General features: G+C 42.3%; 2 protein-coding genes across 2 annotated transcripts in view; both read left to right on the forward strand.

Annotated features, from left to right (window-relative positions):
• The first annotated feature begins 1,491 nt into the window (after window positions 1-1,491).
• On the forward strand, window positions 1,492-30,716 carry LOC109867610 (fatty acid 2-hydroxylase). The gene is made up of 7 exons (XM_020456856.2): window positions 1,492-2,159; window positions 24,037-24,126; window positions 26,798-26,940; window positions 27,162-27,262; window positions 27,420-27,592; window positions 27,874-28,126; window positions 28,337-30,716. Exons 1-7 carry the CDS (start codon window positions 1,878-1,880, stop codon window positions 28,402-28,404), a joined length of 1,110 nt encoding a protein of 369 aa, XP_020312445.1. The 5' UTR covers window positions 1,492-1,877; the 3' UTR covers window positions 28,405-30,716.
• A 36,136-nt stretch (window positions 30,717-66,852) lies between these two features.
• Window positions 66,853-69,317, forward strand: part of LOC109867684 (anoctamin-10-like) — a 22,580-nt gene continuing 20,115 nt past the window's right edge. Inside the window, exons 1-3 of the mRNA XM_031801913.1 lie at window positions 66,853-67,051; window positions 67,377-67,550; window positions 68,788-68,928. Coding sequence (XP_031657773.1) covers window positions 66,853-67,051; window positions 67,377-67,550; window positions 68,788-68,928 — 514 coding nt within the window. The remainder of the gene's footprint in view (window positions 67,052-67,376; window positions 67,551-68,787; window positions 68,929-69,317) is intronic.

Consider the following 69,317-nt stretch of genomic DNA (forward strand, 5'->3'; position numbering starts at 1 on the left):
GGACAAAAAGTTCATTTTTTGCCACATTACTTAAGTGCCTTGTTGCTAACAGGATGCATGTTTTGGAATATGTTTTATATGGTAGAGATTTACTTATTTTCACTCTGCCATTTAGGTTGGTATTTTGGATTAACTACAATGTTGTTGATCCAGCCTCAGTTTTCATATCACAACCATTAAACTCTTAACTATTTTAAAATAACCATTGTCCTCATGGTGAAATCCCTGAACAGGTTCCTTCCTCTCTGGCAACTGAGTTAGGAAGGACGCTTGTATGGGTGTATTGACACACAACCCAAAGCCTAATTAATAACTTCACCATGGTCAAATCGATATTTAGTGTCTGCTTTACATTTTTATCTACCAATAGATGCATGTCTTTGTGGTTGAATCTGTGCTTGAAATTCACTGGTTGATTGAGGGCCTTTACAGATGATTGTATGTTTGGAGAACAGAGATGGGGTAGTTATTCAAAAAACATGTTTTCCACCGATATTGAACAGAATGAATCCATGCAACTTAATGCAATTTGTTAAGCATATTTTTTATTCTTTATTACCATAACAAAGGGGTTCAATAATTATTGACTCAAGATGTTCCGTCAAGGCTCAGGAGAAGAGGGTAACGACATCTTCCTTGATAGTTTGAGAACTGGTCTCTCCAACTTTCTCTCCTCGGTAGTAGCAAGACGCACGTACAATACAAGTTAACGTCACACTGTCCCTTGCCACTCAACGATGCTCAACCAACCCCAAGACCCTTTTAAGAAAGACATAATAAATTACAATAAGCATGAGTGCCGGTGCGTGCGTGTCGTGAAAGAGAGGGGGATGTCAAAAACGATACACGAAAGAGAATGATCAAAATCTCCCCTCGGGTAGGCGGACTTCGAGTCGCACCGCATTATTTCCGCCTCATGCAGAAATTTATGTTGCTCATTTGACCAGAGAAAGTGAACTATTTATCGAAATTAAAATAGACATGACGAACTGCTAATAATACAAATGCAGGTATTCCGATACACGTGGCTACTAATTCAGTGCAGCTGCAGCGCGAGAATGAGGAGTATGTTTTATAAAAACAGTGTTGACAGTGCTGAATAAAGACTTAATCATACAACTCTTTGCTGTAATCTTTGATGGTTTCTCTATGGTCATAGTTTTAAAAGTGACTAAATCTCAAGTAGGCAGGTATCAAACTTTGCTGTGGAGTACTCGGCTCGGTGACTAGAGCTATCAGATTGTCCAGAGCAGTAGGCGCACTTGATTTACGCACAGCTCTCCTGGTCGGCCGGGTAGGCGGAGTTTTTCAAGTGCACGTAAAGGCAAAAGCGCAAAGTTGAATTTAAAAAAAATCTAGTAATAAAGGACCGCAAGCATTTATCGTCGGCTTTTCTACAGAAATGTTTGGTGATCGACTGGGAATACCTAGATGGTCGATCCGGTTGGTGACCCCTAATATAGGTTATTGGTATTGAGAGGCGCCCACACGTCAAACAGAACTACGCCCATGAGGAAATAACACGCATGTTTAACAGGTTCTCTATTAGACTAGTTTAAAAGTGAGTTTTTATTTGATCTCAACCACATCTAAACATGAATTAACAATGCAATAATGATCTCATAGCTGTAAACATCGGGGGTAAAAATAAACTAGAGCGCTGTGAAGTTGCAGAGCGAGCAAAACGCAGATAGATGAAAGACTGAGCTTTGAGCAGTCTTGAGTGATGAATAATTAATGATATGCTAATGAGCTGGTGGAGTAAGCCCAGTCAGGGCTGAGAAATGAAGTAGAAGTTAGTACGCGGTCAGTCGGCCAGGGGGTCTTTACGCGCTCCTTTAGTTTATGCTTTTTTTTGTGGACACTTCAACATCGCAATGTCTCCATTGGTGCCCCCTCGGGTTTTCTCTGAGATGGAGGTAGCCCGTCATTGCACAAAATACTCATGTTGGGTATTATTGGGGACGAAGGTTTATGATGTGACGGGATTCCTTCGAATGCATCCGGGTGGAGAGGCTCTGATATTACACAGGTCAGGGAATGATGTCAGCCTGGAGATGGAAGGACCACCGCACCGCCATTCGGAGAACGCACGGCGGTGGATGGAACAGTACTACATTGGAGAGCTGGACACAGACAGTAATGCCGATGAAACTCAGGTACAGTCTATAATACTCTGCTCTGATAGCCTACTCTAAAATGTAACCCAAGCATAGTTTCTTATCGAATCAAATCGAATTGTATTTGTCACATACAACAAATGTGTGTTTACAAGCCCTTAACCAACAATGCAGTTCAAACAATAGAGTTAATATAATATTTACTAAATAAACTAAAGTGAAAAAAAATCGAAACAATCAAAAATAAACAATAAATGTACATAACAATAACGAGTTAACTATATACAGGGGTACCTGGACCGAGTCAATGTGCCGTGTATAGGTTAGTCGAGGTAATTTGTATAGTGACTGCATAGATGATAAACAGCGAGTAGCAGCAGTGTAAAAACAAAGGGGGTGAATGGAAATAGTCCGGGTGCCCATTTGATTAGTTGTTCAGCAGTCTTATAGCTGGAAAGTAGACTGCAGTAAATTAAGACAATGTACATGGCGGTGTGATTTTCACATCTGATTTGAGACACATTGCCTATTTGCATCAAACAACAATCTCACCTTGCCCCTATTTGTAAACCACATGCACATGCATGCATGTGGTTTACAAATAGGAGATGATGATGGCACAACAATATGCCTATTAACACAGTCAGTGGATTTGGGAGAAACTTTCCATTACTCTAATGGTTGTAGGCTACATGCAAGTCAGTTGCAGTCGGTGCTGTTTAAGTTGAAGGCAGGCAATTTTCTTTTTTCCTGAGCATGGCCTTTTCTATTACAGCATATTGGATGACTGTCATTCATATTACATTCATCCAGTTCATTGTAACATTGATAGGTTTAGGCTACTACATTATACTCTAATTTTCCCTATACCCATCATGAGGTTGCTACAACCTAGCCTATGAATTCAAGTTTACAATGTAGGTGTACACAGGTCAAGAGAAATATTTGAGGTGACAGACAGTGACACATTCAATACCACCTTGCATACTTGATTATAGTTCAACAGTTGCAAACAAGAGTTTCTATTGGACAAATTCAGATATGTTTATTCCCATTTCATTCCGTTTGCTTCTGTTTAAGAAACGTTTTTCAACAGAATCGGCTAAATGAATACACCCCTGATCGGACATAAACCCAGTTCACTTTTATAGCAGCCACGTTGTATTCCTTCTTGCATCTACCCACTCTCCTCCTTTTCCCTTCGCTTGTGGACTTCAATGCACAACACATCAGCTGTATGCAACCAGGCTAAAAAACCTTTCCAAGCCAAACCATGTCATAACCGCTACACAGCCTACCTCATTGTCCCCATATTAGCTAAAGTAACGTCAGAGTCAACATATCTAATAGAACTAGAGTTAATAAACCCGCTACAATTATGCAGTAACGTTAGTGTACAGTACAGTAAGCAGTTTAGCACTTACACCGGTGGGCCCGATGGCAATAAATTTGTAAAACCAAAAGCTTACCTTGACTTGGAAGAGTTCCAGTGTTGTGTTGGATAGTCATAGCCAGCTAGCTAATATAGCATCCCTTTGATTGAGCTGGGTGTTTGAGTAGGTTAAACTAGCTAGCTAGCTGCATTTGCTGGCAAAGAAAGTAAAAGTGAAAAACAAGACAAAATATAGTTCTCTCCCTCTCTTGCTTCTCTATCGTTTTTGAATAAATAAATTTGTTAAAAACTGTAAAGCTATTTTCTTTCTCTGAGTCATCTATCACCACATTTTATGCACTGCAGGGCTAGCTAGCTGTAGCTAATGATTTCAGTACTAGATTCATTCTCTGATCCTTTGATGTTGATGGGATGGACATGTCAGTTTATGCTGCAAGAGCTCTGATAGGTTGGAGTACATCCTCTGGATGTTGTCATAATTACTGTGTAAGTGAATGGAAGGGGATGAGAACCATGAGCCCCCTAGGTGTTGTATTGAAATCAAATACATTTTTATTGGTCACATACACATGGTTAGCAGATGTTATTGTGAGTGTAGAGAAATGCTTGTACTTCTAGTTCCGACAGTGCAGCAGTATCTAACAAGTAATATCTAACAATTACACAACAGATACCTAATACACACAAATCTAAAGGAATGGAATCTAAAGGAATGGAATAAGAATATATAAGTATGTGGATGATTAGTGACGGAGCTGCATAGGCTAACATGCAATAGATAGTATAGAATAGAGTATATACATATGAGGTGAGTAATGCAAGATATGTAAACATTATTAAAGTGGCATTATTAAAGTGACTAGTGGTCAATTTATTAAAGTGGCCAATGATTTCAAGTCTGTGTGTAGGCAGCAGCCTCTCTGCTAGTGATGGCTGTTTAACAGTCTGATGGCCTTGAGATAGAAGCTGTTTTTCAGTCTCTCGGTCCTAGCTTTGATGCATCTGTACTGACCTTGCTTTCTGGATGGTAGCGGAGTGAACAGGCAGTCGCTCGGGTGGTTGTTGTCCTTGATGATCACAATCTGGAGATCCCTGTGGTTGTAGGCGGTGCAGTTGCCGTACCAGGTGGTGATACAGCCCGATAGGATGCTCTCAATTGTGCATCTGTAAAAGTTTTAGGGTTTTAGGTGACAAGCCAAATTTCTTCAGCCTCTTGAGGTTGAAGATGCACTGTTGCGCATTCTTCACCACGCTGTCTGTGTGGGTAGACCATTTCTGTTTGTCTGTGATGTGTACGCCAAGGAACTTAAAACTGTCCACCTTCTCCAATGCTGTCCCATAGATTTGGATGGGGGGGTGCTCCCTCTACTGTTTCCTGAAGTCCACGATCATCTCCTTTGTTTTGTTGACGTTGAGTGAGAGGTTATTTTCCTGACACCACACTGAGATCCCTCACCTCCTCCCTGTAGGCTTTCTCGTCGTTGTTGGTAATCAAGCCTACTACTGTTGTGTCGTCTTCAAACTTGATGATTGAGCTGGAGGCGTGCATGGCCACGCAGTCATTGGTGAACAGGAAGTACAAGAGGGGGCTGAGCACGCACCCTTGTGGGGCCCCAGTGTTGAGGATCAACAAAGTGGAGATGTTGTTTCCTAACTTCACCACTTGGGGATGCCCCGTCAGGATGTCCAGGACCCAATTGCACAGGGCGGGGTTGAGACCCAGGGCATCAAGCTTAATAATGAGCTTGGAGGGTACTATGTTGTTGAATTCTGAGCTGTAGTCAATGAACAGCATTCTTACATAGATATTCCTCTTATCCAGATGGGATAGGGCAGTGTGATGGCGAATGCATCGTCTGTGAACCTATTGGGGCAGTAAGCAAATTGAAGTGGATTTAAGGTGACAGGTAAGGTGGAGGTGATATGATCCTTGATATGATCCTAGTCTCTCAAAGCACTTCATAATGACAGAATTCAGTGCCTTTGTTCCTGTACCCAAGAATGTAATGGTGGCCATCTTGAAGCATGTGGGGACAACAGACTAGGATAGGGAGAGATTGAATATGTCCGTAAACACACCAGCCAGCTGGTCTGCGCATGCTCTGAGGATGCTGCTAGGGATGCCGTCTGGGCCGGCAGCCTTGCAAGGGTTAACACGTTTAAATGTTTTACTCACGTAGGCTACAAAGAAGGAGAGCCCACAGACCTTGGTAGTCGGCTGTGCAGGTGGCACTGTATTCTCCTCAAAGCGGGAAAATAAGTTGTTTACTTTGCCCGGGAGCAAGACGTGGCTGGTTTTTTTTGTAGTCCGTGATTGCCTGTAGACCCTGCCACATGCGTCTCATGCCTGAGCCGTTGAATTGCAGGTCAAGTGCGCAGATGTTGCCCTACCGGAGTTACACAGTAATAGTGTTACTGCTATTGGCTTCACGACTGACAATTGGACCAGTGATATCAGCTCCATGAGCATGCTGAGTCTGACAGCACAGTGGGTCGTCGAGGATTTCGTACTGAGGAAAATCGTATTTCATGCTCATGAATGTGCTGGTTGTCATACCGCTGCTGCCATTTCAATGGCATTTGAGAACATGTTTGAAACTTGAAACATTAACACACTAGCTAGCTCTATTTGAACAACTGACTCGAGAAATAAGCTCATCAACTGCGCCTGCAGCAGACGTGATACCCTCTGTCATGGCATTGAAACGCCTGCTCAACAAAACTGCAGACAGTCTGTGAACAAGTGATTCGGTGGCATTCTCTCATTAATGTCCACTACTTTGATGCAGACAAAAAACAGGTTTCACGTGAAATGTTACAGACACAGCTGGACAAGATGGAAACGGACACAGTGACAGTGCGCACCGAGGAAGAGAGGCCACGGACAAACAGACAGCTGAAACTTCACTGTTTGTCATGTATGATGAAATCCCGGTTGAGAATGAAACGACTGAACAAATGAACAATGAAACAGCACAGCAAGTAAGTGAAAGAAATAAGTTTTGATGATGTTTTACTGGTAATGGAAATGCAAACAAAATAACTTTTTGGTCAGTGTGGTGTGTGTGTAAACTTTATTTAACTAGGCAAGTCAGTTAAGAACAAATTCTTTTTTTGATGACGGCCTACACCGGCCAAACCCGGACGATGCTAGGCCAATTGTGTGCCGCCCTATAGGACTCCCAATCATAGCCGGATGTAATACAGCCTGGATTCAAATCAGGGACTGTAGTGACGCATCTTGCACTGAGATGCAGTGCCTTAGACCTCTGCGTCCGTGTGTGTGTTAACTATTTAACTGTACCAGAATGCTTAAAAGGCCGCTAAAATTTAAAATATCGGTTATCGGTACCGTTTTTTGGCAAGGAAAATATTGGATACCGGTATCGGCCAAAAATGTCATATCGGTGCATCACTACTTATAACACTAAGTTTCATTGGTCGACTGTGACTTTTGGAAACTGTTGCTACCTCTACAACCGCATCATAAAGTTTGAGTGTTGTAGAGAGGAGGCAAGGGATGCATGTGGTTGTCACTGCCTTGATCCTTTTCACTACAGTTAAACACGGTCACTGTGTTGATCCTGTTAACCACAGTTAAACACTTTACTGCTCCCTCATGCAAGTCTTTATGCCTAAGTATGGCATTCTCCTCTCTGTCAAAGTCTTATTTTATCACATGTCAATTCAAAACATTGGGTTCAGTTTCAATTGACAGGCTTGTGTTTACAGTGCTGTCAGCGTTTTGCATTGATTATAGTGCTGGTATTATAAACAAGAGTTTTGGCGATGCGCCTCTTGCTTATTCAGTGGTCCCTTTATGTAAACATTAGGGGCCAACCCAGAGGACAATTCTCTTCACATCCTCCCACCCGCCCATTAGCCCATCTTCTGTCTCTCTTCGAGGTAGCAGAGGATGGAGGTACTGGTAGAGTAACGTAATGCTGCCGTGTCATAGGAGAGACGTTAATGGATGATTGGGTGATCCAATCATGGGTGATACACTGCTTCTACTCACTGTTTATTATCTGTGCATAGTCACTTTACCAATTACCTCGACTAACCTGTACCTCACGCACATTGACTCGGTACCAGTACCCCCTGTATATAGCCTTTTATTTTTTACTTTAGTTTATTTAGTAAATATTTTCTTAACTCTATTTCTTGAACTAAATGCTGAAATCAGTTTCTGCTAATAGTGTTTCAATAGGTGACATCACTCGTTCTGAGACCTTGAAGTAGTTGTTCCCCTTGCTCTGCAAGGGCCGCAGCTTTATGGGTGTCAGTTGTTGATGTGTGCAGAGGGTCCCTGGTTCGAGCCCGGGTATGGACGAGGGGACGGAATAAAGTTATACTGTTACATTGATGCTGTTGACCCGGATCACTGGTTGCTGCGGAAAAGGAGGAGGTCAAAAGGGGGGTGAGTGTAACCGATGTGAAATGGCTAGCTAGTTAGCGGTGGTGCGCGCTAATAGCGTTTCAATCGGTGACATCACTCGCTCTGAGACCTTGAAGTAGTTGTTCCCCTTGGCTTTTGTGGAGCGATGGGTAACGATGCTTCGTGGGTGACTGTTGTCTGTGTGCAGAGGGTCCTTGGTTCGAGCCCGGTATGGGCGAGGGGACGGACTAAAGTTAAACTGTTACACTTGGAGCAACAGTGAAGTGGGCAGGGCGGTACGGATTTCTTCTGACATCTGCAAGCAGAGTCTGAACATCAGACAGGCTGGCATTGTCTCCCTCAATCCGTGCAATGGCTACTGCTATAAGTTTCAGGAGTTTCAGGCTGCTTACCACTCTCTCCCAAATGCATCATCCAGGAGGATCCTCTTGACGGGGCTGTCCATATCGGCAGACTGTGATATGGTCATTTCTTGGAAAGACTCCTTCCCCTCCAGGAGACTGTCAAACATGATGACAACACCAGCCCAATGGGTGTTGCTGGGCAGCTTCAATGTGGTGCTCTTATTCTTCTCACTTTGCTTGGTAAGGTAGATTGCTGCTATAATTTGATGACCCTTCACATACCTAACCATTTCCTTGGCTCTCTTGTTGAGTGTATCCATTGTTTTCAGTGCCATGATGTCCTTGAGGAGCAGATTCAATACATGAGCAGCATAGCCAATGGATGTGATGTGAGGGTAGACCGAGTAGCCTTCATGTTCGCAGTATTGTCTGTCAACCTTCTATGGTCCAAGGTCATCGATGACTGCCTTCAGCTCATCTGCAATGTAGAGACCGGTGTGTCTATTGTCCCTTGTGTCTGTGCTCTTGTAGAATACTGGTTGAGGGGTGGAGAGGATGTAGTTAATTATTCCTTCCCCATGAACATTTGACCACCTACCAGAGATGATTGCAATACATTCTGCTTTCTCTATGATTTGCTTGACCTTCACTTGAACTCGATTGAACTCTGTATCTAGCAAATGAGTAGATAAAGCAGGTCTGGTTGGAGGGGTGTATGCTGGGCAAAGAACACTCAGAAATCACATTGCCTGTGAGCATCAGAGGTGAACCAGTTGCATACACAGCTCGAGCAAGACATTCATCAGAATTTATCCAGGAAGACCATAAGCTGTTGCTATCGATAAGGTGTCTGATTTTTCATTTTCACCTCGAATAGAAGTAGAGGGACTTTTGTCAGAGTTGTTTGTTGTGAGCGCTGAGGGAACTTTATGGACTTGGCCAGATGATTCTGCATCTTTGTTGCATTCTTCACATATGATTTGGCACAGTATTTGCAAATGCACACAGCTTTTCCTTCTAAATTAGCTGCAGTGAAATGTCTTCACACATCAGATAGTGCCCGTGGCATTTTCCTGTAAAGATTAAGGAAAAAACAAGTTTCAAAAACCCCAAATACAATTCCATGTTGTAACGTCTGCTTCAAACTCACACTCTCAAACACATAGATCCCCTGAACGCAATCACCTGAATTCTGATCACCTGTTCACACACCTGTATGTCATTATCACACAGTATTTAGTTCAGTTCTTTGCACCTCATCATTGTGAGGTATTGTTTGTTTTGTGACACACTTCTATTCAGAGCTCTGTTTTTCCCTGTAATTTAATCCGCCCGTGTATGATAGTTTTCTACTTTTTGGACCCCCGGTGTATGACCTTGGACCCAGCTACCTGCCTCCTCCGGTGGTCCTTTATAAATCAACACCTGCTGCGCCCTGCGCTTGAAACCATCTTTCTGTCTCCCATAGTGTTCATTACACATGTACAGATAAATAGTTAAGCAGTTAGATTAAACAACTCCTTTGTAGGATAAATGTTTTAAAATGAAACATGTATGGAAACAGGTGAATTAACACTCCTCAGTTAGCAGGCTCAAGCAAGCTAAAACCCACATGGTAGCAAAAACTAACTAGCAGAAATGGTTAACAAGTTAGAAATGATTTAAACACATTTTTGCTGTAGGCTACTATTTACTAGTTAACAAAACATAATGTATGTCATATAAAATATATTTACCCCACCCAGTATTGTAATTAAAACTTACCAGAAAGCTTGTAGTCCTTGGCCCAGACAGTGTAGTAGTGTGGGCTCAATAGCATCTCATTAATCAAAAATCAAATCAAATCAAATTTATTTATATAGCCCTTCGTACATCAGCTGATATCTCAAAGTGCTGTACAGAAACCCAGCCTAAAACCCCAAACAGCAAGCAATGCAGGTGTAGAAGCACGGTGGCTAGGAAAAACTCCCTAGAAAGGCCAAAACCTAGGAAGAAACCTAGAGAGGAACCAGGCTATGTGGGGTGGCCAGTCCTCTTCTGTCTGTGCCGGGTGGAGATTATAACAGAACATGGCCAAGATGTTCAAATGTTCATAAATGACCAGCATGGTCGAATAATAATAAGGCAGAACAGTTGAAACTGGAGCAGCAGCACAGTCAGGTGGAAGTTGAAACTGGAGCAGCAGCATGGCCAGGTGGACTGGGGACAGCAAGGAGTCATCATGTCAGGTAGTCCTGGGGCATGGTCCTAGGGCTCAGGTCAGGTCATTAGTGTGCAAGATCTTGAGAATCAGCTGTACATGTGATGGAAGAGTGCACTGTGCATGTAGAGGGTTAAAATTCCATTGAATTTGGGATAGTTTAACCAAAATATGCCACAAGACCTAAAATTGCCTTCTGTGTATCCCACAAAAAAAATCACTGTTATAAGCTAACTTTTTTGATGAATTTAAGAAAAATTACCCAAATTCCCGGGCTTAACTTCCCATGGAAAATTTCCAGAAAAATGCTGGAAATTTACCGGAAAGTTTCCGACCCTTTGCAACCCTAGTTCAGACAGCAGTTATTTTATGACAAGGCTACACTAGTTGTCATAGTAATGATGGGTTTGTGTTCAGTGGTGTAGGCTGATTGGTGGTGGTGCTAGTGTTTGCTATCACTCAGAAGTTATGTAGCAAGCTAAGGTAACAACAATGCCTGCCATGGACGTTTCCCAGTTGCTTTGCATTTTCAAAATCATTAGGGTAAAAACATTTTTAAAGCCTCAAAGTATAAGATGATCTAGCTTTCAAAACGAGTCCTTTTTGGCTAGCCAGAGCAGTCAACTAGCTAGCTAGGTAGCTGTTTAGCTTTCTAGCATAATCACAAATTTGTTTGTAAACAATTAACAAGCTAGTTAGCTACCACATGTTCTTGTCAAACTGTCAACAGAGCAGCTAGCAAGCAACAAAATATTCCAAATAGCAGTCTAAAAAACACTTGAGGGGAAAATAAATCAGATTTGACCATTCAGATATGTCACATGGCCAGCTATCAGATTTATATCGGATTTCAAACCATCTATAAAGATGGTTTGAAATGTAGCTTGAAATATCCGATTCTATGTGCTTTTTGGCTGTTCAGACTGCAGGAAAAAGAACAGATTCGAATCGGATATGCAAATAAACAGTCACTTTTTGAGTCACTTCAAACTGCCAATGTGAACACGGCTTCAGACTTACCCAAAAACATGTAATGTAACATGTAATGACTCGGGGTTGAATACTTATCTAATCAAGATATATTATTTTTTATTTATTTTTTATATATATTTTTAAATAGTAGCATTTTTCAAACACCTTGACATTATAGAGCAGGGCTGCCAAACCCTCTTCCTGGAGATCTACTGTCCTGCATGTTTTCAGTCCAACCCTCTTCCTGGAGATCTACTGTCCTGTATGTTTTCAGTCCCAACCCTCTTCCTGGAGATCTACTGTCCTGTATGTTTTTAGTCCAACCCTCTTCCTGGAGATCTACTGTCCTGTATGTTTTTAGTCCAACCCTCTTCCTGGAGATCTACTGTCCTGTATGTTTTTAGTCCAACCCTCTTCCTGGAGATCTACTGTCCTGTATGTTTTCAGTCCAACCCTCTTCCTGGAGATCTACTGTCCTGTATGTTTTCAGTCCAACCCTAATTTAGCATATCTGATTCAGCTAGTTAAGGTCTTGTTGAGCAGCAAATTAATAGAATCAGGTGTGTTAAACCCACAGGATGGTAGATCTCCTAGAAGAGGGTTGGGCAGCCCTGTTATAGACTATTGTGTGTGGATTGTTGACCAACAAACATCCGTTAAATCAATTTTAATCCCACTTTGTAACATAACAAAATGTGTAAAAAGTCAAGTAGTGTGAATACTTTCTGAAGGCATTGTATTTTTATGTGTGTGTGTGTATGCATAGGCTTTTGTGAATGGTGAATGTTGGCCATCTGGCCTGATGTGGCCCTCCACAACTCTTTAGGACATAGTGCCCTCAGAGAAAAAAGCCCTATCAGTGGGCTGATGATAAGGTTTTGGGAGGAATTTGTGAGGGCAGTCGGTGGTGCCTCAGCCTCGAAGGAATGCTTCCTCTTTATGGATCGGAATCACATTTTTTCTCTCAAAGGCCTTATTGTATTTCATCACTCATCCCCAGGGACATGACCAAGCATTATGCAGCAGGCTACTGAGGGGGTGGAAACTAGAGCGCCTCAAACGTTCAGTTTGTAGCCGCCATCTCATCTCCTTTTGTAATTTGACGGCAGAATTAATTCATAAAGTATATTTTATCTGCTGCAGTTGGCCTAAGTTTATCATTGTGAATGCTAGTGTTGTTTAGCTTCTGCTTCCATGGAGACAGTTGTCACAAGCCTTCAATTGGCACACATATTCATATGTAGGTCCCTCAGGTAATGCTCTACAACTGCTGGTTCGAGCCAAAGGGTGGTGAGGGAATAGGGGGATGTAAGCGGGGACGAGAGGGCCGGAGGGAGAACAGGTTGTGAGGTCCGATTGATTAAGATGCAGCACAAACACAGCCGGCATGTTTCACCTGTCCTGTCTGAGGATGGCTGGCCTGCTCTGCCACAGTAATTGCAATAAGATGTGACGTGGGACCCTGGGAGAGGCAGCAGGGGCAGAGTTGAAGAGGTGAGACTGTCGTCACCAGGATATAGAGAGATCCAGCGGGATCTCATTGGCTAGTGTGGCAGGGTAGTCCCACACATGAGGAGCCCTGAAGACGGGCAGAGACACAGCTGCCTGTGGCAGTGCTGAGGGGTGAGGGATGCCATGCTACACTGTTGCTTTATATGTCTCTGCAGCCTCCTGATTCTCCTTACCCCTCCCCGTCAGCAGAGCCAGGGATAGTCAGTTTCTCGCTCACAGACATTTTGTATGATTGCAGACCAACTCATTAGTGATGGGGGAAAACATCAATCCAGTTATATTATTTTTTAACAATATATTGCAATATTATTTTTGACAATATGGTTATATTTTTGCACTGGTCGGCTGTATTTGTGCCACTTTTTAAATAGTGAGCCAACATGTTTTTAGCACGTATTTTCATGACTGATCAAAACTCACTTTTCCACGACTCTCTCTCGTCCCTCTGCAGCAGACATGAGCAGCAATATGTTTGGAACATCGAATCACAATAAAATCGCACAATCAAATCTCAATACATATAGAATTGTGAGAATCACAATACGTATCATATCGACACCTAAGTATCATGATAATATCATATTGCGTGGACCCTGTCAATTCCCAGCCCTACAAATGATACTGTAGCTGTTTAGCTAATAGGTTTTTGCTAACATGCTTAGTTAATAGGACACTGCACAGGTCAGATTGTATAGCAAGGAGGACAAAAGGAGCTCTCATGATCATTTCTCCCATAGTTCTGTTTATTTCTAACACAGGCCTCTCTCAGCCTCCAGGGCCTTGAGGACCACTATACTAGAGCCTGTCTGTTGGTATTTATATAGGAAGGACCTAACTCTCAACGCCAAGTCAAGTTCATTGTTCAAGCACCACCCAATACCAATTCTCTGTCAGGTGTATTTATAAACTGCCTATGGCTAAATGGTAGTAGCTCTATAACAAAAACGTGTTTTTATAAAACCAACCGTTTTAGGGTCGGTGAGCAAGTTTGGAGGGAATGACTGAAGGCACACCCTGGCCCAGCATTTGGCTCATGTTAGGCTTATCTTGACAAGCTATGGTGATCAGTAGTTTAGCAATTGCTGAGTAGCTGTAATCTTGGGTGGGAGGTTATTACCTCTCCCTTTAACAAAGTAGAAAATCCATCTGGGTCAGCATGAACAGGAGCCTATCATTCCATGACTTACTTACTTCTTCTCCCAAACACATCCACACACCCTTTAAAACAATAATATCAGTGATTAAGTGGAAGATAAATCTCTCTCATGCTTGAGCTAAGAGCACATAGAACATATAAAATGATCTTTCTATTCCTATGCTAATACCAGCGTTGTTCTGGATATTTATGATATGCATGTTAGCACACATGAACATGTGGATAGACCTTTGCACCTGGCTTTCCCAATCTGTGAGCTATGAACTTCTACCTGCCACTAGTTATGAATCTGTGTATTGAAGAATCTCCCCAGTTTCCATGTCAAGAGATTTTCTGTGGTTGTCTGCTGCTCAGACTGAATCTAGGTCAAAACTCACTGGTCATCATGCCCATATCGTGTTTGATGGTTCTCCTGGTTTATTGTGGTAATATAATGGCAGTCTCTTGTCATACTCTGTGTATGTAGTAACAGGACACTCGGTCCAAAACGTCTCCAACTACAGTTTGTCTCTGATTTTAGTACCATACTCATCCACGATTGCGTGTGTGTGAATGAGAGTAATCTTCATTTCTTGCCAGTCAGGTTTGACTGGCTTTGTTACTAAGAGAAGCTGAGTGATCCTGCTAGCCTGTGTGTGTGTGTGTGTGTGTGTGTGTGTGTGTGTGTGTGTGTGTGTGTGTGTGTGTAAGGAGAGGAAGAGGAGAGGGAGTCACCCACAACAGTTTCTCTCCACAATGTCTTCCACAATGAAAAGTCAAATGTTTTGTGAAAACATGTTACTCCCCTGTAAGAGAGAGACTGCTCTTACATATTCTAACAGAGCCATTTCAATTGATGTGTGACTGAGACTGATCTGACAATGACACTCGGTAAATGGTTCTTATGTACATGTGTGTGGCAAAGGGGAAGTACACTTATCTCTCTAAACTCTGTAGCCCGTCCGACTGTGTACCCCGGCACAGATATGATAGTGATGGTTAACCATTAACCAGGATGAGTCACAAGACCTCTTCACTGTGACCAGCAATGGAACTATTGATGACATCTGGGATACACCTTTTTTAACTGGCGTTCACAAAATCCACCACCCTCCTGCTGTGACATATTGACCGGTGGTACTGTTACTTGAATAATACTGATTGTGTATCTGTCGTGTCTCCTCTTGTTATCCAACTACTCTGGCTACACCATTTCGGCCTCCAGTGTGGGCTCAAGGACTCCAAGTGTGTGACTGTGAACTTTGAACCTGTATCCACATTGGAAATGACCATACAGCCCAACCCATCAACTGTTGGCAAACACTTGAATAATCTGCTTCATACTGTTAAAAAAGAAACTCCCTGCTTTCTCTTACTACTCCTTTATACAACAAGCTATCCATCCATAATCTCTAACAAAAGCCTTGACGTAACATGTATTGAGATTGTGTCCTGTTCCCTCTTCTCAGCCATTGACTCACCCCACTCATTATCAGAGCTGCTCTCTGGATAGGAGCAACACTAGCCTGTTATGTGTAGGCCTACTTCCAGTCCGGTAATGTGAGCGCCAGTGGTTGCCGGTTTTGTCTTGACAAAGAATAAAATAACAAGGCAGGATTGTGCTGTGGCTCTGGCCAGCTGGGCGGGCAGTTATTCATATTGCCTGTCTGTGACCTCACAATTCCCCATCCTAAACCAAGCATTCCCCTCCCAAACCACGAGCCCGCGCCTTCCTCTGCCACACCCATCCGCCCAGTGCCCCACCAACACACTATGGCCCCTGTTCTGATGGTACCAGCCTGGACTAGGGTCTCCTCTGTCCATCCCCTTTGTTTTTTGTCACTCATTCTTTCCTTAATTCTCCTTCCCGGCCTATTAGATGGAGGACACACACAGTGCCTTATTACCGTTCGCTCCCCCACCTCTCCTCTCAGTGCAGGGCTGAGAGGACCGGGAATGAAGAAGCTCTATTGTCTGACTAAATGACTAAAATGTAACTGCTCAGTTCTCCCAGCCTGCATGCCTCCACACCAGCTGCAACCAGAGACAATTACCCCCATTCCCTTGAAACACTCAGACCCGTACTGTAGAAGTAGCAATAGGGGTAGTACTGTAGTAGTATAGAAACATGCAGTACAGGATATCTCTTATAATTCATCTTCTAGGTTTAGTCACCAGAAAAGGTCACATCTTATTTTTGAATGAGAATATAGTTTGATGTCTGGCAATGCGAAACTAGGCCTAATTTTTCCATTACTGTCAATGCCCACACTTGGTTCCCTACTATGAATACAGGAAGGTGTGGTATATTAAAGCTATAAGGCATGAGGGGGTGTGGTATATGGCAAATATACCACAGCTATTGGCCATATACCACAAACCCCTGAGGTGCCTGATTTGCTATTATAAACTGGTTACAAATGTAATTAGAACAGTAAAAATAAATGTTTTGCCACACACATGATATACGGTCTCATATACCACGGCTTTCAGCCGATCAGCATTCTGGGCTCGAACCACCCAGTTTATAAAAGGAATTATAAATCAGGTGGTTCCAGCCCTGAATGCTGATTAGCTGAAAGCCGTGTAATATCCGACCCTATACCATGGGTATGACAAAACATTTATTTTTACTGTTATAACTATGTTTGTAACCAGTTTATTTAAGTGATAATGCCCGAGAAGCCAGTGTTTGGAGGATATATTGGCACGGGTGTTGTTAGGCCAGAGATGAAGTTGAGTGCCAGCAAACCGTGCCAATACATCCTCCAAACCCCAGCTTCAAGGGCATTATCACTTTTATACAACGGTTTAACAACATATTCAAATAATGATTGACATATTTTAAAAAACGTTATTTTTCTGAATTTATTCATACTATTTCATCCTTCCACAAGAAGGATTCTACCCAAGCCGGCTGGCCATTCATTCTATCGGTTCGGTTGCTAGAGACGCGACCCAGTCGTTCAGTCTTTTTGTTCTGTATCTATATGGACGCGACCCAGTCGTTGGTTGTAAATGTTCCATTGCCGTCCTTGCTGGCAACATTCTTATCCTTTGCTTGCAGCCAGATTAACAGAAGGGTACCTGCATTTGTTTAAGCTGTTTTCTAGTGAAATTTATTTGGATACATCCATAACAATGAGCTAATGAGGTGCTATTTCGCCTGGCATAGAAGAATGTGCTCACCCTGTCAGGACACTGTTGTTCAGAGGAACTAGCCAACAACACAGTCTCTACAACACAATCACTTCAAACTGAAGCTGGGAAGACTGCAAACTAGATGCACTTCGTTTCATTTGACCTTTTTTGAATTTACATTTATTTGTATATATCCATAAAAAGGATGTCAGCTGATTCATGATTTTGACTGGTTGAGAAACGCTGCCTGCCTGCCTGCCTGTCTCGTCCTGACACGTTCATTACTATGGGACAGCTGGAGATCGAATTTGAATATTGAAACAATGTTGCAAATGTCGGAGACAGACAGCAAGGTTTATCCAAATCTCCGCTGTTGAAAACTAAATGTTATTCTAAAAGAAATGTGAGATAATGTCTAGATGCTTTTTATAGTATAGATCAAGTTTATAAATTGCCTGGCTGGGCTGATGAGACAGTGGATTGAGCAGTCAGATGGAATAGAGTAAATAGGCATTTTAACGTCACAGATTTAGCCGGTGGTAACTTGTGGCATAGACACCGGCTGGAATGCTGTTTTAACCAATCAGCATTCAGGATTAGATCCACCCGTTGTATAAAATAGCAATAAGACACCTCTGGGGTTTGTGGTATATGGCCAATATACCACAGCTAAGTTCTGTATCAAGGCCTTCTGTGTTGCATCATGCATAAGAACAGCCCTTAGCCGTGGTTTATTGGCCATATACCACACTCTCTCAGGCCTTATTGCTTAATTGTACACCCACAAACATCAGAGATGAGTGGTCCATGACCTTTGAGTACGTATTTTGTTAACCTAAATTGTATGCTGTGACCAGGGGTGTAAAAAGTGTATAGTACAGTATTTGCAAACTCTAACAGTAATTCAATACACCATGTCACCTCTGTCAATATTCCTTGCGTTCCACACATTGTCATAGTTCACATAGTAGGAGTATACACAGGCACAACCCTATTCTGTGTAGTACACCTTGTCAGATTTATGCCGGCTTGTCTCGCCCCAAGCGATGAAACTGATGTGTGCGCATGTGACTGTCTGTTTTCACATTTTGAGACTGAGTAGATGTCTCAGAGAGAGAGAGTGAGGGGACACTGTACTCTACGCTATGAGCTGATGGGAGGCCCTCTGTCCGCTCCTCTACTCTGATGTGTTACCATGGTGAGGCCTACCTGAGTGAGTGTGTTCAGTGGATGGGAGGTAAACTGGTCTGGTGTGGAGGACCTTACTTAATGGCCCTGCTTCTCTCTTAGTAGTATCCATCCCACTTACCCACTCTGGCTGAGCAAATTAAAGCCTTCCGCTCTCTCCTCTCCTCAGGTCCTCTCCCATTTCACATGGAATAGTCAAAGCCCTACACACACACACACACAGTACACACTGAGACACTGCTCTGCTGGAGCAGCTTACAGTCTAGAACTTCAACGGATAACTTTGTATTTTTTTATTAAATTATATTATGGCTTGCTATAAGTATCAGTAAGCTAGTTGATTTACACACTTGTTGGCTCTGACGCCTGTGTTCGGTTCACAATAACTTACCCTAAAGTTCAGGTCCATGTTAAGAGTGGCCATATTTCCACACATGCTGGTTTCAAATCAAAGCCATTGCCCAGGGTGATAAAAAACTAGGCCCTGAACAATCATTGCCAGACTCCAATTTGCTGCTGATTCCAACCAAGCCTTCCAATAAGTCGGTGAACTCAACTCCGGTTATAACGTAGAATCAGGTCAGGTGCTTCTACACTTCTTCACTTTCTCAGTGGTCTTATGACAATACTCTCTTAAGACTTCTCTGGGAAATAATATGTTCTGTTCCTCTTCAGAAATGCTACCACGCCAGCTGTAATATTCAATGGCATTTTTAGTGTTGTAATACTTTTTTCTGTTCAATTGCTTTGGTGCAGTTTTCACAAGTACAGTATGTGGTACATTTTCACAACCCTTAGTACAAAACTCAAAGCAGATCATCAAAAAGGTAGTTGTTTCAAAACTTTTTCAATTGACTCGGTACAACAGACAAATTCATAGTAAATTCTTCTCCAAACTTAATCAGTGTTTGATGTTCGCTACGCATCATGATACATGATTACAATACAGGTGGAAGGTGTATGATTGGGCGACAGATAGACTACCAGAGCGCTGGGTCAGTAACCGAAAGGTCGCTGTTTTGACTATCCAAGCTGACAAGGTGAAAAATCGGTCAATGTGCCCTTGAGCAAGGCACTTAACCCTAATTTGCTCCAGTGCGTACCACTATGGCTGACCCTGTCAAACAGCACATTTCACGGTTCCTATCCAGTGTATGTGACAATAAAACATTATTTGTATTTTTTTGTTTAAAAGAAATTGCCATCGCCATGAGCGTGCCACCCTCCTTCAGGCAATGGATGAATCAAATCAAATTTTATTTGTCAGATGTGCCGAATACAACAAATACACCTTGCAGTTAAATGCTTACTTAAAAGCCCTTAACCAACAATGCAGTTTTAAGAAAAAATAAGTGTTAAATAAAAGTAACAAATTATTCAAGAGCAGCAGTAAAATAACAATAGCAAGGCTATATACAGTTGGGACCGGTTCAGAGTCAATGTGCGGTGGCACCGGTTAGTCGAGTAATATAAACATGTAGGTAGAGTTAAAGTGACTATGCATAGATAAGAAACAGAGAGTAGCAGCAGCGTAAAAGAGGGGAAGGGGTGGGCGGGGGGCAATGCAAATAGTCTGGGTAGCCATTTGATTAGCTGTTCAGGAGTCTTATTAAAAACATTTTTTTTAACCTTTTATTAAACTAGGCAAGTCAGTTAAGAAGAAATTCTTATTTACAATGACAGCCTAGGAACAGTGGGTTAACTTGCCTTGTTCAGGGGCAGAATGACAGATGTCAACCTTGGTGGATTTGATCTAGCAACCTTTTGGTTACTGGCCCAACGCTCTAAACACTAGGCTACCTAGCTGCTAAGTCTTTTGGACCTAGACTTGGCGCTCAGTAATCACTTGCTATGCAGGAGCATGCAATTACATCAATACAAACCAATGTCAGGCTTGGAATTGCCATGCCAAAAGGTTTTTCCAAGGTGCATGAACAATGACAACCTATGACCAAATGCTCAAGACAGGATTTGTGCATCAATGAATGTGAAAGATGTCTTCAATGATCACACATGGGATAGAAATGATGGAAATTTGATTTTCTATTTTATTGAAGTGTATTATGTGGAAAGATTGCAATGTGATGTAGCGTAGTACATTCAAAGGGCAATTGTGAATTGTTTGCTATAAAATTAAATGGGTGTTAAAACAGCTAATCAGTTCAGTTGCACTAATACATTGAAATATCAGTGTGTCATAAACCAAAGATTAAAACATGCTGAAGCTCACGTATGAACGGTGTGTCTGCCTCTGGTGCCATAAAAGTCCTGCCTAGGTGATCATTAACTTTGTCTTTTTTTGTGCATCTGTTTATAACTGTAATTGAGTTTCCATCAGGTGAGTTGACATGTTTTTTGTTGTTGCTTGTGTGTTGTATTTGCATTCAACATAGTTGAAGTAAGCTCATGGAACACATTTATAGTGCCTTGAGAAAGTATTTTATTGAAATGTATTGAAAATGAAATTTCGATATATCTCATTTACATAAGTATTCACACCACTGAGTCAATACATGTTAGAATCACACCTGTAATCACTGCCAAAGTTAAGTCTTTCTGGATAATTCTCTAAGAGCTTTGCACACCTGGATTGTACAATATTTGTACAATTCTTCAAGGTCTGTGAAGTTGGTTATTGATCATTGCTAGACAGCCATAGATTTTCAAGACATTTTAAGCCAAAACTGTAACTAGGCCACTCCGGAACATTCACTGTCCTCTTGGTAAGCAATTCCAGTGTATATTTGGCCTTGTGTTTTTGATGATTGTCCTGCGGAAAGGTGATTTTGCCTCCCAGTATCTGTTGGAAAGCAGACTGAACCAGGTTGTCCTCTAGGGAGTTGTCTGTGCTTAGCTCTATTATTTTATTTTTTTAGCTCTATTATTTTATATTTATCCTAAATAACTCCCTAGTTTTTCCCAATGACAAGCATACCTATAACATGATGCAGCCACCACCATGCTTGAAATTATGAAGGGTGGTACTCAGTGACGTTGTGTTGGATTTGCCCCAAACATAATGCTTTTTATTCAGGACATAAAGTTAATTTATTTGCCACACAGAGAGGGAGAGAAAGAATAACATTTTGGAACTTTTTGTGAGTGTAATGTTTACTGTTCATTTTTTAAAATGGTTTGTTTCACTTTTGTTTATTATCTATTTCACTTGCTTTGGCAATGTAAACATATGTTTCACATGCCAATAAAGCCCTTAAATCAAATTGAGAGAGCGAGAGAGATGGTGGAAAAGGTTGGAGAAGGCAGAGAGTGAGATGTAGTTAGGATTTAGAGAGAACAAATGAGGTGTTGCGTAGCCGTGGAGATGCGTGAGTAAGAGGGCGGGAGTAGAGGAGGGTTGTGGTTAATCATTTGTGTAGCTGGAGAGTTGAGATGGAGAGAGCTGCCGCTTTACACCTGATTAATATTGCACCTGTCTGACTCTGAGAGGAGTTGCCAGGCAATGACTCGACCAGGGAGAGCTGAGAGGGGATGCCCGGGAGAGAAAAAGAGATGGCCTCGCCTTGTCCCTGGGAAAGGAGGGGAATGGGAAGACTATCACAGGACATACATGGTGGGAGGGATGACACTGAAAGACAGACTCTAACCCTAGATCACAGGGAGGCAAACCTTCACCAGGTAGTTTAGGTCAAATTTGTTGCTCAAGAAACCACAGATCAACTCTGTGACAGGAGGGTTTAGACTAGGGTCAATAAAACCATCTCTTACCCCCACTCGTAACTTGAGCTATGAAATTCACCTTCAGAAATGAGCATGGGATTCATATTGGAATATTCGCCTGCCCTTTTAGAAGAATGAATGATAGAATCTAAAGTTATTGTTGAAAAGTTAAGGATGGAGGTGTGTTCCGTTGTTAAAGAGTTACTTTGTCGCTTTGTGTAAATAGTCAACACCCATAGTCAACACCCAATGCAGGGCATTGGGTTACAAACTGAGGCATGCCTCTCTGCCTATTTGTTTTAATTGTACAAACTCCTCACGTTACATTTCACCAAGCTTGACAGCATGGCTATCCAAGGATCTAGTTATCCTTCCCGTCCCTATAATTTTCACCCACTTAGTTTTATGACAACCTATAATATGGCTGAATCATGATGATCAGCTGATAGAGCTACCCTTTGAGATGACCTGGTCCTGAGCATAAACCCAGACAGCCATGTAATGTGCCCTGAGACATACATAAAAGGATGCCTTACCAAACAATATGAACTGAAAGAAATGTGCTTTAAGATATAATCAGGGCTGTGTCCATGTTACGTCCTTCCCATTCTTCAGGGCAAATTGCAAAGGCAGACGTACATGCTCTATGCCTCTGACTCATACAGTCAATAAATGGGAGAATGTACCGTGCCTGTTTATCAGTGAATGCAGATAACATCTGATCATCATGAGTGTAATGGTGGACACTGGACATCATACTCAGTCCATACAGGTGGCAACGCTGATACTATAATGTCATTGAATAATCTGGAGTATAGCCATGGGGATGTGCAGAAACAAATACCTGTTATGATTCGCCACACACACACACACACACACACACACACACACACACACACACACACACACACACACACACACACACACACACACACACACACACACACACACACACACACACACACACACACACACACACACACACACACACACACACACACACACACACCTAAACCAAATTGTATGTCCCCATGGTAACATTATATTGTGCATCATTTGCTTTAGTTTCAAGGTTTAATTTCACATGTACAAGTAAAGTAAAATGTCTTTCTTGAAAGCTCTAAACCCAACAATGCAGTAATCAATGTAATACTAAAAATAACACAAGGTAGAACAAAAACACTAAAGCAATAACAACAACACGAGAAAGTAAGTAAGCACACTACTGTGTATGTGTATCTATATATATATATATATATATATATATATAGGGTCAGTATGTTCCAGTACCATATTTACAATGTGCAGGGATACTCGAGTGATAGAGTTATGTATTGGGGTAAGGTATTAGGATATATGATAAACAGAGTAGCAGCAGAGTATGTGATCAAGTCAAATCCAATCAAATTATATTGGTCACATACACATGTTTAGCAGATGTAATTGCGGGTGTAGCGAAATGCTTTGGTTCTAGCTCCAACAGTGCAGTAATATCTAACAAGTAATATCTAACAATTTCACAACAATACACACACATTTGAAGTAAAGGAATGGAATTAAGAATATATAAATATTTGGACGAGGCATAGACTAGAATAGAATACAGTATATACATATGAGATGAGTAATGCAAAATATATAAACATTATTAAAGCGACTATTATTCCGATTATTGAAGTGGCCAGGGATTTGAAGAATATGTATATAGGGAAGCAGCCTATAAGGTGCTAGTGATAGCTATTTAACCGTCTGTTGGCCTTATATGTGAGTGAGTGTACGTGGTGTGTATAGAGTCTGTATAAATGTATGTGCGTATTATGTGTGTGTGAGCAAATGATGAAGTGAGTGTTTGTGCGTGTGTTGGGAGTGTCAGTGTGCGTGAGTGCCTTAATGGACATCCTGCCATGTTCGCATTTTGAATTGCAGCTCACAACCTTTGTCTCCCGTTCCACAGACAGTGAGGGAGAGGAGGAAGACCCAGGAGCACACTGTGGACGAGGAGCCTTCACCCCTCAGCAAATGCAGTCAAGTCGACCTAGACACGGTGAGAGAAAAATAAGGGGAGAGAGAGAATCAGAAAGAAAACTGGAAGAAGAAAAGAGTAAGAAAGATCTAGAGCAGTGTTTCCTTTTTGGGTTACTGTACCACCAATTGAATTTAGCTCTGGCCGGACAACCCCTGAAGTACCCCCTCGTGCATTTTACCAGTAGGCCTATGGTCTCATGAGTCCTCTCAAGTACCCCTGGTTAAGAACCACTGATTTAGAGGATGCCCGCAGGGTCCTCTGGACTTCCCTCTTTGATCAGGCTGAACATCAAAACCCAACCACTGCAGGCTTTCAGCCAGGCAGGAAGTGACTGGTGATCATATCAGGGGTTGGTTATGGGGTTCAACTACAAGTCAGAGTTGAGCTCAGATCCCAGAGCCGTACTGGGTCGTAATTGGCCCAACACTGGAAATTATGTCTCCACCCTCGAAGCATCGTTACCCATCGCTCCACAATAGCCGCGGCCCTTGCAGAGTAAGGGGAACAACTACTTCAAGGTCTCAGAGCGAGTGACGTCACCGATTGAAACGCTATTAGCGCGCACCCAGATAACTAGCTAGCCATTTCACATCGGTTACACAGGCAGGGTAGCAGGCAGCCAGGGTTGTGCAACATCAATGTGTCTGGTCCAAGGCCCTTGAGTTCAACGCTCTTGCTGCTCTGACTGTGGCCTGTAAGCTACAGTACACTGCTGCATTGACACATAGGGTGCGTTCGTAAATTCACTCTGGCTATCTACTCTGATTTCAGAGCACTCATCTGAATAACTGATGAATTTCCGAATGCTCAACACCCGTGGAATATGTCCGGTGTCAGTTAAACATCGGGCTAAAAAGATTAATTAAATTGTTGCCAGCAGCAAAGTAATAGTCACAAAATGCTCTGGATAACATGAAAACAGCCTAACCAGCTCTGCTAGGGTGAGAAAAATGGTCAGAGTGAGGTGTTCTCTCATGTATGTCTGGAAGTAGCTAGCAGAATGGATAACTTTAGCCAGTTAGCTTGGGTGCTTGACTGCCGTTGTGAGGTCAGAACGCTTGGATCAACCCTACTCCTCGGCCAGAGAGCCCAGTGTGGGCTCTGAACCCCACGAGAGCGAAACGCTCTAAATTTACGAATGCCCAGAGCACACTCTGAGCATTCTCTGGCACTCCACAGTGAATTTACAAACGCACACATAGAGGGAGAGAGTTGGGAAAGATGGAGACGTGACCACGCACAGTCATTCACCCGGCTTTGCTAAAAATTGTGTGCCCACCCGTTTTCACAGCAAATTATTGAAGACCATGGGGGAGCTGCTTCGGGGCATTCATAATCATAGCTTATGACCGTTTGTAGTAGATATGAAGATATGTGGAAGGTTTATCTGTGTTCAGTATAGATATACAGGGTACGGTATGCAGGGAGAGATTCCTTTGTTCTCACTAACAGAACAGGTATTTCTCAGGCCGTAGGAATGTTTTTGATTAGCTAGTGAATAGCAGCGAGTCACCTTTACTTTGCAACAGGGGCGGCCAAGGCCAGCTGTGTGTGTTTGTCATTGTGATGCGTTGAGCGATGGCATGATGCTTGCCATTGCTTGTTACGTACCTAGTGCAGCGTCTCTTCTCTTGGCTCATTCAGCCCTACATACTTACACAGTGGAGGAATCTGTGGCCTGAATACCATGACACTTTTGTCACTCATTGTTATATTATTGACCTGTTTGTTTGCTTTTCAACACATACCTGACTGAAACCCCATTCCTCACTTTTAACCTCCTACCCAAAGACAATCGATGTCCTCAATGAATGGTTTGTTTACATTTTTCTTTCTCTAAATTGATCCAAACTTGTCTACTATACTGCCCTACCAAGCAAAAAGGAAGTAACTGCTAATTTGTAACTGGTAATTTTTGCTACATTAAATACATGCTTAATCATGTGGACAAGTATCCTGCCTGGTATTGTGTTTTGGAGAAAGTGGGGTTCATGTTAGCAGTAACTGCATAAAGTAAATACAATAATTTTTTCTCAGTTCCACGCTATGAACAGTTACTGCCTTTTTGCTTGGTAGGGCAGTATAGTAAATATATATTTCAAGCAGTCTATATAAACCTGACCCACCCTATAATTTATTACAGTGCAGAGGAGACCATGACTCTAAGAACAAGCCCATCTCAGTCTGCCTGGTCTCTATCCAAGGTCACGTTAACGGTTAAAGGAGACGTTTAGTAAAGGGTATGGACAGATATATGATCTGCAGATCCTTCACAGAGATTGGATCATGCGTTTATCAGGGAGTTGCATAACACCTCTACTTCCTGGGTCTGGTGTGGTGGAGACTTTCCCGTGGACATCTGTCTCAGTCTCTCTACCGCCACCTGCTGGACAGAACACCATCAGTCAGAAGGGCCAAGACAAAGTGATCTCACTGTCACATAAAGTTATGACTGAAATAAGTTATCGAGTCCAATTTCCATTGGATTTCGATTCTCCATGAAAAAGATGTAGTTTAACAATTCAAGCTTTTAGGCAGAAGTGGTGCTAATGGGGTTCTAAAACATTAGAATCACCTTGTATTGTATGATGCTGTATGTATGTATTGTACTGTTGTGTTGTGTGCTGTAAGCCTTAAGCTACTGTACTGTGTTGTAAGTTGAGCCGTGGCTCCCCTGCTATTCCTGCAGGACCTGGTGGACTGGCGGAAGCCCCTGGCCTGGCAGGTGGGCCACCTTGGAGAGAAATATGACACCTGGGTGCACCAGCCTGTGGACCGGCCCATTCGCCTGTTCGGGAACGAGTTTCTAGAGGCCAGCACTAAAACGTCCTGGTAAGAGAGAAGAACGTACACTTCGGGACGGTTTTCCAGACACAGATTAAGCCTAGTCCTGAACTAAAAGGCTATTTCAATGGAGACTCTATTAAACATACTTTTTGTCCCAGACTTGGCTTAATCTCTGTCCGAGAAATCGGCCCATACAGTGTAGAAATGCACTTATCCCAGAAAGAAAAGCTTGGGTTTAAATAAGTCATTTGATTGTCTGTGTGTAGGTACATGGTCCCTGCTGTGTGGATGCCACTGGTGTTCTATCTCAGCTGGTACTGCTATACCACCTTGGCACTGGAGACAACCAGACTGTTCGCCAGCACAGGTAACAGACCCAATCATATCTCTGTCTTTCTCTCTCTCTCTCTCTCTCTCTCTCTCTCTCTCTCTCTCTCTCGCCAGTCAGCCAATACATGCATTTCCCCATGTACAGTCTAGTAGATATCTATATCCTGTATCTGTCCCACCACCTCCCTCTCCAGACTACTCCGTCTTGGTGCACAAGTACAGCTTTCCCCTCATCTTCATAATGGGAATGGTCATGTGGACCTTCATCGAATATTGCATCCATCGCTTCGTCTTCCACATGCGCCCGCCCGCCCACAACTATTACCTCATCACCATTCACTTCCTGCTGCACGGACAGCATCATAAGGTGAGATACGGACATACACAGAAGAGTGTATGATACTCTGGAACTAAATGTTAATGTCTTTTTTTTTTACGGATAAGTACCTACATGTGTTTAATGCCTCTTTGGTTTATGATTAATTTGGAATTCAGAAACTTGGGAAACTGCAGGAGGATATCATTTTTGTTCCAAATCTAGGCCAAGCCATATGCATAACTGATAAAACCAACTTTTTCAGTAACAAGTCAAAGTCTATCTGCTCCTGAACTAACACCATGTTTAATCCTGCTGTTTCCTCCCTTCAGTCACCCTACGATGGCTCCCGCCTGGTCTTTCCTCCTGGCCTGGCCTCAGTGGTAGTAGGCAGCTTCTACCTGCTGCTAACCAAGGCCTTCCCTGAGACCCTGGGGGTGTCCCTGTTTGTGGGGGGGCTGTTTGGGTACGTGGTGTACGACATGACCCACTACTACCTTCACTACGGCTCCCCTCAGAGAAACACCTACCTGTACAGCCTCAAGGCATACCACGTCAAGCACCACTTTGAGCACCAAAGAGCAGGTAAGGAGGACCAGAATAGTCTCTTTGCATCACCATACTTCTGTTGGCCTAGTAACTTCTAATGAAGAGAATGAGGGACATAGAATGTGAAGTATATGACCTCAGACTCTTCATACGTCTCTGTAATTCTCTGCAGTTCAGCGTATGGTTCTTATATCTATTATACCTTATGACTCGGTCTGCTCACTGATGACATGTTTCCCTCTGCAGGGTTTGGAATCAGCACCACATTGTGGGACCATCCGTTCAACACGGTGATCCCCGAACAAACCTTTTAGAAGACCCAACTGAATCTACTCCCAAGAGAGGGGTGACCTTCCCCCATCCCTCTTACACCTGACAACTTAACCCTTCAATAACCCCCACCCTGTGACTCCAGCATGTCCCTCTAAACTACTACAAACCAGTCTGTCTGTCTGGCTCACTGCTTCACTGCTACAGTGCTACTCTCATCTCCGAACAAAACAAAACACACTTCTCCTTAATGTTCCACCTGCTAGTCAAAGCAGGAAGGTATCTTTTCAGAACTGGAGGAGGTGCAGGGTCCGGGATGGGGAACATGTTTATATTTCTTTATTGTTTATTCATTTAGCTTATAATGGACAAAAGGATACAATTAAGATTGTATATGACTATGATGCAGTAAGGATGAACTTACATGCAGTCCCAGGTTCTAACGGTCAACATCCCACCAGAGACAGTAGAGAGAATGATTTGAAAGTGAGAGAAGGAGTGTGCATGTGGAAAGAGAGGAGAATGAGTGATGTTTAGGAGGGTGAAAAGTGAAAGAGATTACACTTGTCCTTATAGAAGCTGTCCAAGTTTATACATTTACATATAATTTTAAGAAAACTCAGGAAAGTCCCTTCTATATCCCTGGAGTGTTGATGCTGCAGAATGCCCTCCTCTATTCTAAAGGTCAAGCGTTACTAATGCTCTTCCCACAGAAAAAAGCTTTTGACAGCGTGTGCTCACCGAATCCAAAGATGTTTCATCTGTAGTGTCTTGCCTTCACTGGGACATTTCCATAAAAAAAATCTGTGGGAAGGTATGAAGGGAGCTGATTTACTCGTTCACTATGTTCATATTAATGTATATTTCAACATAATGTCTATTTGTATTAATTAATGTTATGACTAAATATATAGAAATATGTGTGCAAACAAAGAGATACTGTATCTTTCCCATTCCATCTCTCTCATATACACTGGTTTGTTGTTGACATGTCAAATGAAGCTTCAGAATGAGTTGATGTTTTACTAGGTGGAGAGAGATGGAGTCGGATGTATACATCCTGATTTTTGTGTGGGTGGATGTATTGAAGGATGGCTGGATACGTGGTGTTATGGATACAGAGACAGAACGCTGAGGGCATGAGACCGGTCTATCAGGTCTCCTGCTGTAGGGAGGAGCACGTGGCTAATGTGATAAGGTAAAGGATGGGGCCCGATTTTATATTAGGACCTCACTATAGGTGCCCGTTCTCCTCCCTGCATGTAGGGTGATGATCTAGCGTCAGACTAAAGTGTAGGAGACCCTTGGTTCAGTTACAGGTTGATCCTCAGCTGTTCTGACGAATTGTTTTCAATCCTAATGTTTCTATCTTCTGCATTCTATGTGTTTTTGTTCGTTCCTTTCTTGATTTTCTTTACAGTTTTAATTAACCCTTAGGTGAAGCCACTACAGATGAGCCCAAATACTCCTACTGTTCCTCAGGAGACCATGGAAACAGACAGGGGACTGGGGCCTGACGAAGCCCATGTGGTCTCAGACAGTGATTTGAACCATTAGTTAGGTCATGTTAGTGATAGTATATTGCTACAGTAAGGAAGGCTTCCGGGGGCCACAGTCTCCTATCACCTCCAAGGGCCTTGATTGGGGTGATTTATAAGACGAGAGTAATTCTTCATTGCAAAAATATTGTGTGTAATCCAGCATGTACTTAACTGTATAAAAATTGCAGTGGGAGTGGTCTGTTTGGAACTCAGGTCAGGGTCAGGGGTCGGGGTTGGGTTGGGTTGTGTTCACACTGTATTCAGACAGAGAGCGGTCAGCAGAGCATCAGTAAGATATCCAGATTAGCATCAAGGACTCACATTACAGTACTGAGATGATGCATGTTCAAACCAATATTTGTACTCATGCTTATGATGACTTGTATGATGAACGTTTTACATGACTTGATAAAGAACCAACAATTGTTGTGATGTTGATAATGATAATAGTGCTGAAAATAAGGATGATGTTGATAATGATAATAATGATGATGTTGATGCCCCCTCTTCCCTGCCAACCCCTCAAGCTTCAGGTTGGTTTAAAGTAATAATACATATATATATTTATAAACAACTTGTAAACTTTAATACTGTCAAGTGGAAATATCTCTGCTAAATTATGCATTTAAATAATTTTCCAAATCTGTTTACCACAATACATATTTTAACTTTGTCTATGCAAATGCATATATATCTGTAAATAAATGCCTGTATATTTCTGATGATCACTTGTTTTTGAGCCAGCCCATTTTTGTCTTCTAAACCTACTATTATATTACACTGCTCAAAAAAATAAAGGGAACACTTAAACAACACAATGTAACTCCAAGTCAATCACACTTCTGTGAAATCAAACTGTCCACTTAGGAAGCAACACTGATTGACAATACATTTCACATGCTGTTGTGCAAATGGAATAGACAACAGGTGGAAATTATAGGCAATTAGCAAGACACCCTCAATAAAGGAGTGGTTCTGCAGGTGGTGACCACAGACCACTTCTCAGTTCCTATGCTTCCTGGCTGATGTTTTGGTCACTTTTGAATGCTGGCGGTGCTTTCAGTCTAGTGGTAGCATGAGACGGAGTCTACAACCCACACAAGTGGATCAGGTAGTGCAGCTCATCCAGGATGGCACATCAATGCGAGCTGAGGCAAGAAGGTTTGTTGTGTCTGTCAGCGAAGTGTCCAGAGCATGGAGGCGCTACCAGGAGACAGGCCAGTACATCAGGAGATGTGGAGGAGGCCGTAGGAGGGCAACAACCCAGCAGCAGGACCGCTACCTCCGCCTTTATGCAAGGAGGAGCAGGAGGAGCACTGCCAGAGCCCTGCAAAATGACCTCCAGCAGGCCACAAATGTCCATGTGTCTGCTCAAACGGTCAGAAATACACTCCATGAGGGTGGTATGAGGGCCTGACGTCCACAGGTGGGGGTTGTGCTTACAGCCCAACACCGTGCAGGACGTTTGGCATTTCCTAGAGAACACCAAGATTGGCAAATTCGCCACTGGCGCCCTGTGCTCTTCACAGATCAAAGCAGGTTCACACTGAGAAGCCATGGAGAACGTTCTGCTGCCTGCAACATCCTCCATCATGACCGGTTTGGCGGTGGGTCAGTCATGGTGTGGGGTGGCATTTCTTTGGGGGGCCGCACAGCCCTCCATGTGCTCGCCAGAGGTAACCTGACTGCCATTAGGTACCGAGATGAGATCCTCAGACCCCTTGTGAGACCATATGCTGGTGCGGTTGGCCCTGGGTTCCTCCTAATGCAAGACAATGCACCACCTCATCAGGAGCATGCCCAGGAGTTGTAGGGAGGTCATACAGGCACGTGGAGGCCACACACACTACTGAGCCTCATTTGGACTTGTTTTAAGGACATTACATCAAAGTTGGATCAGCCTGTAGTGTGGTTTTCCACTTTAATTTTGAGTGACTCCAAATCCAGACCTCCATGGGTTGATAAATTTGATTTCCATTGATAATTTTTGTGTGATTTTGTTATCAGCACATTCAACTATGTAAAGAAAAAAGTATTTAATAAGAATATTTCATTCATTCAGATCTAGGATGTGTTATTTTAGTGTTCCCTTTATTTTTTTGAGCAGTGTATATTCTTTGCCTTTAGTAATGGCTGGTAATGAAGGATTGATGTCATACAGCATACTGTACTGTATCCTCTAGGATCTGCTGAGACACTGGTCTCAGAAAAGAGGACCCTTCAGTCATAAACAACAGAGAACTAAGGTATGCCATCATCTGGCACATTGCCGCGCCATAAGCAAGGAAGCAAGCTAGTAGTGGTATAATCCATCAAGGAGTATATTTATTTAGTATAATTCAGAAGGAGCTTTGTCACAAACTCCACTAACTCCAGAACATTTTTGCATTTATATTGAATAATTTCTTTAAGCCTATGTTGAGTTCTCTTTTAAAAGCTCAATTTACCACCAATGTAATGTAAAATATATATCTTTATGGCCATTAAAAATGTATAGCTGTGCAGTATGTATGCCGCCTGCTGATTAGTTCATTAGTGTGGCAGCTGTGGTCTGTGAGTCTGTGCGAGCTCTGTGGTAAGGTTCTGCACTGGACTGATATCTCCATTCCACTCCCGCCAGCTCCTGCAGCTTTTCCCACCGCACCCGCTCACTCCCAAAGTTTTTTTAGTCCCACTCTCACCTGCTACCACAAGAACTGGTTCCGAACCCGACCGCAGTCGTACAATTTTGTTTTAGGCGTAGGCTATGTGATGCAGCTCGCTTGGCAGCCATGGTCCCGCAATTTTGGGCCATATAGGCAATATAACAATTTGCTAAAATAACATAAGTTAAATGAACAGAGACTCTCACATGGCAGGGTTATACCTATCAGCTAAACATAGTTTTAAAGCACAGGAGGCCAGAAAAGAGCTAATGGAATGGCATCAAACCCCTGGAAACCATGTGTTTGCTGAACAGTGCTTTCGGAAAGTATTCAGACCCCTTGACTTTTCCACATTTTTGTTACGTTACAGCCTTCTAAAATTGATTAAATAAAACAAAAAATTCAGCTGCAATCTACACACAATATCCTAGAATGACAAAGTGAAAACAGGTTTTTAGAAATGTTTGCAAATGTATTACAAATAAAATACAGATATCTTATTTACATAAGCATTCAGACCCTTTGCTATGACACTCGAAATTGAGCTCAGGTGCATCATTTTTCCATTGATCATCCTTGAGATGTTTCTACAACTTGATTGGAGTCCACCTGTGGTAAATTAATTAATTGGACATGATTTGGAAAGGCACACACCTGTCTATATAAGGTCCCACAGTTGACAGTGCATGTCAGAGCAAAAACCAAGCCATGAGGTCGAAGGAATTGCCGAGGCACAGATCGAGGGAAGGGTACCAAAACATTTCTGCAGCATTGAGGGTCCCTAAGAACACAGTGGCCTCCATCATTCTTAAATGGAAGAAGTTTGGAACCACCAAGACTCTTCCTAGAGCTGAGCAATCGGGGGAGAAGAACCTTGGTCAGGGAGGTGACCAAGAGCCCGATGGTCACTCTGACAGAGCTCTAGAGTTCCTCTGTAGAGATGGGAGAACCTTCCAGAAGGACAACCATCTCTGCGGCACTACACCAATCAGGCCTTTATGGTAGAGAGGCCAGACGGAAGCCACTCTTCAGTAAAAAGCACATGACAACCCGCTTGCAGTTTGCCATAAGGCACCTAAAGACTTTCAGACCATGAGAAGCAAGATTCTATGATCTGATGAAATCAAGATTCAACTCTTTGGCCTGAATGCCAAGACCTGAAAATAGCTGTGCAGCGACACTCCCCATCCAACCTGACAGAGCTTGAGAGGATCTGCAGAGAAGACTGGGATAAACTCCCCAAATACAGGTGTGCCAAGCTTGTAGCTCATACCCAAGAAGACTTGAGGCTGTAATTGCTGCCAAAGGTGCTTCAACAAAGTACTGAGTAAAGGGTCTGAATACTTATGTAAATGTCATATGAAAATAAAAGCCTGTTTTTGCTTTGTCATTATGGGGTATTGTATGCAGATTGAGGGAAAAAACTATTTTGTCAATTTCATAATAAGACTAACCTAACAATGTGGAAAAAATCAAGGGGTCTGAATATTTTCCGAAGGCAATGTATGCTGAACAAAAATATAAATGCAACATGCAACAATTTCACTCAGGTACATTTCATATAAGGAAATCAGTCCATTTAAATAAATTCATTACGCCCTAATCTATGGAGTTCACATGCCTGGCTCCACCCGCTGGGGAGCCAGGCCCAGCCAATCAGAAACAGTTTTCCCCACAAAAGGGATTTATTACAGACATAAATACTCTTCAGCTGTCCAGGTGGCTGGTCTCAGACAATCCCACAGGTGATGAAGCCGGATGTGGGGGTCCTGGGCTGGCGTTGTTACACATGGTCTGCGGTTGTGAGGCGGGTTGGACGTACTGCCAAATTCTCTAAAATGATGTTGGAGGTGGCTTATGGTAGAGAAATGAACATTACATTCTCTGAGAACAGCTCTGGTGGACATTCCTGCAGTCAGCATGTCAATTGCATGCTCCCTCAAAACTTGAGATTGTGTGAGAGAACTATGTTGTGTGAGAGAACTGCACATTTTAGAGTGGCCCTTATTGTCTCCAGCACAAGGTGCACATGTGTAATGATCATCCTGTTTAATCAGCTTCTTGATGTGCCACAACTGTCAGCTGGATCGGTTATTTTAGCAATGGAGAAATGCTCACTAACAGGGATTAAATCAAATCAAATGCTATTTGTCACGCAAGTACAACAGATGTAGACCTCAGAGTGAAATACTTACTTACAAGCCCTTACCCAACAATGCAGTTTTAAGAAAAATAAGTGTTAAGAAAGTATTTAATAAAATAAACTGAATTAAAAAATAAATAAAATAATGAAGAAAAATATAAAAAATAACAAATAATTAAGTAGCAACAATAAAATAACAGTAGCAAACTGTTGTGGTGGTATGCAAATTGGAGTGGGTCTAAGGTTTCAGGGATAATGGTGTTGTTGTGAGCCATGACCAGCCTGTCAAAGAACTTCATGGCTACAGATGTGAGTGCTACAGGTTGGTCGTCATTTAGGCAGGTTACCTTGGTGTTCTTGGGCACAGGGACTATGGTGGTCTGCTTGAAACATGTTGGTATTACAGACTCAGTCAGAGACAGGTTGAAAATGTCAGTGAGGACACTTGCCAGTTGGTCAGTGCATGCTCGGAGTACACGTCCTGGTAATCCGTCTGGCCTTGTGAATGTTGACCTGCTTAAAGGTCTTACATCGGCTACGGAGAGCGTGATCACAAAGTTGTCTGGAACAGCTGATGCTCTCATGCATGCTTCAGTGTTGCTTGCCTCAAAGTGAGCATAGAAATGGTTTAGCTCATCTGGTAGGCTGGAGTCACTGGGCAGCTTGTGGCAGTGCTTGCCTTTGTAGTCCTGTTAAGTAATTTTGTAATAAATGTTCATCAATTCCAATTATCTTTATCTGTCTGAAACCCAGAGGTTGTAAAGTTCTGGTCTTCAATAAAACAGACAGAATTCCCAGCTCACAATTGATCAGATCCCGATTTATTTGCGAGAGCTCTTCAGTTTTCACAAATACAGTGGGGAGAAGAAGTATTTGATACACTGCCGATTTTGCAGGTTTTCCTATTTACAAAGCATGTAGAGGTCTGTCATTTTTATCATAGGTTCACTTCAACTGTGAGAGACAGAATCTAAAACAAAAATCCAGAAAATGACATTGTATGATTTTTAAGTAATTAATTTACAAACATCTCATTCCAAAATCATGGGCATTGCCTCCATTGCTAGATTTTAGCATGTGTTTACCACATGGCCTCACGTGGGGCTAATGATTAAGAGGGTGTGAACGATGATGAATGGCTGTAGACAAAGAGCTCTCCAGTAGGTGTACCAAAATATTCAAATGTCAATTTCTCAAAAGTGGGATTACAGGTTTATCAACTTTCAAAGCAGAATTTCATTCTCATTGTTCGTCAACTGATGATATACCATTTTCTAGCTCCGAGTCTACTTTTATCTAATGTAAAAAACACAATTTCAAACTTTTGCTACATAAGACCGAAATCGAGGCGGTCGATTGCATTCACCAGTGATGCATCATCTAGAAGAGTAGTAGAAGTTTAGTCATTTTTTTCTGATATGCCTTCAGAATGAGGCTCTTTTTCTCAAACACTCCCTTTACCCCGCTTGCCAAATATCTAAAATTGAGAAAAAGTCTGATTTAATTTTACTATAATTTAATAATTTAATTTTAAATATTTTTCTTTTCAGTCTTATGTTAAACTCAGTTTCCATTAAGGGAACAATGTAAAAAAAAACAAGAGAATTCGTTTTATTTATTTATTACTTTTCAGACTATCTGATCAAAAAACATTATAACAATTATTAAATCGATAAATACAGATTATAATCTCAGTGATCCAAGAGGGCATTTTGTAAAAAATGACATGAGAATTTTTTGGTCAAATGTCAGTTTCATGAGAATGACCCACATGAAATTAAGGTAGGGCTTGGTCAGGGGTCATGAACACAACTGTAAACACGCACGCACGCGCACACGCGCACACGCGCACACGCACACACACACACACACACACACACACACACACACACACACACACACACACACACACACACACACACACACACACACACACACACACACACACACACACACACACACACACACACACACACACACACACACACACACACACACACACACACACACACACACACACACACACACACACACACACACACACACACACACACACACACACACACACACACACACACACACACACACACACACACACACACACACACACACACACACACACACACACACACACACACACACACACACACACACACACACACACACACACACACACACACACACACACACACACACACACACACACACACACACACACACACACACACACACACACACACACACACACACACACACACACACACACACACACACACACACACACACACACACACACACACACACACACACACACACACACACACACACACACACACACACACACACACACACACACACACACACACACACACACACACACACACACACACACACACACACACACACACACACACACACACACACACACACACACACGTCCTTGTAGATGGGTGAGTCGGAGTTCCAGGACAGGAATGCAGTAAAACTTCTTCCCTTCAGGGTGTGGAGCTTTGTGTGTTTATTTTTACTCTCTAACAGGCACCTCCTAGCTGCTTGCCTCAGTCTGTCTGCAGCCCCGGGTCCTTCGACTGTCCCACAGAGTAGAGGACTGCATTCCTGCAAGATAATCACGTAAACCGCGGCCCGACAGAAATGATTGTGTCGCAGTGCACATTTTCATGCTGCAGGCGGTCAGAAAAATCTTTTGAAACGATCGTCTTTCTGTTTTGTATGCCTTGGCCTATCTTTGTTGCATTATTCACATACTATCATCATTCACTGCTTCAAGTTCAGTATCCTACTCAGGGGCACCGCCAGAGAGTTTGGGCCCCATGAAAAGATACAGTTGAAGTCTGAAGTTTACATACACCTTAGCCAAATACATTTAAACTCTGTTTTTTTTCTCACAATTCCTGACATTTAATCCTAGTAATAATTCCCTGTCTTAGGTCAGGTAGGATCACCATTTTACTTTAAGAATGTGAAATGTTAGAATAAAAGTAGAGCGTGACTTATTTCAGCTTTCATCACATTCCCAGTGGGTCAGAAGTTTACATACACTCAATTAGTATTTGGTAGCATTGCCTTTAAAATGTTGAACTTGGGTCAAACGTTTTGGGTTGCCTCCCACAAGCTTCATACAATATGTTGGGTGAATTTATGCCCATTCCCCCTGACAGAGCTGGTGTAACTGAGTCAGGTTTGTAGGCCTCCTTGCTCGCACAAGCTTTTTCAGTTCTGCCCACTAATTTTCTATAGGATTGAGAAAAGGGCTTTGTGATGGCCACTCCAATACCTTGACTTTGCTGCCCTTAAGCCATTTTGCCACAACTTTGGAAGTAAGCTTGGGGTCATTGTCCATTTGGAAGACCCATTTGCGACCAAGCTTTAACTTCCTGACTGATGTCTTGAGATGTTGCTTCAATATATCCACATAATTTTCCTTGCTCATGAAGCCATCTATTTTGTGAAGTGCACCTGTCCCTCCTGCAGCAAAGCACCCCCACAACATGATGCTGCCACCCCTGTGCGTCACGGTTGCGATGATGTTCTTCGGCTTGCAAGCGTCCCCCTTTTTCCTCCAAACACAATGATTGTCATTATGGCCAAACAGTTCTATTTTTGTTTCATCAGACCAGAGGACATTTCTCCAAAAAGTATGATGTTTGTCCCCATGTGCAGTTGCAAACCGTAGTCTGGCTTTTTTAAAGGAGTTTTGGAGCAGTGGCTTCTTCCTGGCTGAGCGGCCTTTCAGGTTATGTCAATATATGACTCTTTTATTGTGGATATAGATACTTTTGTACCTGTTTCCTCCAGCATCTCACAAGGTCCTTTGCTGTTGTTCTGGGATTGATCAGCACTTTTTGCACCAAAGTACGTTCATCTCTAGGAGACAGAACGCGTCTCCTTCCTGAGCGGTATGACGGCTGCGTGGTCCCATGGTGTTTATACTTGCGTGCTATTGTTTGTACAGATGAATGTGGAACCTTCAGGCATTTGGAAATTGCTCCCAAGGATGAACCAGACTTGTGGAGGTTTTGCTGAGGTCTTGGCTGATTTATTTTTTATTTTCCCATGATGTTAAAAGAGGCACTGAATTTGAAGGTAGGCCTTGAAATACATCCACAGCTACACCTCCAATTGACTCAAATTATGTCAAACAAAAGCTTCTAAAGCCATGACATAATTTTCTGGAATTTTCCAAGCTGTTTAAAGGCACAGTCACCTTAGTATATGTACATTTCTGACCCACTTGAATTGTGATACAGTGAATTATAAGTGAAATCATCTGTCAGTAAAGAATTGTTGGAAAAATGCACAAAGTAGATGTCCTAACCGACTTGACAAAGCTATAGTTTGATAACAATAAATTTGTGGCATGGTTGAAAAACGGCTTTTAATGACTCCAACCTAAGTGTATGTAAACGTCCAACTTCAACTGTATCAGATTGGGCCCCACCACCACAGGCCACACCAACCCTGCCCAAGTGCTGTAACCACACACCTCCAGAACCCAATCGACCCATTCAAAGCTTTAAATAACTCTACCTTGCAGGCTTGCAACTCTCTTGTCGTTAAATATTTAAAAATATAACACTGTGCAGACATATGCATGCAGCATTCTGCATACAGTGGCATTCACTATTTGATGCAAGACTGATACCCTCTATAAGAAATGTGCTAAAAGCCATTTTTTTCAGTCTAAATGTAATTTTAATTAATCTACTTAGTGGATGGGTCACTAACGTCTAGACATGTACACATGTTCATGAAATACAATAGATACAATAGTTCCCCTCTCTCCACTGGGATTCTCTGCCTCTACCCCTATTACAGGGGCTGAGTCACTGGCTTACTGGTGCTCTTCCATGCCGTCCCTAGGAGGGCTGCATCACTTGAGTGACCCTTAGGTTGTGCTGTGGCGGAGATCTTTGTGGGCTATACTCGGCCTTGTCTCAGGATGGTAAGTTGGTGGTTGAAGATATTCCTCTAGTGGTGAGGAGGCTGTGCTTTGGCAAAGTGGGTGGGGTTATATCCTACCTGTTTGGCCCTGTCCGGGAGTATCTTCGGATGGGGCCGCAGTGGCTCCCGACCCCTCCTGTCTCAGCCTCCAGTATTTATGCTGCAGAAGTTTATGTGCCGGGGGGCTAGGGTCAGTCTATTATATCTGGACTATTTCTCCTGTCTTATCCGGTGTCCTGTGTGAATTTAAGTATTCTCTCTCTCTCTCTCTCTCTCTCTCTCTCTCTCTCTCTCTCTCTCTCTCTCTCTCGCTCTCTCTCTCTCTCTCGCTCTCTCTCTCTCTCTCTCTCTCTCTCTCTGAAAAGCCAACTGACATTTACTCCTGAGGTGCTGACCTGTTGCACCCTCGACAACCACTGTGATTATTATTATTTGACCCTGCTGGTCATCTTTGAACATCTTGGCCATGTCCTGTTATAATCTCCACCTGGCACACCCCTCACAGCCTGGTTCCTCTCTAGGTTTCTTCCTAGGTTCTGGCCTTTCTAGGGTGTTACGTGCTTATACACCTGCATTGCTTGCTGTTTCGGGTTTTAGGCTGGGTTTCTGTACAGCACTTTGAGATATCAGTTGATGTAAGAAGGACTTAATGAATATATTTGGTTTGATTTGATTTGAATAGATGGCCGTAATCACCCCCAGACCCACCTGGATAATTTGATGGGTCATGTAATAATCCGGCCGAAGAAGAGTCTTTTGTTTAGACATGTAGCTAGCTAGCTAAACAATGAACCGGAATAATCTAAACTCATACTACTACCAATACAAACATTGTCATAGCTTTAGTATGAATCTGCAGGTAGCTAAAGCTAACAAACTAGGTCCAATGTTAGCTAGCGAACATTAGGCTATAACTAGCTTTGAAAACAGATTTCTGATTCAAATAATATTAGCTAACGTTTGCTAGCTAACTAACATTACGCTTTAACTTGCAATAAAAAAGACTTTCTGACAAAATAAGAAACGTCTGAAAATGTAGCTTGACTCTTACTGATATACATGGATGAACGCTTCACGGAAGACTGGAACCATTTAACTCTGTTTTGTTTGTAGCTAACGGTACATCTTGTTTGGCCAGCGCTGTGTCAAGTCACTCCGGTTCACACTGACAGGTGCATGTGCAGAAAGTAGCCCATCACTTTTTCCAACTGATCTTTTGATAGTGTCTGCTAAATTCAGGGCATCAATGTTGTTGAGAAAAGTAGCAAAAGTTTTGTAGTTCTCAATGGCTAACATTATATCTTTCAAAACATCCTAGAAACACATACTGAACAGCTCACATTATAAACAGATTTGTGCTACATGGGAGACCAATCCTAATTAATCTCCCAGTAGGTCCAGCCCATCCGTTATCTCAGCCAATCATAGCTAGCGGAAAGGTTCCTGTCTGTTTCTGTGACTAAATCAACTAGGCCCGAAATGAACACTTTCATTCATATTTATGTTATTAAGAAACATGAAAGTTCACATGTTCCAGAAGGAATTTCTGCAAAAAATAAAATGTTGCCGCTTCTGTGAAGTAGTGAGTCACAATTAATTGGTATATACAGCCGGAAATTAAATCCTGTAAATGTTCCTTATGTTGTGACTGGACTTTAACATTAATCTTAAGACTGTTATTTATTTAATTAACTAACTATGTTTAATTGTTACTCGATTCACATCATCATGTAACAATTAACTCATTAGGATCTGCGGCACCACGATAGCAGTTCTTTAAAGAGGTACCATCTCCCAAATTAAACTCTAAAAGGTCTTTACCTGTCACATCTATAAACAGTCAACCTATTAATCATAACCTCGTATTATATCATCATTCTGAACAGTCGTAACCTCCTTTCATCTGCAAAAACCAGAGCCTTACTTATGATTCAGTACTACACAAATTGGCTTAATTATTTATTTACTAGCTAATTAAAAGGGAACACAGGATAAACGTACACACTTTGCAGGAGTTATTGACTGGAGACTTAATATGCTGAAAACAGGTCCCTAGCGGAATGACAACAACATGGCTGCTTACTAAAGAAGAGATGGAGAGGGAGAGTGAGAGGGACAGAGACACTTAACATTGGTACATTCAGAAACTAATCTCACCTACAGTAACCAAATACTTTATACACAAACCGCCACCCGCTTTGAGTAAGAAACCATGAAATGCCGGAGTTTGCTCGATCTCTTGGTGAACAGGGACGCATTGGAAAGGGAGTTGGGCCTTTTCGCGGCACGCTTGTAAGGCTCTGATTGTCCAAAATGGTTCCAACAAGTATTCTACTGTTGTTCTTCTCTGTAGTTGGTCAGTATCCGGTGACTTGTTGTGTAGTCCTGAACAGAACTACAGAGTTGACTTTCCTTCCATTCACTCTTGAAGAGGCTTCTTTGAAGATAGGCTAGCCAGCCATATCGATGGTTTGAGCAGAGTAACAGAATGATCCTACTTAAATTCACTTTCGCAGATACTTTACTTAGGCAAGCTAATCAACCGCACCAGTGATTGTCAGGGAAGTGAGTTTATCGTCTCTGCCTCGTGTTGAGATTCAAAGTTCAAACCACCTTAAACTTGCAGCTGCAGCTTCACGTCTTTCTGGTCTGATATGTTAATTTCTTAACCCATCATTCATACAGTTTGCAGGGAAGGGGCGGTTCTGGCAGGCTGACACGCTCTCTGACCTCACTCAGGGGCGGTGACTACTCACTGTGCAAAGTTATAAAAAACAATTATCTCTTATAGCTTTTCAAATCACTTTTTCATGTTACATGCACAAAGCATAGTATGGAAACTTTCTACATGTGGTGGGTATACTTTCCAAGTTACAATATTTCCTTTATAACATTTTTAATGACATCACAAAATAACAATCAAAATGACATTAGTGTTCTATATATCGCCTCTGACCATTCCCCACATTCTATGTTAGAAATATTGTTCCAGTATTCACTTTTGAACGTGTAAGAGTTTCAGTAGGAAAAGTCTGTTGAGAAAGCACATTCCTTTGGTGAATTTGGAGAGGGAGAGCCTGGAGCTTCTTCCTTGATTTACAACAGGACGTGAGTTGTTAATCCCCACCAGTTTTTGTATATTTGCCGGGGTAAGCTGTCGTGGATATTCTACACCATGTCATGGAAATTACCACTAGGGACACTCAAAGTCTATCTTAAATTAATCATTGTTTATTGTTTACTGGAGAGTTTGCAACAAACTCAATGCACCATAGTGAACGTGTGTTAGGAGCACTAACGGGGCAGTCCTGTTAGTTTCCTTATGTACTGCAGACAAATCATATTTGCATGATTTAGCTTATTCATCATTCATAATGAATTAACGTTTGCTTCATTCATGTAACAGACCAATACCTCATGAGGCTTCTTCTCTCTAAGCTGAGACCTTGAAACTGAGATATCTTTCGTTCTTAAAACAAGGTCTGGGCATACTGCCAAATTGCACATACTGATAAGTGAGGATTTGTTCACTTGTCACTTGCATGAACACAGTAATTGGTTATTAGAACAGCACATGAATAGAACACAGAAATGAGTTATTAGAAAAGCACAAGTATAACATTTAAATCACAAAGCTAAATTATTTTCCCAGTTTAATATGCTGCTTGTGTATTCATTCCCATATCAGCTAAAAATAAAATCATCATCATGTTTTGTTCACAGAGAAAAAAGCACATGGCTAGCTACAGTAGTTGGCTACAGCAGGTTCTACCATTTCACAATAGCCTGGAATCACTAGTAATCATAACTTCTAATCAGAATACATTTTTGGGTGTATTCTTGTTGTTTGGTTTACTGTTTGAACAGTTGCTGAGATTATATTTGGTTATTAATGCAAAATAGGCTACTTTGATGAATAGCCTATAGATCAGATCAAGGAACAAAGCTACAACACTAGCTCCACGGTTGCGGAAGGAATGATATGGCAGGTCTCAATTTTCAGGAAAAATGTAAAGTATGCAGTGTCCGTCTTGCAACAGAGCTTTCAATCGCAAGGGGGCGTTGCGTTTCCACTCTGTTGTGGATGGTCCCCATTCAAATGAATGACATCATAATAGAGTGCTTACGGGTAATGTGAATGAGGCGATGTGAATGAGGCGATCCCATTCTGAGCATTCTAACTGTCTAATAAATACTATTGCAAATAATATCATTAGGTTGAAGTGGCGACCCATCATTCAGGGCAGAGCAGCACCTGTTTTGAGCCCCACCTTCGTGTTTAGCTATTGTTTTTGTTTTCTTAAGTAAGGAAGATCCAAATGCAGGCGTTTCAGCCTAGCTCAGTGCATTTGGTGGTGGTGGGGCAGCCAGCAGAAAATACAGAGCGTAGGGGTTGGTCATTTTCTCTAGTTGCGCCGTGATTGGCTCAGTGTTCTGTCATTCATGGAAACACTACATCACCACAAAATCTACAGTGAGAGATTGAAAATTCAAGTCCCTTGGGTGCTTCTATAGATGTACATTAGAATTGCCCATCCAAGAAGGCTCAAGGTAATTGGCCACAGATAATATTATGTCAAATCACGTTATATCTACTGTCATGACATGGCCCATTCTGGATGTAGATCGTGGCTTCCCCCTCTCTCACTCTCTCCTACACATAGGTTCTGTTATCTCAGGTTGTAAATTCCTGGTGGAGACTCTCTGTCTTTTCATGCAGAGAGGGAGACCGCAGAGTGAACAAAGGATTTCACATGGCCGAACTCCTAAATCCCCAAAATGGGAGAATGAAACAATATGTCCACTTGTGGGAATGGTTCGTGGACACTTAAAGGACAGTTGTGTTGAGTGTGTTTCATTTGGGTACCTCATGAAGGACAGGAAACACACATAACTATATCTCTGAATGTGTACATTTCTTAATTATGGTGTTTGCATCTAATTCTTGTATGAAATGAATGAGTAAAGATGAAACTATTTGTGAAAAGATGTAATGTGATGTTAACCTTTCATTTTGAGAGAATTGTATTCCCTGTAAAGTTTAACTAGTGTGGCTGATGAATCAGAATTAGTTGGGTAACATAGATAGTTAAGATGTTTTATCTGCATAATATGCTTATGTGATACACTTGTTATTAGAATGTATCCCTTCGGGACTCTGTTGTTGGCAGTTGCACTTCTTCCCTCAGCTGGGGCTCAGTCAACTGGGGCTCAGAGAGGGGAGAGGTCAGGCTTGTCTTTCACATGTCCCTGGTGCTATGCAGAATATCAGAAAGGGAAGAGGACAGGGGGGAACATAGTCTTCATATGTGAATGTGTCTTTACCTATTCTTAAACCATGTGAAGGGATGGCGTGATTAATGGGGAACCAATTACTTGTCTCCACAATGTCTATGCGCCAGTGACGCCCTCCTTTGGCCTTGGGGGATGTGTGTGGTAGTGTCTGCAGCCATTGGATGTCTTCTCTGATGTTGCACTTATCCTGGGATAGTGTATGTCCTAGAGGCTCACTCCCCTCTCAGTGAGATTTTCCAGGAGTGTGGTCAAGAAGGGGTTTTACTTGAGATGGGAGTATCTGGAGTTGACAATTGATTTATGCCATTGGTCGAGTTGGTGTTTTTGTGCTATGAGTACCAGGAACGAGATCGGAACCTCGTCTTAGGGGCCAAACTGAACGATCATTTATAGTGAATGCTATCTGGCTACGGGATACTCCTTTTTCATTTAAAAAGTCTCACCTTGTGAACCATTACAAATATCTGTGGTTTGTTATGTCGACTAGGGGGGGGGGGGGGGGATCTTTGCTATAAAAGATCTCAGTAGCCTTTTTTGTTGTGGCTCTCTCAACGAATCATCTGAGGTTGATTCGTCGACAAGCCACCGCTATTACAAAGCTCTCACTAATAAAGATTAAGTTTAAGTATAACTCTGACATGTGTGATAAGTTTCTCTCCTCATTTGATAATACAGAAATTAACTACCACAATTGGCGAAGCGGTTGGGATGTGAATCTTCACTTGGTGACCGCTCCTGACGACCTGGGGAAATCGTGCACAATGGATCCCTCAAACTTGGGATCTCAGGGAGACCACACTTTGGGAACAAAGCAGATGGACCAACCTAAGATCTGAGAGGCAGCGAGCCGAGTGGATACCACATCCCGAACATAGTTTTAAAAAAAAGAAAAAAAAAAGAGGTGAGCAAACCACACTTGAAGTAGAGTTTTTTAACAATAGCCTCTGTTACGTCGGCTCGGAGTGTTATTCCTGTGTGAGGGGGGCACATTGGAGGCATAAGCAGGGCCGAGTCAGAAGAGAGTAATCTGAGAGTTTGTGGACTCAAAGATACTCTGCCACTGTTCAGTTGCTGGCTTAGAGCCGTCCTGACACTGAATTGATCACAGTGGGGATTGGTGCAGTCTGTAGGATCGAGGGGCCAGGGTGACTGTGGGTTCTGTGTGAAACACGGTACTTGGTGAAGCCCTATTGGAAGAAGGACCTTCTGAAAAAGTGTCTAAGTGACCCTCAGAGGTGGTGAAATCCACCTGCCCATAAAGCCTGAATATTATATATATTTTTCTTATTTTTCTAGTATGAGTGGAGTTGCTATATTTATTGAATAATATTTTTTTCCCCATAAAGTTAGAGATTATTAAGGAGGAACTGTCTTAATAAGGTGTAGGTGCACAAGGTATTTTATTCCAGGGACAAACCCTGATGTTGAAATTGCAGACTATAAATTTAGGGTAGCAATACATTACAGAGACCGTATGGACCCTGTGGGAATCAGGTAGGCATACAGTCTGACAGACCACAATTGTTAGTGTAAGGGGACATAGAATCTGCCATTGCAGAAATTAATATAGATATATTTTTAGGGTGAAACAGTTGCTCCCCAATGGATAAGATAAGACTCACATAGAAACCCCCTCAGGAATGTAAAGAACCAGGCATTCCAGACCCTCCTAGGAGGGACCCTCCTACCCTCTTACCTGGATGGATATGGTATGGATATTCTGGAACAGGTACCACTATGGCATAGAGAGGGTGGTTATCCTTTGACAGGGACACTAAGTGTGACGCTGTTAGATGAGATAAGACAGAGATAAGACAGAAATTGGTAGAGAAGCAAGGTGAACTAGGGAAAAAGGATAACGTGGACTGGGTGAAATTCAGGAAATGGGAAAGGGAAGCTGACAAACGAAAGAAGAGAAAGGACCCATTTCAGGGAAAACCCTGTCAGAATATGGTAGTTCAGACTGAGAGGAGAAAAGAAGGGGAAATATGAATCAGTGAGAAAGAATAGGAAGGATGATGATGACAGAGCCTGTCCCCCTCCCTACTGTACTCCTCAAACTCTCTACTCAGTGTTGCCGGACCTCCCTCCTCCTCCGCCGCCGCCTCCAGCTGGATGCAAGACCACTACAACCTGCAGCCCCACCCCCTGTCTCTCCCAACACCACGGTGATTGATCGTCTGGCACAGAGCCTGGATGACGCCCTGAAAGGGTCTGGAGTGACCCCGGCCAGTCCCACTGGAGGCGCTGTGGGAGGGGGCACACCAGAAGGGAAAGAAGACCAATAATCCTTTTCTCAAGGCTCCTCCATTCAGCTCCAGTGAGGAAAGTGAGGACGGAGGGGCACCCCAGCTGACTCCCCCGCTGAAGGACCGTCTACGGGCCAGGACGGAGAGGCCTGTCTCCCCATAAGACCCAGCATCAGACATGTATCGACAATACCCTCTGATGGCCTGTCCCAACCCTCAGCCTCGACCTGATGATGCTAATGCTGCTGCCGCCGCAGCATGGAACCCCATTGTGTATGTCCAGAGAACGTGGAGACATGATGAAATCAAAGACATTGTAGAAGACCTACCAGACCCAAGTAAGGACGCTGTGAAATATTCAGCAGAGATGAGGGTATTGGTGGGTCAAACCATCTGCAGATGAGATAACCTATATCTGTAAAATAAAAAAATAAAAATGGGACTCAGGTGGACAGATGTACAGGGACAGTTTGATTGCAACTACCTGTGGGCTAAGAATGGTGCGTATCAGGACCAGATAACGGCACTGCTGGCCAGAATTGTGGAGATGTATCCAACTAAGACCGACTAGACTTGCATCAGAGAATGTACTATAAAGAAAGAGGAGGGCCTGGAGACTTTCAGAAAGAGACTTGAGACCTGTTTCAAGGCCACACAGTGGTATCAGACCAAACAAGCATGCATATGGGGATCTGCTGAAAGACGCCCTGGTGAGGGGTCTGACACCGGGCCTGGAGAAAGCTGTGAGGACTACCTGCATCAGTTGGGAGACTGAGCCATTAGCAACGGTGGTACCGCACTGCAAGCATGATGAGAGACAACAAACTACTCAGAAGGAAGAAAAGATTAAGGAAGAAAAAGTGAAGACACTGGCGTCATGGAACCACCCTTTTCTAATATCACATTTACATACATATTCAGACCCTTTACTCAGTACTTTGTTGAAGTGTAGCAGTGTGATGTTGTTCCCCTAGATTATGCACCAAATTGCACACAAGGACCAATTCAAATAGGCCAGGTCAAGAGGGGATGTTAATAATTTGATAATAATAATTCAGTGTATTTTTTAAATATAATTACAGCAGCATAGCTAATGTTTTTCTTTGGTGTACAAACACTTTTTCATATCAATATTGTACATACATGTGATTGTAAAAGTTTGGTATATTTTGGTTTGGCCCATCGCGGGTTATCTGTATTTCCGTACCCCCTTATTGTACTCTTTTGCCTGACCTTCGGCTAGCAAGGTGCCTGAGAGCTAGGATTGCGCCAAGGGTTAACATAATGTGTGTTGTCTCTTTGTGTGCAGGGCAAATAAAAAGCACCTTTGTCAGCGATTACAGCCTCAAGTCTTCTTGAGTATGACCCTATAAGCTTGGCACAACTGTATTTGGGGAGTTTCTCATATTCTTCTCTGCAGATCCTCTCAAGCTCTGTCAGGTTATATGGGGAACCTTGCTGCACAGCTATTTTCAGGTCTCTCCAGAGATGTTTGACTGGGTTCAAGTCCAGGCTCTGGCTGGGCCACTCAAGGACATTCAGAGACTTGTCCCGAAGCCCCTCCTACGTTGTCTTGGTTGTCTAGGGTCGTTGTCCTGTTAGAAGCTGAACCTTCACCCCATGTCTGAGGTCCTGAGCGCCACGGAGGGGGTTTTCATCAAGGATCTCTCTCTACTTTGCTCCGTTATTCTTTCCCTCGGTCCTGACTTGTCTCCCAGTCCCTGCAGCTGAAAAACATCCCCACAGCATGATGCTGCCACCACCATGCTTCACCGTAGGGATGGTGCCAGGTTTCCTCCAGATGTGACACTTGGTATTCAAGCCAAAGAGTTCAATCTTGGTTTTATCAGACCAGATAATCTTGTTTCTCATGGTCAGAGAGTCCTTTAGGTGCCATTTGGTAAACTCCAAGTAGGCTGTCATGTGTCTTTATCAGGTTCTTGGTCACCTCCCTGGCTAAGGCCCTTCTCCCCCGATTGCTCAGTTTGGCGGGGTTGCCAGCTCTAGGAAGAACATTTTTTTTGTTACCCTTCCCTGTGCCTCGACACAATCCTGTCTCTGAGCTCCACGGACAATTCATTCGACCTTATAGCTTGGTTTGTGCTCTGACATGCACTGTCAACTGTGGGGCTTTATATAGACAGGTGTGTGCCTTTCCAAATCATGTCCAATCAATAGGGTTTACCACAGGTGGACTCCAATCCATTTGTACAAACATCTCAAGGATGATCAATTGAAACAGGACGCACGTGAGCTCAATTTCGAGTCTCATAGCAAAGTGTCTGAATACGTATGTAAATAAGGTATTTCAGCTTTTTTTTTTATACATTTGCAAACATTTCTTTAAACCTGTTTTCACTTTGCCAATATGGGGTATTGTGTGTAGATTGATGAGGACATTTTTTTATTTAATCAATTTTAAAATAAGGCTGGAAAATAACAAAATGTGAAAAAATCAAAAATCGAATGCTCTGTAAACATTACACAACAAGTTGGAAATCGTAAATTCAACAATGAGTTATTTTTCTAATGAATCAGTGGCTAACTGCAAGAGTTGCAAAGCAATCACTAGCCTGCTCTTCAGTGGAGAGGTCTGGGTTTAAGGGTCTCTTTTCCAAGTTTAAAAGGATAAACATTCTATGGGCTAGAAATGGTTGAATAAATTGGCCATGCTGTCAATCCAGCATGACTTCTGCTGCATTCAGAACAACTCGAAACTTGGAACTGGGAAATCTCAGACTTCAGTGAGTTCAAGATCACTGGGAACTGAAAAAACGAGCTCCGACTGGGAAAATACATTTTGAACGGTCATCCAACTCGGAATTCCATGTCGGGAACTCTGGCCTCTTTCTAGAGCTCTGAGCTGAAGATCACTGACATCATGATTCAACCCTGTTTCTTTTCCCTAGTTCCTAGTTGCCTTGAAAACAGCATAAATCATGAGAATGCCAGCCTTTGATGACAAAGTTTGATTACATAATTTGCCCACAAGAAGGACTGCCTCACCACCTTCCTGTTCAAGAGAGCACAGCACAACAAGGTGAGTCCATAAATTATGTATTATGCCAGGGAGATATGTATATTGTAGCTAAGAAAGTAATACTAAGTGTATGTTGTATAGTAAGCTGTGCCTCACCCTAATAAGTTGGTCCCTTTCCCCCTCATAACTTAGCCTACTGTTCTGACTTAGTGGTGCACATGTAGCCTATAGCCTGTTTTAGAGAAATGTCATCATCGAATATTGTAAGAGCTTTCATTGTCTGCTTAAATTTCACTTTATTTATCATACGGTTCTGACTTGCTGTACAGGGAGAATACTGTAAGAACGACCCATGTTTTGAATTCTGTCGCTGTACGTTTTAAAAGTGCTGAACAAATAGTTATATTGACTATGTCCGTCTTAGTTCGCTCATTAACCAGTTGAACATTAACTGGAATATTTGTTTAACTGGCTAGCGCATCATGCTTTGTGACATTATGTGTTAGCTATCCCTACTTAGATAATGTATTTTTACTTATTGCATCTGCATGCTTGTTGCGGTCTCCTTGGTGCACTCGTCTGTGAGCTGTCTGCTCCTTCTAAATAGTATCATCTAATCTGTTCAAAACAGTGGCAGAATGTGAAATAGGTGTATTTATGCTCTTGTTCAAATGCACAGATCACTTTATATATCTTCTCCAAGAAACTACTGGTAGAAAACTTGGCATCATATTTCTGTCATGCTGCATTGTTGACAACTCCAACCACCACCACCCTAGGAATATTACAGCCTCTATTCAATGCGTTCTACATGTTATACACTTGCGGCAGCATAGACATAGGCCGTTAAACTCAGACTAGTAGTCTAACATAATAAAGTTAAAGTAATGTTTCTTTTCAATAAAATGTACATATGTTTTAAATGTTTCTAAAGACCTGCCTTTTCAAAATAATTCTGTATTTATTTGTGAAGGTGTATAACACTTGAATTGTGGTGTTTTGTGTTTTTTTGTTTTTACATATAGCCAACATTAACATAAACAAAATAATATTTTATTTCGTATTCTAATGGTAGGCCTACCTAAAACCTTCATAAACACAGCCAAAAAGTGGTCATTTTAGCATGTAAATCTTGGTGGGGAAAACTCAACATATTTTTTAGATGCATGCCAGCAAAGCCACTACTACACAACACAGCACAACACTAAACAATATATGAATTGCACTATAACAGTGACAAACGGTGTCCACAAACTGTTAGGGCCTACATAAAGCTGTCCCAACAGCAGAGCTTTCTTTTCAGCACCATGGAGTGACTCATTACCACCACTAAACCTGGCTATCAGTGGAGACTTGTCTGGCAGCGAAACAGTTCATTCAGCCTCATTTACTGCCTTAAAAAAACATAGCTGATATGGCTGACTTGCTTAAACAAATGTGGTTTCTACTGACAATTGAGATGTACAAACTATGGCATAAGGGGACGACATGCGGACAAGAGCAATCCGTAATTTCGATTAAGACATTAATTTGACAAACAAAATGACCTAACAATTTCTCAATGTTTCTCAAAATTACTGTAGTTGGCAAATTAATTTGATCATGCTTTGTGATACACCAGGTGTTATACTGTATTAGTCCCCATAGCATGTTGCCCTGTCACCTACAGTACAACATTATGAACACCGCAGGAAACAATACAATTGGCCAGCCACAGTCATGCTTTTTTGTCCTACCAGATCCACGATAAGAAGGTTCTAGCTAGTATATCCCTCTAGCTAGTATATCCCTCTGTCCTTCAACTCTTGTTGGATGTAGATATCTGGTTCATCAGGTACCAAGCTTCCATGACTGTTATGATAATGTATTTAGTTAATTACAATGTGATTTTTGCTTTCGCACCATCTTTACTTGATAGAGCAGATCTAGTCTCACGTGCGAAAGTAGACCATCTGGCGAAAGTTCTGACTGAGCGCACATTTAAGCGCCCGAGGACGGCCCATTTACTTTGTGCTCTTAAAATGTATGCTGTGGCAGTTCCCCCTCATAGCAAATAGCTGGCAATACAATCCAAGCACTGCCTATTCGCCTGCGGCGCTTCTGCTACTAGCAGAGTCAATGATGGGCAAAGTAGTAAGTTACTGAACAGCAGGCGGAGCTGGGGGGTGCTTGTCAGGGAGGAAAAAAACAGACAGCGCTCCACACCCTGCAGGGAGGTAGAAGTTTCACTGCATTCCTGTCCTGCAAATCATTCTCACCCTTTTGCAAGGACATATTTGTTGTGTCTGTTTAGATCTGTGTTCAGGACACCTGACCAGGCCCCACCTTGATCTCAGGACCACAGTGTATGTATGTTAGTGTGTGTGTTAAAACGTCCCATCCACGTACTGGGTGTGGGCCAGACATCCACGTACGCCTATTGACCTAAACCTCAGCATATAATCCCTTCCTCCTTCTTTATCCATCTTTCCTTTTCCTCGGACTAAGATGGCGTGGTACTGCAAGCTCTGACCCAAAGCTGTTTTGTGAGTTCTGACCCAGCTTTGCTATTTTGTGATTATTTTGGCTTTTATTTTTACTTTAATTTCACAAAATGTATCCGCTATCATTTATTATAACCAACAACTTCTGAACATCAGATCAACAGTTACTTACCCCAATTCCGACCCAATTTTTGGAGTACCCAATAGAAAACCCCGCTGTTATAGAGGAAAGAGCGGGGGAATCCTAGCAAGATTAAGGCGAAGGTAACACCGCTTTTGGTGAAACATGGCTTTAGGACAAAATACCCCCTATGGCTATCCAACTCGATGCATTCTCCATTCATAGAGGACAGGACAGTAGAGTCAGGGAAATTGAGAGGGGGAGGGGTGTGTCTCTTCATCAACAATAAACGGTGGTCTGACTCGATCTCAGTCATAGCCTCGACCCATTGTTCGCTCATCTTGGAATACCTAGTGGTCCAATGCCGACCATTCTACCTCCCAAGGAAGCGTTCAGCTGTTATTGTGACTGTTGTATACATTCCACCTCAGGTCAAGAAATATAGCAAGCTGGCACTTAACGAACTGTAGGAAGCCATAAACAAGCAGGAAAACCTACATCTGAAGCTGTCTTCCTTGTCGCTGACGATTTTGATTCTGCATCATTAAGACACATGATGCCCATCTTCCATCAACATGTCCCATCGCCACTAGGGGGATAGAGTCCTAGACTACTGTTACTCTACCCACAAGTAAGCATACAATACCCTCCCTTGTCTGCCATTGGTCAAATCAGATCATGACTCCATACTCCTGCTTCCTGTTTACAAGTAAACACTTGTTTACAAGCAGATGTTATCCCCATGGTGAAGATTCGCTGCCTCCCCAATTAACCCTGATTAACACAGAGGTTGAAGCTAAGCTAAAGGAAAGGGCTACCACACAGGAATAAGTACAGTAATTCTCCCTACGACCTCCGCAGAGCCATCAAATGAGCAAAAGGACAATATACGAATAAAGTAGAATCATATTACACAGGGTACGATGCCGGTCGCATGTGGCAGGTGCTACAGTCCATTACGGATTAGACCCAGCCATGATCTGCCCAACGATGCCTCTCTACCCAGACGAACTCAACATATTTTATGCATGCTTCAACAGTAACAACAACGTACTGTTTCGGTGGGGTGTGGTACCCCACCGAAACAGAGGACTGGGTGATCTCGCTCTTCGAGGCCGACATGAGTAAGGTCTTTCATCTGGTCAACACTCACAAGGTCGCGGGGCCAGATGGTATTCTAGGGCGCTCTCAAAGCATGCACATTTCAGCTGGCAGGTATATATTGTACATTGTAATTTTCAACCTCTCCTTGTCCCAGTCTGTAATTCCCACCTTTTAAGATGACTATCATCATTCCCAGTGGTGTAAGTAAAACTATTTTTAAGTACTACTAAAGTAGTTTTTTGGGGTATCTGTACTTCACTTTACTCTTTATATTTTTGACTACATTTACTTCACTACATTCCTAAAGAGAATAACTTACTTTCTACTCCATACATTTCCCCTTACACCCAAAAGTAATACAATTGTGCCGTCTGGTTTGCTTAACATAAGCAATTTGAAATTATTTTTGCAATTACATTAACTTTTGATACTTAAAACTATTTGGTTTTAAATATACTTAAGTAATATTTTACAGGGTGACTTTCACTTTTAGGTATCTTGAATGTATTGTGAGTGGACCAAGTATTTTGTCTGTTGCTCTAAAGCGGAAAGGTGGAATAAACAAGTTGGGAGCAAGTTTTGTCATTTGTCAAGTTCTCTGTTGCGGTATCTTTTCTTCTCCCACATGCCCACACAACCAAGCAAGATCTCACAAGGATAACACAAATCTTCTTCTTTACAGGAATTAGGAAAACGAGGTGAGTAACCTTTAACTATAGCATAAATTACAGGTGTGTCACCATCTTAACTATACGTTTGTGGAGAGCTCATTTCTGGTGGTGGTGAGAATCAGTGTTTGCCATTCCCGTGAGGTAGTCCGTTCCTTTCTTCTGTCGTCTGTCAGGTAAGTCTCCTTTTTCCAATGGTTTCCTCTGGTTCTCCTGTATCTTATGTAGGAGGAAGAGAATAGGTGGTTAGTGCTGCCAGGTGTGCTTAATTGCCTCTGATCCTCTGTACTCACGTGCTGGGCTGGGATACTCAGTGGACACAGCCTGCCTCCTGGTGGTCTTTCCACAGTATATTTACTTTTACTCAAGTATGACGTTCTGGTACTTTTTACACTACTGATCATTCTTCTTCCCAAGAACTGGACCATCTTGTAAATCAAATGCTTACTTACAAGCCCTTAACCAACAATGCAGTTCAAAGAATAGAGTTAAGAAAATTAAAAACATAAATCAAATCAAAGTCTATTTGTCACTGAATACAACAGGTGTAGACCATACAGTGAAATGCTTAATTACAGGCTCTAACTAATAGTGCAAAAAAGGTATTACGGCTTTCTTCCGTCGAAGGAGAGTCGGACCAAAATGCAGCGTGGTTAAATCGAGACATCTTTAATGACGATAAATACGAACAATACAAAAACAACAAACAGATATGTGAAAACCTATACAGCCTGTCTGGTGACAACTAACACAGAGACAGGAACAATCACCCACAAACACACAGTGAAACCCAGGCTACCTAAATATGGTTCCCAATCAGAGACAACGAGAATCACCTGACTCTGAGAACCGCCTCAGGCAGCCATAGACTATGCTAGACACCCCACAAAACCCTAAGACAAAAACGCACCACAAAAACCCATGTCACACCCTGGCCTGACCAATTAAATGAAGACAAACATAATATACTACGACCAAGGCGTGACATTAGGTGAACAATAGGTAGGTAAAGAAATAAAACAACAGTAAAAAGACAGGTTATATGCATTAGCGAGGCTATAGAGGTAGCGAGGCTACATACAGACACCGGTTAGTCAGGCTGATTGAGGTAGTATGTACATGTAGATATAGTTAAAGTGACTATGCATATATGATGAACAGAGAGTAGCAGTAGCGTAAAAGAGGGGTTGGCGGGTGGTGGGTGGCACACAATGCAAATAGTCTGGGTAGCCATTTGATTACCTGTTCAGGAGTCTCATGGCTTGGGGGTAAAAACTGCTGAGAAGCCTTTTTGTCTTAGACTTGGCACTCCGATACTGCTTGCCATGCGATAGCAGAGAGAACAGTCTATGACTGGGGTGGCTGGGGTCTTTGACCATTTTTAGGACCTTCCTCTGACACTGCCTGGTGTAGAGGTCCTGGATGGTAGGCAGCTGATGTTGATGTGGACACCAAGGAACTTGAAGCTCTCAACCTGCTCCACTACAGCCCCGTCGATGAGAGTGGGGGCGTGCTCGGTCCTCCTTTTCCTGTAGTCCACAATAATCTCCCTAGTCTTGGTTACGTTGAGGGATAGGTTGTTATTCTGGCACCACCCAGCCAGGTCTCTGACCTCCTTGTCGTTGTCTGTGATCAGGCTGTTGTGTTGTCTGCAAACTTAATGATGGTGTTGGAGTCATGCCTGGCCATGCAGTCGTGGGTGAACAGAGAGTATAGGAGGGGACTGAGCATGCACCCCTGGGGAGCTCCAGTGTTAAGGATCAGCGTGGCAGATGTGTTGTTATATACCCTCACCACCTGGGGGTGGCCCGTCAGGAAGTCCAGAGGTTGAAAATGTCAGTGAAGACACTTGCCAGTTGATCGTGCATGCTTTGAGTACATGTCCTGGTAATCCGTCTGGCCCCGTGGCTTTGTGAATGTTGACCTGTTTAAAGGTCTTGCTCACATCGGCTATGGAGTGTGATCACACAGTTGTCCGGGAACAGCTGGTACTCTCATACATGTTTCAGTGTTGCTTTCCTCGAAGCAAGCATTAAAAGGCATTTAGCTCGTCTGGTACTGTCGGCTCGCATAACTGGGCAGCTCACGGTTGGGTTTACCTTTATAGTCCGTAATAGTTTTCGAGACCTGCCACCTCCGACAAGCCTGGGAGCTGATGTTGTAGGATTCAATCTTAGTCCTGTATTGACGCTTTGCCTATTTGATGGTTCATCTGAGGGCATAGCAGGGTTTCTTATAAGAGTCCGGATAAGCGTCCCTCTCCTTAAAAGCGGCATCTCTAGCCTTTAGCTCGGTGCGGATGTTGCCTGTTATCTATCCATGGCTTCTGGTTGGGTAAAGGGAAGTAAAATAAAATCTATATTGATCTAGGTGGGTGAGGGCAGGTTGGAGCGCAATTGAGATTGTGTCGTCTATGGATCTATTGGGTGGTATGCAAATTGGAGTGGGTCTAGGGTGTCTGGGATGTGACTTCTGGTAGAACTCACATCTGTAATCATGAAGTGCTTTGAAAGGCTGGTTAAGGTACACATCAACTCCATCATTCCAGACACCCTAGACCCACCTCAATTTGCATACCGCCCAATAGATCCATAGACGACACAATCTCAATTGCACGCCACTCTACCCTCACCCACCTAGATTCATCATTTTTTGGGTTCACATCCCTGTTAGTGAGCATTTCTCCTTTGCCAAGATAATCCATCCACCTGACAGGTGTGGCATATCAAGAAGCTAATTAAACAGCATTATCATTACACAGGTGCATCTTGTGCACCTAAAATGAGCAGATTGTGGCAACACAATGCCACCGATGGCTCAAGTTTTGAGGAATTGACATACTGACTGCAGGAATGTCTATCAGAGCTGTTGCAAACACAGATTCAACCACACAGGGAGGGTTTCCAATGCCTTGCAAAGAAGGGGACCTAATGGTAGATGGGTAAATAAATAAAAATGACATTGAATATCCCTTTGAGCATAGTGAAATTATTAATTACACTTGGATGGTGTATCATAACACCCACACATTACAAAGATACAGGCATCCTCCCTAACTCAGTTGCTGGAGATGAAGGAAACTGCTCAGGGATTTCACCATGAGGCCAATGGTGACTTTAAAACAGTGTAATGGTTGTGATAAGTTAAAAACTGATGATGGATCAACAACATTGTAGTTACTCCACAATACTAACCTAAATGCCAGAATGAAAAGAAGCCTTTGCCAATTAAAAATATTTCAAAACATGCTGTCACGCCTTGACCTTAGTATTCTTTGTTTTCTTTATTGTTTTGGTTAGGTCAGGGTGTGACATGGGTGATGTATGAGTTTTCGTCCTGTCTAGGGGGGTTTGTAGGTTTATGGGGTTGTTTACTATCTAGGTGTTTATGTATGTCTATGGTTGCCTGGATTGGTTCTCAATTAGAGGCAGCTGTTTATCGTTGTCATTAATTGGGAACCATAATTAGGCAGCCATCTTCTTTGGGTATTTTGTGGGTTATTGTCTATGTCTATGTGCCTGTGTTTGCACTTTTGTATCATAGCGTCACGTTATTTTGTTTAGTGTCTATCTTTATTAAAAGTATCATGTATTCACATTACGCTGCGCCTTGGTCTTCTCACTACGACAAACGTGACACATGCATCCTGTTTGCAATAAGGCACTAAAGTAAAACAGCAAAAACATTGGCAAGGAAATGTACTTCATGTCCTGAATACAAAGTGTTATATTTGGGGCAAATCCAACAAAACACATCACTGAGTACCACTCTGCATGGTGGTGGGTGCATCATATTATGGGTAGGTTTGTCATTGGCAAGGACTAGGGAGTTTTTTTAGGATGAAATGAAACGGAATAGCACAGGCTAAATCCTAGAGGAAAACCTGGTTCAGTCTGCTTTCCAACACTGGTAGACAAATTTTACTATCAGCAGGACAATAAGCTAAAACACAAGGTCAAATACAGTGGAGTTGCTTACCAAGACGACATTGAATGTTCCGGAGTGGCCTATTTACAGTTTTGACATAAATCGGCTTGAAAATCTATGGCAAGACCTTGCTGTCTAGCAATGATCAACAACCAACTTGACAGAGCTTGAAGAATTTTTACAATCAAGTCTCTTAGAGACTTAACCAGAAAGACAAACAGCTGCAATTGCAGCCAAAGGTGATTCTAACATGTATAGGGGAAAGGGTGATACCTAGTCAGTTGTACAACTGAATGCCTTCAACTGAAATATGTCTTCCACATTTAACCCAACCCCTCTGAATTAGAGAGGTGCGGGGGGCTGCCTTAATCGACATCCACGTCTTCGGTGCCCAGGGAATCTATATCAGGTGGTGTGAAAGGAAGGCCTGAAAATCGTTAAAGACTCCAGACACCCAAGCCATAGACTGTTCTCTCTTCTTCCGCAAGGCACGAGGCACCGGTGCATCAGGTCTTACACCAGCAGGCTCCTGAAAGCGTCTATCCCTCCAAAAAGACTGCTAAATAGCTAACAATATGGCTGCACAGCCTATCTGTGTTGACCCTTGTATTTTATTTCGATTTTTGCATTGTCTTTATGCACACTCTCACTGACACTCCAACACACACATAACATATTTACACTGAATGTACAACACACTAGAAACACCTGCTCTTTCCATGATTCCTTATTGATGTCACTTGTTTAATCCACTTCAATCAGTGTAGATGAAAGGGAGGAGACAGGTTAAAGAAATACACTTTAAGACAATTGAGACATGGATTGTGTATGAGTGCCATTCAGAGGGTGAATGGTCAATACAAAATATTGAATATTTGAACAGGGTATGGTTGTAGGTGCCAGGTGCACCAGTTTGTGTCAAGAACTGCAACGCTGCTGGGTTTTTCAATCTCAACAGTTTATCCCGTGTATCAAGATTGGCCCACCACCCAAAGAACATCCAGCCAACATCAGGCCAGTGGTCGAACACTGGCCATTGATGAAAAAGGACAAAGGAGGCTGACACGAATTGTGCAGAGCAAAAGACAGTTAGTCAACTGACAGTCCAGTGCAACATTGGTGCCCAAAGACCCATAAAATAATGCACAACTCGTCGTACCTTGACACGAATGGGGTATGGCAGCCAATGACCTTACAGAGTTCCGCTTCTTTCAGCAAAAAAACAAGAAACTGCTGTTGCAGTGAACTAAAGAACAAAAACAATGGACACTGGAGAATTGGATAGGGCTGTTGTGGTGACCATAATACCGCCACATCGGTGGTCACGAGTCATGAAGGCAGTCAAATTCCACGTGACCGTTTAGTCACGGTAATTAAGATTCTCCAAGCTCTGATGCTGCTGATGGTCATTAGTAGCCTACCAAACTTACTAACTGCCTAGCACTCTATTGTCCCTCCAATCACTCTGACATCAATGCAGATATGTTCGAAAATCTAATCAAACACTTCATGAGAGCCCATGAGCTCATGTTGCTCAACATTTCTATAGGCTATGCAATTGCACGAGAAAACAGATTGATGGCCTCTACTAAAAATAGGGGGATTCCATCAGCTTTCTATAGGCTAGGCCTACTATACTTATTCATCTACTTTCCTAATATTAAGCACATGGTTTATATTTACAACAGGAGTATAGCCTACTTGGCTGCCATGAAAATGAACCACGGGAAAAGCAATCTCCATTCGCTCTTTACGTGCATAGATGATATGTATTTTTTTCCCGCTGCCCCAGATTCAAGACAGGTGCATGATAATGGTCCATTCTAAATCCAAACAAATTTTACACATATATTATTTAGTATATGTAAAGACAAGATTAAATCAAGAATAGTCTGATGGGTGACAATATTAGCCTATCACTTGTGAATTATATACTATCCCTTGTAAATGATGCAAAGCATAAGAAACATATATTTTTTTGTGACTTTTTCTATTCATTGTCGCACATCTCATGTAGCCTAGCCCATAGGACTATATGTTTTTATAAGGTTTGCATCACAACTAAAGTGGCTAAACAACTTCTTAAAATGAAGCATATTAATCAGCTTTCCAAGGGGTTTAAAGACTAACTGGCATACATAAACAGCGCGTGAGTTTCAAGTTTGGGGAAGATAATTTTCACCATAAAAATGCACCTTTATAATAAAAGCATTACATGCATAATCACATTTGCGGTCACTTTTGATAATGGTGTTTTCCCACTAATGGAACATTTGCGCTTATAGCCTACTGCCATGTGCGCGTTGCTACACCTATAATGTGAAGAAATAGCCTAATAGTTTATCAACATTTTAGGCTAAATATTCTGATCTGTTGCGTCAGCCACATTGCATTAAAACGTTTTTTTTTTTTTATGCAAGTGGTTGTATTGATTTGGGATCTATTGCATCCCACAACTGTCCCAGACTATGTTTGGAATATTTATTTCTCTCACAGAATAGAATAGGTCGACTTTTGTACTACGGGGGATAGTAGATTGACAGATTGCTGTTCGTTAGGCCTACTCATTTTGTTTTGCTGCCGAAAAGTAAATGTGGGCAGTTCTTCCAATATCTTCAATATGCACCTCGGAATTGGATAAGGACGCGAGCAGTTGCATCACCAATGTGTCTGTCAATAAATTAATGAATCAAAGTTATTTATAAAGCTTACATCAGTACAGAACAGCAAGCAATGCAGGTCTTCACTTGTAGCCTGTGAGAAAGACCCAATCACGTGATGGAGAGCCATGTGAATGAGAGGTGCTTAGGAGCACTCAGAACGGCACAACGCAGCACTCCCTGCCACTGACCGCAAAATGCATGGATTTGTTTAGGGTGCATTATTGCCAAAAAGGCAAATCATCATTAGAGTCATATCATGTAGCCTTACAATGTATTTAAAATCAAAACATATACACTACCGGCCAAAAGTTTTAGAACACCTACTCATTCAGTTTTTATTATTTACAATTTTCTACATTGAAGAATAATAGTGAAGGCATCAAAACTATGAAATAACACATATGGAATCATGTAGTAAACAAAAAAGTGTTAAACAAATCTAAATATATTTTATATTTGAGATTCTTCAATAGCTACCCTTTGCCTTAATGACAGCTTTTCACACTCTTAACCAGCTTCACCTAGAATGCTTTTCCAACAGTCTTGAGTTCCCACATATGCTGAGCATTTGTTGGCTGCTTTTCCTTCACTCTGTGGTCCGACTCATCCCAAACCATCTCAATTGGGTTGAGGTCAGGGGAATGTGGAGGCCAGGTCATTTGATGCAGCACTCCATCACTCCCCTTCTTGGTCAAATAGCCCTTGCACAGCCTGGAGGTGTGTTGGGTCATTTCCTGTTGAAAAACAAATGATAGTCCCACTAAGCCCAAACCAGATGCGATGGCGTATCGCTGCAGAATGCTGTGGTAGCCATGCTGGTTAAGTGAATTCTAAATGAATCACTGACAGTGTCACCAGCAAAGCACCCGCACACCACCACACCTCCTCCTCCATGCTTTACGGTGGGAAATACACATGCGGAGAACATCTAGGCACCCACACCGCGGCTCACAAAGACACAGCGGTTAGAACCAAAAATCACACATTTGGACTCATCAGACCAAAGAACAGATTTCCACTGGTCTAATGTTCATTGCTTGAGTTTCTTGGCCAAGAAGTCTCTTCTTCTAATTGGTGACCTTTAGTAGTGGTTTCTTTGCAGCAATTCGACCATGAAGGGCTGATTCACACAGTCTCCTCTGAACAGTTGGTGTTGAGATGTGTCTGCTCCTTGAACTCCGTGAAGCATTTATTTGGGCAAACATTTCTGAGGCTGGTAACTCTAAGTGGAGGTAACTCTGGGTCTTCCTTTCCTATGGCGGTCCTCATGTCAGCCAGTTTCATCATAGCGCTTGATGGTTTTTGTGACTGCCCTTGAAGAAATGTTCAAAGTTCTTGCCATTTTCTGTATTGACTGACCTTCATGTCTTAAAGTAATGATGCTATCATTTCTCTTTGTTTATTTGAACTGTTCTTTCCATAATATGGACTTGGTCTTTTACCAAATAGGGCTATCTTCTGTATACCCCCCTACCTTGTCACAACACAACTGATTGGCTCAAACGCATTAAGGTGGAAAGAAATTCCACAAATCAACTTTTTTTTTTAAATTTTTTTTTTTTACTCTGTTTATTAAGTTTTACACACAGACAACACAAAGCAATATAAATAATATACTCAACTAGAAAAAATAAATACAAATACAAATAAAAATATATCTTTAAAGATACCATACTTTAGACAAGTTAAACACACCAGGCAGAAGGCTACAAAGGTTAAAGGGCAATCTATAGTACAGGGACAGAGCAAACACCTCACCATTGTTCCTGTAAACAGTCAAGGGATAAGGGTGGAGAAATGCAACCACTCACAGACAGTCATGGCCACAGACCGACCATCCACTGGACCAAAAATAAAGTTTACAATGCTTTAAAATATAAAAAAATAGAATGATTATTCATGTAGGCGTGAACAAAATGTTAAAATAACTGGGAAAAACAAGCTCACACTTCAGTCTCTGCCCGGGCAAGATGAACAAGGCATCGCGGGTCACAATCAATAAGCACATGGACCTTAATAACCCCCCCCAGCAAAAACACAGAGAGAAGCTCCTCCAACCCTTAAGTCACAGGGGGATCAAATTCAGATGTTGGGGAGTAATCAAGGGCTGATGGCTCACCAGCTGTACAAGGCCCATAAAGCTGCCAGAAGGACAGCACACAGGGAGAGAGTTGGGGAAGAAAAGACTCCTGTAAAGTTGGGGACTGTTACAGAGGTAACAGGGGTGAGTGCAGTTTTGTGCCGTACAGCAAGACCCGGAGCCCAGAAGACGGTGTCTTGGAGAGGGTCTCCTGGGGGAGACCTATCCTTTATTTATTTATTATTTAAATAAACACTCTTGAAGCCGAGCTAATCTTACTCTGTCTGTTCTGTGTAAACGTCTTGACCAAACCCCCTGGTCTACCACAACACACACTCACATACATTCTTCATTTGCGCTGCTGCTATTTTGTTGATCCTGATACCTAGACACCTTACCCCTATATATATCTACCTTTGTCACTCCAGTATCACTACACATTATAAATATGGTATTGGAATTGATCCTGTATATAAACTCAGCAAAAAAAGAAACGCCCCTTTTTCAGGACCTTGTCTTTCAAAGATAATTTGTAAAAATCCAAGTAACTTCACAGATCTTCATTGTAAATGGTTTAACACTGTTTCCCATGCTTGTTCAATGAACCATAAACAATTAATGAACATGCACTAACAGCTTACAGACGGTAGGCTATTAAGGTCACAGTTATGAAACTTAGGACACTGAAGAGGCCTTTCTACTGACTCTAAATAAAATAAATAAAAAAAGATGCCCAGGGTCCCTGCTCATCTGTGTGAACGTGCCTTAGGCATGCTACAAGGAGGCATGAGGACTGCAGATGTGGCTAGGGCAAGAAATTGCAATGTCCATACCGTGAGATGCCTAAGACAGTGCTACAGGGAGACAGAACGGATAGCTGATTGTCCTCGCAGTGGCAGACCACGTGTAACAACACCTGCACAGGATCGGTACATCCGAACATCACACCTGCGGGACAGGTACAGGATGGCAACAACAACTGTCCGAGTTACATCAGGAATGCACAATCCCTTCATCATTGCTCAGACGTTCCACAATAGGCTGAGAGAGGCTGGACTGGGGGCTTGTAGGCCTGTTGTAAGGCAGGTCCTCACCAGACATCATCGGCAACAACGTTGTCTACAGGCACAAACCCACCGTTGCTGGACCAGACAGGACTGCCAAAAAGTGTTCTTCAATGATGAGTCGCGGTTTTGTCTCACCAGGGGTGATGGTCAGATTTGCGTTTATCGTAGAAGGAATGAGCGTTACACCGAGGCCTGTACTCTGGAGCCGGATCAATTTGAAGGCAGAGGGTCCATCATGGTCTGGGGCGGTGTGTCACAGCATCATCGGACTGAGCTTGTTGTCATTGCAGGCAATCTCAACGCTGTGTGTTACAGGGAAGACATCCTCCTCCTTCATGTGGTACCCTTCCTGCAGGCTCATCCTGACATGACCCTGCAGCATGACAATGCCACCAGCCATACTGCTCGTTCTGTGCATGATTTCCTGCAAGACAGGAATGTCAGTGTTCTGCCATGGCCAGTGAAGAGCCTGAATCTCAATCCCATTGAGCACATCTGGGACCTGTTGGATCGGAGGGTGAGGGCTAGGGCCATTCCCCCCAGAAATGTCTGTGAACTTGCAGGTGCCTTGGTGGAAGAGTGGGGTAACATCTCACAGCGAGAACTGGCAAATCTGGTGCAGTCAATGAAGAGGAGATGCACTGCAGTACTTAATACAGCTGGTGGCCACACCAGATACTGACTGTTACTTTTGATTTTGACCACCCCTTTGTTCAGGGACACATTATTCCATTTCTGTTAGTCACATGTCTGTGGAACTTGTTCAGTTTATGTCTCAGTTGTTGAATCTTGTTATGTTCATACAAATATTTACACATGTTAAGTTTGCTGAAAATAAACGCAGTTGACAGTGAGAGGACGTTTCTTTTTTTTTGCTGAGTTTAGCTTCTTACTTTCATGTGTTCTTCTTATTTGTTATTTGTGTTTTTGTTCTGCCTTATGTTATTTTTAGTACTATATTGATATTGATTACTACATTGCTGGGTTTAGAGCTCGCAATAAATGCATTTCAATGTACTTGTGCAGTTGACATCAATACTTGCTCTGGTTGCTCTGGATAAGTGTCTACTGAATGACCACAATGTAAATGTAAATGTAAAAACAAACACTTGAAAAGGATACTGGGTATTATTCTACTGAACTCCGCCCCTAAACAAGTACAAAATTGGGTAGTTGGGACCAGACCAAATTTTTGTGAGTCATAGACGTCTAGGCTATGTTTCACAAGTTTGAACAGCACAGTACAGTACGGCACAGTTCAGTACAGCAGAGCACAGCAGAGTATAGTAGAGTACAGTATGATACAGGACAGTATAGTTTTATTCAGTAGAGTACGGTACAGTAGAATTGTATTCAGTAGATTCAAGTACAGTAGCGTATAGTACAGTACAGTTTATTTCAGTAGAAATAAAGTAAAGTACAGTACAGTTCAATTTAGTAGATTAGAGTACAGTACAGTTTAGTTCAGTAGAGTAGATTACATTAGAGTAAAGTAGGGTACATTATACTGTACAAAACTCTACTGTGCTCTACTGTACCTATCTATCTATACTTTACTTTTCTTTTCTTTAATGTACTGTACTCTACTTTTCTTTATTGTACTGTAATATACTGTACTCTGCTGTGCTCTATTGTACTGTACTGTGTTGTATGGTGCTGTCCAACACTTGTGAAACATAGATGTCTATGTTTGGGGAAAAAAATCAAGGCTGGTCCAGACCAAATCGGAACCAATTTTAGATGTTGATGTTTGGGCCAAATATAGGCCGGACCAACGTCCGTGTACATTTAGATCAAGGCCGGTCTGTGCTTAGTGGGCTGTTACCATCTCCTATCCGCATCACATGCAAATGGGACTGCTCTCTAACCTGTAGCCACAGCCTTCTATGGCCATTTGAGATCTCCATGTGAGTCGTTGATGGATTGATTGATTGAGGGTTTTTTTTAAACATAGGGGACATTCATATAAAAAAACTTGACAGGAATATTACAAAATCGGCTGCTGAAATAGCTCTCAAAAGCCAAAACACATCGACAGTGGTTAGGAACTAGTCCCTTAGCCTTCTCTGCCATCCCCGACCACCGCATGCATTTGTTGTTCAAATAGCCAGCTAGCTAGCTATCAAGCCAAACAAGTAGACCTTTCATCTCAGTCTTGCATCTCTGTTAGTCAAGACAACCAGATGCAGGTGAACAGAACCCAAAGCAATCAAAACCCCGTATGACCCCCATGTCATTTCAGCATTGGTAGGAAGAAGTTTAGTCCAAATTGGATGTTGGGTACTATATTTACTGAATATTATTTAAATCCTATCATTTAAAATGGCCAATTTAGGTGCAATCTAATAGCTTAATTTCTCAGATCAAATTATATTTCAACCAAATAATAATGTCTAACTACAGAAACCATTTTAGAACACTCAGATGGTGGGTGTCGGATCCTCTTTGTTGTGCCTTTTTGTTGTTGTTGTTGGAACGACCCATGTAATGTGTGTATTTCAGAGTTTGTAACAGATACAGTAAAACTCCTTGTCCTCCTCACACTGCCTCTCCACAGGGACGTGATGACGTCGATGGGTGATAAAGGCTCTGTCCAGACACAGACTAAGGTCCTGTCCCAGGGCTGCTGGACGGAGGTCAGCTGTCCCTGCTGTGTGTCTAAACAGGTGGAGCCCCTGGTCCTCATCCAGCTGTCAGACAACGTCCAGCCTGTCACCAAGAGGTGGCTCATCTCCCTGATTGAAGCTTCAAAGAGACATGGAGGTGAGAGGTCAGGTCAGATAGAGTCAGCAGCAGATCAGAGGCCTGACTGTTCTTCAGTCTGTGTTGCTTGTTTTCTTCCAGCCGAGTGCTATTAACACATCTGATTCAACTGATTCACTTGGGCTTGATTATTCGTTTATTAGTTGAGTCTCTAGTTTCAAAGTAGCCAGCTAACATCAGGTTAATCCTGATGAAATGTTGCACAATACAACTGTAGGGCCAATCCGTGTATCTTAGTTTATTAGCTGAATTAAGTGTCAATAATTCACTCACTGCAGTAGAGGCAGGAGTACTGTAGTTGACCCTCTCCTCCTCCCTGGACTAGGAGCAGCATTGCTGACCCACCCTGGAGAGGATGAGTGTAGAAATGTGATCGTGGTGTCTGCTCCTCGCTGCACCCTTCTCAGAGCCACGGAGGATCTGGGTCTGTGTAAGAAATACCACAATGAAGAGATGGCTTCTTTCTCCTACCACGACAGAGACAACTTCACCAATGTTGGTAAGAATGTTGGTAATAGTGGGGGAAGAGTAGAGGGATATTAAAGGTACCAGCAGTTACAAGTTGTAACAGATCTTCAGCACCCAATACACCTTCTGTAGGAATAGAATCAACAAAATACACATTCACTGTTGTAATAGTGTGGTAATATAGACAAAATTACATATTAAATGTAATATACAGTACCAGTCAAAAGTTTGGATACACCTACTCATTCAAGGTTTTTTTTTTTTTTTGGTAAAATGTTCTACATTGTAGAATAATAGTGAATACATCAAAACTATGAAATAACACACATGGAATCATATAGTAAGCAAAACAAAAGTGTTAAACTAATCAAAATATATTTTTGATTTTAGATTCTTCAAAGTAGCCACCCTTTGCCTTTGACAGCTTCACTCTCTCTAAACCAGCTTCACGAGGAATGCTTTTCCAATAGCCTTGAAGGAGTTCCCACATATGCTGAGCACTTGTTGGCTGCTTTTCCTTCACTCTGCGGTCCGACTCATCCTAAACCATCTCAATTTGGTTGATGTCGGGAGATTGTGGAGGCCAGGTCATCTGATACAGCACTCCATCACTCCCCTTGGTGAAATAGCCCTTACACAGCCTGGAGGTGTGTTTTGGGTCATTGTCCTGTTGAAAACAAATGATAGTCCCACTAAGTGCAAACCAGATTGGCGTAGTCATGCTGGATAAGTGTGCCTAGAATTCTAAATAAATCACAGACAGTTCATAACATTTTCCGGATTTACTGACCTTCATGTTTTAAAGTAATGATGGATTGTCATTTCTCTTTGCTTATTTGAGCTGTTCTTGCCGTAATATGGATTTGGTCTTTTACCAAATAGGGCTATCTTCTGTATACCACCCCTACCCTGTCACAACACAATGATTGGCTCAAACGCATTAATAAGGAAAGAAATTCCACAAATTAACCTTTAACAAGGCACATCTGTTAATTGAAATGCATTCCAGTTGACTACCTCATGAAGCTGGTTGAGAGAGTGCCAAGAGTGTGCAAAGCCGTCATCAAGGCAAAGGGTGGCTACTTTGAAGAATCTCAAATATAAAATGTATTTAGATTTGTTTAACACTTTTTCGGTTAATACATGATTCAAATGTGTTATTTAATAGTTTTGATGTCTTCACTATTATTCTACAATATATGTGTCCAAACTTTTGACTGGTTCTGTATATGACAGTCTTGATTGACGCCTGTCCTCTGTGTTACCAGATGACATGCAGAAGTTCCTGACGCTAGTGGAGCGTCAGTACATAGTCAAGAATGAGCTGGACTCTCTACAGGCCCAGAAGAAGCAGAGAATCCCTGGAGTCCCAGAGGCTCCGGGGGTCTTGGAGGCCTGGGAAAACATCTGTGAGTCTTTACGTGTGTGTGTGTGTGTGTGTATGTGAATAGAGTGATGTAAAGGGGGATGTTGGGTGATTCCTTCAAAACTAGAACAAATAAGGAACAAGATTTGGGGGATTTTCCTTTGGAGAAAGTATTGTTTACATATATTTGACATTTGTATCTTTAAACATACTTGAGAAATAATTAATTGAAGTTAGAATATTTGTGGACTTACCCAAGCCTCCTTTAAGACTGTAATGGTGTGCTACAAGGTGCTACAAATCAAAAGTTGGTGTCATATGAAGCTTTACTGCTTGCTCTGTAATATGAGTAGTATTTTCATTTCAATAACACATTGCTTACATACATTAATGAACATTGAATAATATAAACATGAAAAATGAAAGAATACA

Source organism: Oncorhynchus kisutch, linkage group LG22 (assembly GCF_002021735.2).
Source record: "Oncorhynchus kisutch isolate 150728-3 linkage group LG22, Okis_V2, whole genome shotgun sequence".
In the NCBI taxonomy this organism is placed as follows: Eukaryota; Metazoa; Chordata; class Actinopteri; order Salmoniformes; family Salmonidae; genus Oncorhynchus; species Oncorhynchus kisutch.

Excerpts from the sequence above, each read along its gene's own strand:
- LOC109867610 (XM_020456856.2), top strand. The coding sequence starts at position 1,878 with ATGTCTCCATTGGTGCCCCCTCGGGTTTTCTCTGAGATGGAGGTAGCC. Across the intron at positions 24,127-26,797 it reads GTCAAGTCGACCTAGACACG|GACCTGGTGGACTGGCGGAA; the intron begins GTGAGAGAAAAA and ends CTATTCCTGCAG. Across the intron at positions 26,941-27,161 it reads GCCAGCACTAAAACGTCCTG|GTACATGGTCCCTGCTGTGT; the intron begins GTAAGAGAGAAG and ends GTCTGTGTGTAG.